This window comes from Nicotiana tabacum, chromosome 22, assembly GCF_000715075.1.
Source record: "Nicotiana tabacum cultivar K326 chromosome 22, ASM71507v2, whole genome shotgun sequence".
In the NCBI taxonomy this organism is placed as follows: Eukaryota; Viridiplantae; Streptophyta; class Magnoliopsida; order Solanales; family Solanaceae; genus Nicotiana; species Nicotiana tabacum.
Genome location: NC_134101.1, coordinates 213,227,506 through 213,299,594, shown reverse-complemented (window position 1 = coordinate 213,299,594; position 72,089 = coordinate 213,227,506). Strand labels below are relative to the sequence as shown.

The window sequence follows — 72,089 nt, the reverse complement described above, 5'->3', positions numbered from 1 at the left end:
TTGTGCATTATTTGTAGATAGGCCGCTGAAAGTAGGAGGATGGTAATTCTTATACCTCTCAAGTCTAATCTCCTCCTCCTCAGATGTTGCTACCCTAACCTCAGGCTGAACTGTAATAACAGGTTGCACTGGTATAACCTTATCAACATGGACCCGCTACTCTAGGGTATGGTCTGTAGGAGTCTGGGCTCCTCCCCCAGCCTGAGATGTGGCTGGTTCAAGTAGAATCAACCCCGCCTGAGCTAGCGTACGAAACATGCTCAAGAACTGTGTGAGGGTCTCCTGAAGTGTAGGGGTGGGAATAGGCGTCTCAGGTGCCTGCCCACCAACTGGAGCTACTGGTGGCTCCTTTGTCACAGCTCAAACAGGTGTTTTGGCTACACCACGTGCCCCTCCTTGGCCTCTACCCCCAGCCCGACCTCTCCCGGCTCAAGCAAGGGGCGTGGTTGTTTGATCGTCGGATCCAGCGTACGTGTCCTCACCATTTGTAAGAGGATAGGAAGACAAATATTCAGAACTTCGAAGCTAACAAATTCGGATGATAAGGAATCAAAGAAGTGAAGTTTCCTAATAGTTCCATAGCCTCTCTAAGATAAGTGCAGACGTCTCAGTACTGATCCACGAGACTCTACTAAACCTGCGTATGGCTCGTAACACCTATGAACCTAGAGCTCTGATACCAACTTGTCACGATCTCAATCTCCCACTGTAGGATGTTGTGAGGGCACCTAGTCTCTAAGACTAGGTAATCCTAACCTACATGAAGGAATAACTGAAACAATAGTATAACTTCAAATTTAAACCAACCAACAATCATAAAAGAACTCCACAATACAGCTGACATTAACTTTAAAACTAGTGAGATTGAGTCATAAGCTCTACATGAGTATACTGAAACATCCCTAATGCATCACTATATAAATAAAGACTATGCAATAGAAAACAAGGACGGATGGTGACTCCGAAGCTTGCGAATGCCGGCAGGTATACCTTGAAGTCTCCGATCTGGAAGCTCTACTAACTAGTGTGTAGCCTGGTATGAGGTACCTAGATTTGCACAAAAAGATGTGCAGAAGCGTAGTATGAGTACACCACAACGGTACCCAGTAAGCATCAAGCCTAACCTCGATAGAGTAGTGACGAGGTCAGGTCAAGACACCTACTAGAATAAGAAAATGAATTTGAACAAGTATAATACAGTCTAAGCATGTGAACGAGGAAAATAAGGCAATAAGGAAATATAACAAGATAGATTATAATTGAATAAAAAGCAATAAATGCAACAAGTAAGGAACACATAATAAGAACATCAAGGAAATAATCGGACAAATACAAATGAGGTAAATGAGAGATACAACAAGAATCACAACCGAGGTACCGCCTCGTAATCTCATTTCACAATCACAACCACAATCTTTACTTATATCACCGGGAGCCTTACATTTAATTTTGAGAATCATTTTTTCCCGAAATAGCTACCCACGATTTAGCCCACCTTATCACACCGCGTGGCTTCAAGTAGTTCCCTTACTAGCAACACGCGTATCAAGCCCACCTTATCTTATCGCATGTGTATCAACCCCCATCCTTATATGCCACATGCGATCAATATCACAACATATCACAACTCGCACCTCAAATGTCCAAATACCACAACTTGACAAAAGAATCAACAATATCAATGTTTCCACAATAAACAGCCCATGGCTCTACCACAATGTGTACAAGAGTCTCAATAATAGCAAGTTGGAATTGAATAGCTCAACAAAAATGGTATTTCAATAATTAACAAATTTTCCCCAATGTGATCACAACTTTTACAAATTCAACACCAATAACTCAACAAGAAGTTATTTCATGCAAACAACAACTTCAAGTAACCAATTCAACAATTAAAGAAGTAATGGACAATAAGGAAAACAATAACTTCAACTAAAGCATATAAGAGCAATTAACAAGTGAAAGGTGGAACAAATGTTTACATTGTCAAATAAGGCATGTGAGGGTAGATTAATACATGTAAGGGTAGACTAACAATGAAATTATAACTATTACATTTCAATTAAAGTCATGAAAGAGTCCAACTAGCCTAAACCGGTCAAATACCACATATAGCCTGTGTACCCACTCGCCACCTTGCGTACACGGCTTTCAAATATAATAATTAGAAAAATCAACCCAAATCATAAGGGGTAACCCTCCCCCTCCCCACAAAGTTAGTCAAGATACTTATCTGAAATACGCTAACTCAATCCACTAGTTAGCCTATTCCGCGAATATCCAACTCCGAATCGTGAACTTAATTAGTCTCTCAACCGATGACCCAAAACACACTCGAGCCCCTTAGGACCCCGTCCAATAATACCAATAAGTTCGAATATATTATCTAAATTTATACAAAGGTAAATATCACAACATAGAATCGAGTCTCAAACCGAATAGAATTTCTCTTGTGTTGTTAAATCTTTATTCTTTCAAAAGAGTGTCGCAACCACGCTTAGACACTTCGGATTACTTTCAAAATTTGCACAAAAGTTTAATTTAACTATATAGATCTATCCAAAGTCTCAAAACACCAATTGGAGCCCACTAATATCAAAGTCAACTCTTGGTCAAACTTATGAACTCTTAATTTCTTCAAATTGTGAACTTTTGACAAATAGTCTTGAATTCTTCTAGGAACCTCAAAAACCAAATCCTAATATACGTACAAGTACAAAATCATTATACAAACCTATCTGAACCATCAAAACTCGATACCGAGTTTGTTTACTTAAAATACAAACCTTGGTCAACTCTTCCAACTTAAAGCTTCCAAATCGAGAGTCATTCTTCCAGATCATTCCCAAACCACTCGAAAACCAAAACCAACCATACATGTAAGTCATAGTGCATCATATGAAGCTATTCAAGGTCTCAAGCTGCCGAATAGAATGCTAATGATCTAAACAAATGGTCGCGTCATTACACCAAATCACTGAATAACTTAGCATACACATACTTATGAGGGATCTCACATCACCTCAATCCATATAATCCCATTAACACAATCCTGACTAAAAATTCTTCCTTCAACCTTAGCTTGCAATCCTTAGAACCAAATTCTAACTTTTGGAGCTCCCTCTAAGATCCAATTATTATATATACACATTGTATCAATCACAATAGTTTGTATAAAAGTATAAGTATACTCCCAAAATTTAACCACACGATGTACCGCATAACTCATATACTCATAGTAATATCTTCTGACCATAATAGTTGCTCATTACTATACTCGGTACTGGTAATATACCTCATGACACATAAAACCTTATTCCAACCCTAGCAATACTGAAAATGATGAAAAAACGTGTTAAAACTCATAACCACTCGTCAAATCAATAAGTCATGGAGTTCTCTTGCTTGACAAGAACCATTACCAAATTCTGAGCTGAGTAGTGACATTCTTCTTCCAAACATACATGATACAAATCTGATAACACCGATTCCATGTCCAATATCAAATACCATCAAGAACATTATACGACGCGATACATGCATCAACAAGCAATCACTCGAACATGATCAATAATGGAAAGAGAACCAAACGGGAACTATCCCACAAGCGTAATAGATATAACGATAAGAGCGTAACACTATGAATCCATCACACAAGGGAGAGACAAAAACATACCAAATGAGCACATGGAATTGTATCCACATAACACCGTTGCGGCATGCAACCCGATCCACACATAATACTGATGCGGCTGTCACAACTCCTTTTTCCTACCCCCGGAAGGGTATAAGGAAGTTTTTTCAAATAAAGTGGCATTATTTGAAATGAGATTATTTTATTTATTTTATCGGAGTCGCCACTTGGAATAGTTTATTTGGTGTCCCAAGTCACCGGTTTATTTTAAAATCCCAAATCGAGGAAATTCGATTTTTATTTTAAAGTCTGCGAACTAGAAATTCTAGATAAGGAATTCTATTAATCCGGGAGAAGGTGTTAGGCATTCCCGGGTTCCGTGGTTCTAGCACGATCGCTTAAACTATTAAAAATTGGCCTATTATCCGATTTATTACATGTTTTAAACCATTTGTGTATTTTAGCCTTATAACAGCTTTTATTTATTTTAAAACACTTTTAGGAAGATTCTACGTTATTTAAAATATGCCTCGAACTACGCTACATGAAATGCACCCATGGTTAGAGACACGTCCTATTTAATATTGTTGAGAATTGAAATTGGGTCACATGAAATGTACACCAGAATTTAGTAATCAAAAATCAATTTTAAGAACACGCCTAAAGCAGCTACGAAGGTTCAATTTTCAATAGCAACATTTGTGAGGGCCACGAATGATTTAATTTGTTTATGGCACACCTCAAACCTCTTTTTTATAAGTGTTACTCTTGACTTAATTTTATGAGGGCCATGAGTTATGGATTTTGTTTACGTATGGCATACCTCAATTTATTTCAAAGGGTTTTATTATTCGAAGTTGTTATGATCGGGTTACATGAAATGCACCCCCGAATTTGGGAATTAGGTATCATGACTATGTCACGGGAACCGTACCCATAATCACGATAATTTATTAATACGCGCCTAAAGCAAGCTACGAATGTTCAGGATTGTGTTTTACACTAGTCATGAAAGTTCCAACGTCTTTTCCACACTTGGTTTGGTATTAATGCGAGGGCCATAGATTATGGGATTCAATTATGAATGGCGCGCCTCAAATTATTTAAAAAGATTGCACTCAACTAAAGCAAACTACGGACGTTCATAAATATTATTCCTAAACTAATTTGAGATTAAAGTTATGAAAGATTATTTGGGGGAGGTGATGTTATTTAGTTGGTATGAATTTATTGAAAAGATGCTAAAAAAAATTAGAGTTAATGTTGCAACCCCATAATTTATTCCTAAAGCTTACTAATGCAACTAAGTAAAAGAATAAGGTATGGAAAAATATTTCAAGCTCAAAACCCTTTTAATTTATGATGGCGCCTCTCGTAAAGACAAGGCCAGCCAGACCAAAACGAAACACCCCTTTTTAAATAGTTAATCATCATAAACAGTAATAACATATAATATAATACTCATAAATTGCGGAATTTAATCATAACAATCGCAAGAACCATCCCGACACAGCCCAAACCGGCGTGTCACAAGTCATGAGCTACTACAGAATCTGCTATAGGTCTACAAAGTACGGAATCCTATACAATAGTCTGAAGAAAACATAAATGATAGAGGATAAGAGAGACACGGGGCTGCGGACGTCAACAACTACCTCGTAACTCCAAATCACTACCTAGCTTGGACGGAATCAGCGCTCAGGTGCGAACTCTGCTATACCTGAATCTGCACATACGGTGCAGGGAGTAATGTGAGTACTCCGACTCAGTGAGTAATAATTATAAATAATGGCTGAAAGTCTGAAAACACGTAAAGGCACAAAGAAATTCCATATCAAGCAGTAAAAATCACTTAAAGCAGTAAATCAGTGAAGAAATCATATGATATTCCTTTTGAAATAAGTAAAACCGGCAAATTAACAGGTAAATAACAAGTAGAAATCCGCCCCTCGGGCATAGTATCAATCGCTCAGCATAGTATCAGCCCCTCGGGCTCACTCTCAGTACAGTATCAGCCCCTCGGGCTCAGTATCAATCACTCAGAACAGTATCAGCCCCTCGGGCTCACTCTTAGAATAGTATCAGCCCCTCGGGCTACCTCACAATCACTCATATCAACCCCTCGGGCATAGCATAAATCACTCAGAACAATGGGTACCCACGCTCACTGTGGGTGTGCAGACTCCGGAGGGGCCCCTTACGGCCCAAGCGCTATATCAAGCTACCTCGTGGCATCATCACTCGGCACTCGGCCTCACATCACTTAAGCCACCTCGTGGCATATAAAGTATCTCAGGCCCTCGGCCTCATATCACTCAGCATATCCTCATATATGGCCCTCGGCCTCACTCACTCCAAAAATCATCACAAGCCCCTTGGGCATTAGTAAAACAGTAAATCTCAGCCCAAAACATGATGTAGAAATATAATTTAAGTTTCAAATCTAAGTAAAAGAGGCTGAGTTTGTAAAACAGTAGATATCAACAGGACTGAGTTCAAATAATAAGTCAAGCAGTGAGGAAACAGTGATAAAAATCCCTCAAGGGTTCAAATAGTTGGCACGAAGCCCAAATATGGCAATCAGCCAAAATCATGATGATAACAAATGAATTTCAGTCAAATATTCGGTAAAATCATCAATCGGGATGGACCAAGTCACAATCCCCAATAGTGAAAGACCCCACGCTCATCATCCAGCGCGTATCTTGCCTCAATATAGCACTACAATGTGCAATCCGGGGTTTCAAACCCTCATGACATTATTTACAACCATTACTCACCTCGAACTGGCTAATTATCTAGCTCGCGATGCCTTTGCCCCTCGAATTGGCCTCCACGCGCGTTGAATCTATCCAAAATCAGAACGAATACGTCACAATATGCTAAGGGAAATAAGCCCAAGCGAAAACATTCGAAAAATATCAAAAATCCCAAAATTAGCAAAACCTGAGCCCCGGGCCCACGCCTCGGAATCGGGTAAAATTTACATTTTCAGAATCCTCATACCCCCATGAGTCTAACCATACCAAAATTATCCAATTCTGATACCATTTGGTCCTTCAAATGATCATTTTACATTTTTGAAAGATTTCACAATTTTCTTCCCAAATTCCATCCCAAATCATGAATTAAATGATGAATTCAGCGATAGATTCATGTATTCTAGCCAAATCTGAGTTAAAATCACTTACCTCGATGAATTTCTTGAAAAACCTTCGAAAAATCGCCAAAATCCGAGCTCTCTAGGTCAAAATATTAAATAAAACCCAAAAAGCCGTATTTATAGGTACCCCTCATATTTCAGCTACCGCAGGCCGCACCAAATCGACCGCGGTCCGCGCAAACACAATCGCGGCCGCACAGGCCTTCCTCTGCAGTGACAGTCTTTAGTATTTTGGCCATAACTTTTGATACAGATGTCCAAATTGCTATATCTGTACCTTTATGGAAACTAGACACAAAGGAATACAACTTTCGTTTTTCAATCACCTTAAAATTCCTTGTAGATCAAAAGATATGAGCTTCCGAAGTTGGACCAGCGGGAAGGTTCTTCACCGCGGTCGCGCCCACTTTTGTGCGGTCCGCGCGACGCCTACCGCGGCCGCGCCCGCTTTTGTGCGGTCCGCAAAGCACTCACCGCGGGCGCACTCATATTTGTGCGGACCGCGTGGGTAAGTTCTGGGGCCTGCAACCCTCCTGGACCTGCTACAGCTATGATTTTCGGCCTAAAACATCCCGGAACCTACCCGGGATCCCCGAAACTTCAAACTAATTGTACCAACACATCCCATGACATCGTTCAAACTTGTTCAATACTTCGGAACGCTTACAACAACATCAAATCACCAATTTAATATAGGATTCAAGCCTAAGAACTCCAAGAACTCTTAAATTATGTTTTCGATCAAAAGGTCTATCAAATCTTGTCCGAATGACCTGAAATTTTGCACACACATCCCAAATAATACAATGAAGCTACTGAAACTCTCGGAATTCCATTCCGACCCCCATATCAAAATCTCTCCTATCAACTGGAATTTGCCAAAATATCAATTTCGCCAATTCAAGCCTAAATCTTCTCTACAACTCCAAAACCCATTCTGATCGCGCACTTAAGTCACAAATCACCTCCCGAAGCTAGCCGAACCATCGGAACTCGCTTCCAAGCCTTCTAACACACAAGTCAACATCCGGTTGACTTTTCCAACTTAAGTCTTCTTAAAAGAGACTAAGTGTCTCATTTCTTACCAAATCCTCTTCGAACTCGAACTAATCAACCCGATCACATAAAACACGGATAACGAAGCGTAAAAAAACTGAAATAGGGGAAACGGAGCGGTACTCATGAGATGACTGGCCGGGTCGTCACATCCTCCCCAACTTAAACAAACGTTCATCCTCGAACGAGTCAAGAAACATACCTGAAGCCTCAAACATATGAGGATATCTGCTCCGTATCTCCCACTAGGTCTCCCAGGTAGCCTCATCCACGGGCCGACCTCTCCACTACACTTTCACTGAAGTTATATCATTTGACCTCAACTTCCGAACCTAGCGACCCAAAATAGCTACTGGCTCCACATCAAAGGTCAAACCATCATCCAACTGAACCGTGCTGAAGTCCAAAACATGAGACGGATCCCCAATATACTTCCGGAGCATAGAAACATGAAATACCAGATACACACTCGACAGGCTGGGTGGCAAAGCAAGCTCATAAGCCACCTCCCCAATCCTCCGAAGCACCTTAAAAGGCCCAATGAACCACGGACTCAACTTTCCTTTCTTCCCAAACCTCATAACACCCTTCATGGGCGAAACTTTCAGCAAGACCTTCTCACCAACCATATAGGACACATCTCGAACCTTCCGGTCCGCATAACTCTTCTGACGCGACTGTGCTGTACGAAGCCTCTCCTGAATCACCTTCACCTTCTCTAAGGCATCATGAACCAAATCTGTCCCCAATAGTCTAGCCTCGCTGGGCTCGAACCAACCAACCAGAGATCTACACTGTCTCCCGTACAAAGCCTCATACGGAGCCATCTGAATACTTGACTGGTAGCTGTTATTGTAAGCAAACTTTGCAAGCGCTAGAAACTCATCCCATGAACCTCCAAAGTCAATAACACAAGCACGCAACATGTCATCCAATATCTGAATCGTACGCTCGGACTGTCCATCCGTCTGAGGATGAAAAGCTGTGCTCAACTCCACCTGAGTACCCACCTCTCGCTGAACATATTTCCAAAACTGGGAAGTAAACTGAGTACCTCTATCTGAGATGATGGAGACCGGAACACCATGCAACCGAACAATCTCCCAGATATAAATCCCTGCCAACCGCTCTGAAGAATAGGTAGTACACACAGGGATGAAGTGCGCGGACTTGGTCAGCCGATCCATAATCACCCAAATAGCATCGAACTTCTTCAAAGTCCGAGGAAGACCACTCACAAAATCCATGGTGACTCTCTCCCACTTCCACTCGAGAATATCCATCTACTAAATCAAGCCACCCGGTCTCTGATGCTCATATTTCACCTGCTAACAATTGAGACATCGAGCTACAAATCCCACGATATCTTTATTCATTCTTCTCCACCAATAGTGTTGCGTCAAATCCTGATACATCTTCGCGGCACCCAGATGGATAGAATACTGTGAACTATGGGTCTCTTCCAGAATCAACTCTCTAAGCCCATCCACATTGGGCACACAAATCCGGCCCTGCATCCTCAACACACCATCATCACCGATGGTCACATCTCTGGCATCATCATGCTGAACTCTATCCTTAAGGACAAGCAAATACAGATCATCATATTGGCGCTCTTTGATGTGATCATATAAGGAAGACCGAGAAACCACACAAGCCAACACCCGACTAGGCTCCGAAATATCCAATCTCACAAACCGATTGGCCAAGGCCTAAACATCAACTGCAAAGGGTCTTTCCCCAACTGGAATATATGCCAAACTCCCCATACTCACTGCCTGTCGGCTCAAAGCATCGGCCACTACATTGGCCTTTCCCGGATGATACAAAATAGTGATATCATAATCCTTAAGCAATTCCAACCATCTCCGTTGCCTCAAATTAAGATCTTTTTGATTGAACAAATGCTGAAGACTACGATGATCAGTGAACACCTCACAAGATACGCCATACAAGTAATGCCTCCAAATCTTCAATGCATGAACTATGGCAGCCAACTCCAAATCATGAACGGGGTAGTTCTTCTCATGGGGCTTCAACTGACGAGAAGCATAAGCAATAACTCCACCCTCCTGCAACACACAACCAATCCCAACTCTCGAAGCATCACAATACACAGTATATGAACCTGAAGTTGATGGCAAAACCAACATTGGAGTTGTGGTCAAGGCTGTCTTGAGCTTCTGAAAGCTCTCCTCACACTCGTCTAACCATACAAATGGAGCACCCTTCTGAGTCAACTTGGTCAAAGGCGATGCAATGGATGAAAATCCCTGAACAAACCGGCGATAATAGCCTGCTAACCCAAGAAAGCTACGAATCTCTATGGCTGAGGACGGTCTAGGCCAACTCTGAACCGCATCTATCTTCTTTGGGTCAACCTGAATACCCTCGCTGGACACCACGTGTCTCAAGAAAGCCACTGTACTGAGCCAAAACTCACACTTGGAGAACTTTGCATAAAGTTTCTCCTCTCTCAATCTCTGCAACACAAGTCTCAAATGCTCCGCGTGCTCTTCCTGACTACACGAGTGCACCAGTTTATCATCAATGAATACTATAACGAACGAATCAAGATAAGGCCAGAACACGTTATTCATCAAATGCATGAATGTTGTTGGGGCATTGGTTAGCCCGAAAGACATAACAAGAAACTCATAATGACCATATCTGGTCCTGAAAGCAGTCTTAAGAATATCTGAATCCCTGATCTTCAACTGGTGATAGCCCGAACGGAGATCAATCTTGGATAACACTCTCGCTCCCTGGAGCTGATCAAATAAATCATCATTACTTCGGATGTTGTCATTACAGGTATTGTTTCAGTCTACCACAGAGATGCCTTTGTATTATTTGATCCCGGTTCCACCTTTTCTTATGTGTCATCATACTTTGCTCATTATTTGGGTACACCCCGTGAGTTTCTTGCTTTACCTGTTCATGTATCTACCCCAGTAGGCGATATTGTTGTTGTAGACCGTGTGTACCGATCATGTGTGGTAACTATGGGGGGTCTGGAGACCCGAGTAGATCTATTGCTATTGAGCATAATGGATTTTAATGTCACGACTCAGGCCCCGAACCCGGTCTTGATGGCGCATCTCGTGAAGACAAGGCTAGCCAGACCAAAATGGAACACACCTTTTTAAACAGTTAATCATTATAAACAGTAATAACATATAATATAATACTCATAAATTGTGGAATTTAACGATAACAACCGCAGGAACCATCTCGACATAGCCCAAACCGGAGTGTCAAAAGTCATGAGCTACTACAGAATCTGCTATAGGTCTACAAAGTACGGAATCCGATACAACAGTTTGAAGAAAACATAAATGATAGAGGATAAGAGAGACAAGGGGTTGCGGACGTCAACAACTACCTCGTAACTCCAAATCACTGCCTAGCCTAGACGGAATCAGCGCTCAGGTGCGAACTCTGCTATACCTGAATCTGCACACACGGTGCAGGGAGTAATGTGAGTACTCCGACTCAGTGAGTAATAATTATAAATAATGGCTGAAAGTTTGAAAACACATAAAGGCACAAAGCAATTCCATATCAAGCAGTAAAAATCACTTAAAGCAGTAAATCAGTGAAGAAATCAAATAATATTCCTTTTGAAACAAGTAAAACCGGTAAATTAACAGGTAAATAACAAGTATAAATCCGCCCATCGGGCACAGTATCAATCGCTCAGCATAGTATCAGCCCCTCGGGCTCACTCTCAGTACAGTATCATCCCCTCGCGCTCAGTATCAATCACTCAGAACAGTATCAGCCCCTCGGGCTCACTCTTAGAATAGTATCAGCCCCTCGGGCTACCTCACAATCACTCATATCAGCCCCTCGGTCACTCAGAATAGTATCAGCCCCTCGGGCTCACTCTCAGATCATAATGGGTACCCGCGCTCATAGTGGGTGTGCAAACTCCGGAGGGGCCCCTTACGGCCCAAGCGCTATATCAAGCCACCTCGTGGCATCATCACTCGGCACTCGGCCTCACATCACTCAAGCCACCTCGTGGCATATAAAGTATCTCAGGCCCTCGGCCTCATATCACTCAGCATATCCTCACATATGGCCCTCGGCCTCACTCAGTCCAAAAATCATCACAAGCCCCTTGGGCATTAGTAAAACAGTAGTTCTCAGCCCAAAACATGATGTAGAAATATCATTTAAGTTTCAAATCTGAGTAAAAGTGGTTGAGTTTGTAAAACAGTAGATATCAACAGGACTAAGTTCAAATAATAAGCCAAGCAGTGAGGAAACAGTGATAAAAATCCCCGAAGGGTTCAAATACTTGGCACGAAGCCCAAATATGGCAATCAGCCCAATTCATGATAATAACAAATGAATTTCAGTCAAATATTCGGTAAAATCATCAATCGGGATGGACCAAGTCACAATCCCCAGTAGTGAAAGACCCCCACGCTCATCATCCAGCGCGTATTTTGCCTCAATATAGCACTACGATGTGCAATCCGGGGTTTCAAACCCTCAGGACATCATTTACAACCATTACTCACCTCAAACTGGCTAATTCTCTAGCTCGCAAAGCCTTTGCCCCTCGAATTGGCCTCAACGCGCGTCGAATCTATCCAAAATCAGAACGAATACGTCACAATATGCTAAGGGAAATAAGCCCAAGCGAAAACATTCGAAAAATATCAAAAATCCCGAAATTAGCAAAACCTGAGCCCTGAGCCCACGTCTCGGAATCGGGTAAAATTTACATTTTCAGAATCCTCATACCCCCATGAGTCTAACCATAAAAAAATTATCCAATTCCGATACCATTTGGTCCTTCAAATCATCATTTTACATTTTTGAAAGGTTTCACAATTTTCTTCCCAAATTCCATCCCAAATCACAAATTAAATGATGAATTCAGTGATGGATTCATGTATTCTAGCCAAATCTGAGTTAAAATCACTTACCTCGATGAATTTCTTGAAAAATCTTCGAAAAATAGCCAAAATCCGAGCTCTCTAGGTCAAAATATTAAATAAAACCCAAAACACCATATTTATAGGTACCCCTCATATTTCAGCTACCGCGGGCCACACCAAATCGACCGCGGTCCGTGCAAGCCAGTGCGGTCGGCGCAAACACTACCGCGGCCGCACAGGCCTTCCTCTGCAGTGACAGGCTTTAGTAATTTAGACACAAAGGGATACGACTTTCGTTTTTGAATCACCTCAAAATTCCTTTTAGATCAAAAGATATGACCTTCCGAAGTTGGACCAGCGGGAAGGTTCTTCACAGCGGCCGCGCCCACTTTTGTGCAGTCCGCGCGACGCCTACCGCGGCCGCGCCTGCTTTTGTGCGGTCCGCAAAGCACTCACCTATCAACCGGAATTTGCCAAAATATCAATTTCGACAATCCAAGCCTAAATCTTCTCTACAACTCCAAAACTCATTTTGATCGCGCTCCTAAGTCACAAATCACCTCCGAAGCTAACCGAACCATCGGAATTCACTTTCGAGCCTTCTAACACATAAGTCAAATCCTCTCCGAACTCGAACTAATCAACCCGATCACATAAAACACGGATAACGAAGCATAAAGAAGCTGAAATTGGGAAACGGAGCGGTACTCATGAGACAACTTGCCGTGTCGTCACAAAATATTTCAAGCTCAAAACCCTTTTAATTTATGTCAGAGCAAATTAACTCCCTACTTAAAACCAAATGACCAGAATCCTTTTCTAGCTAAAACTAAAAGACGGCTCACTCAAATAAAATCAGAGTTACACTCTGCCAACTAAAACTCATTTATTTCATATTAGTAAATCAAATGACCCAATCAAGTTAAAATTTCCTACATTCCTTCCTCAACAACAACATAAGCATTTATCCCATAATTTACACAAATAATTACACATGGTAAGAAATCGCAACAAACCAAAAGCAAAACCAAACAATGGGATATCAATTCAAACATTCATAGCAGAGAAACCCATAAGATTAATATAATTATCTATATATTATATTTTACCATTCATGAGTAAAAATGAACTAAGGGAAAGGAAAGTTACCCTTATTGAATCTGAGCTTTTCAATTAACGAGAACCTCCAACGTTACACATTTGGTTCGGATGCAATATTGTTATGGCCTACGACGATGACTAGAACCTGAATTGCGTGCACCGGCAAACCTCGGACTCTGACCTCGAACGGACTCAAATCCAGACCTCAAAACTTACCGGAGTTGGTGACATTACTGCCACGACGATGACGACACTGTTAGTTCTAAACCCGTCCGACATAGAAGTGAAGATATCGGCTGCTGTTATGTGCATTCAAAGAAGCAGCAGCTACTCCAATGGTTTCTTGGGTGTGGGTGGTCGTGAGTGAGTGCTTTCCGGTGGGTTTTAGGCAGTGAGGTCCGACGTCTTGGGTTGGGGTGAAGGAGATGATATCAGGGGTTGTTTGTGTTATATGTGGTTGTTTTATTTTTGTGAAGAAGATGAACTTGTATCTCCTCCTCAATAATGGCGGATCTCATGTGTCTTAGGTCCTTTAGGTTCTGATAGCTTAGTTCTAGTGTTAGTTTTGTGTAGATGATGAAGAAGAGTTATTATCTTTTGGTGAGGGTGATAGAAAATGGATGCTGTCTTTTTTGTTCAAAAATCTGATCAAGGTCCCTTTTTTGTGCTGAAGATGGTTGCTCATCGTTTTTGGTAGTTGTTCTCCATGAAGAAAATGATGGGTGTGTGTCCAAAAAATGGGAAAAACGGCTGAAGGGTCTCTAGGGGTCTAGGTTAGTTTTGTAGGTCTTTTAGGTTAAGGGGTATGGGTCTAGGAATTATGGGCTTGGGGATTATGGGCTAGATTCGAAAATTAGGCCTAAAAAATGGGTCGTTTGAGCCCAAATTTTATTCTTTCCTCGTGAACGAGACTAAAAATATGATCTCATTTATTAATTAATCCTACTTAAGTTAAATAATTGTTAAAATAAGACTGACCGTTAAAACTAAACTAATTTTGGTATTTTTCAAGATTAAAAATACCTACAAAACATTAATGAAACTATTTTCTTGGAAATGCAAAGAATTTTCAGACAAAGAACAACTAGACATATTTTTTGACCCGACCCTTATTTGAAAAGACGAAAACCTAAAAGAAAGAAGAATGTGACGGAGCCCTGGTATTTGAGCTGCCTACATATCCTTGACTATAAAGGAATCAGGCCACGTGTAGTTCAGAAGTGAGTGAGATGATGGAGTATACCGAGGTGGAGAGCCGATCGAGGTTCCATTCCGTCGAGGTTCTGGTCCGCGGTCCTGTTATTACATCAAAAATAAAAATTGAAAAAAAAACTAACTAAGTCTATCAGCTACGAGTTACAAGATGTCTATCTATGAGTCTTCTGAAGCTTGATCTTGATTCTTGGTTGGTTCTTCATGCGGACTCTGATCTGGATCTTGATGCTTGTTAGCTGCAGGTGCTGGTTCATTCCTTTTTCAACTTCTCAGATCAAGGCAGGACGTGCAGAGCTTGTGACTTCACATGTTTTCTTGAGCCGTCCACATGTTTTCTCCGCTTCTGCACTTTGAGTTCACTTCTTTTCTTTTTCTTCTTTTCTTTTTCTTTTTCTGGACTGAGACTCATTGTTTAGGTCGTCTCGCACTTGTTGCCTCATAGTAAAAACCTGTTTAGTTACCAAAGCAAATAAACGAACAAAATTTTCTACCCCAGTTTTCACTAGGAAAATTTCGTAAGTTATTATAACAAAAATCTAAACTATTTCTTTATTGAAAGCAATTAAAAGTCGAGGCGGTATACCCTAAGAAAACAGAGACTAGGGAGTAAAGACCCTATGTCTAAAATGAAAGTAACTAAGGGGTAGAGACCCTATGTTGGAAAAGCGACTAGGGAGTGGAGACCCTATGCCTAAAATAAAATCAACTAGAGAGTGGAGACCCTATGTTGGAAAGATTACCAGGTTATGTTCGCATCAACTAGGGAGTGAGACCCTATGTTGGAAAGTGAGACTACTGACTTGTGTACTTATGCAAAAATGAACCAAGAAGGATTTTTAGAAAAAAAAAAAATTCTTTTGAGAAAAGCATTCTTTTAAACAAATTGCCCCAACACCTCCTTTTTTTTAATCGAGGCATCCTTTTTTTTAAGAAATTATTATCCTAGGAGAAAATTCATCAGACTAGGTTTTCTATATTAGGAGAAAGATTCATCAAATTAAGACGTTTATCTTAGGAGAAAATTCATCAGACTAAGTCTTTTTTTTTGGTATCTTAGGAGAAAGATTCATCAGACTAAAATTTCTATCCTAGGAGAAATTTCATCAGACTAGGTCTTCTATCTTAGGAGAAAAATTAATCAAGCTAAGATTTTGATCCTAGGAGAAAGTTCATCAGACTAGGTTTTCTATCTTAGGAGAAAGATTTATCAGACTAAGATTTTGTATCCTAGGAGAAAATTCATCATACTAGGTCTTCTATCTTAGGAGAAAAATTCAGCAGACTAAGATTTTGATCCTAGAGAAAGTTGATCAGACTAAGTTTTCTATCTTAGGAGAAAGATTCATCAGACTAAGATTTTGTATCCTAGGAGAAAATTCATCAGACTAAGATTTTGATCCTAGGAGAAAGTTCATCAGATTAGGTCTTTTTTCTTCTTTTTTTTGGGTATCATAGGAGAAAGATTCATCATACTAAGATTTCTATCCTAGGAGAAAGTTCATCAGACTAGGTCTTCTATCTTAGGAGAAAAATTCATCAGACTAAAATTTTGATCCTAGGAGAAAGATCATCAGACTAGGTCTCTTTTTTTTCTTTGGTTATCTTAGGAGAAAGTTCATCAGACTAGGTCTTCTATCTTAGGAGAAAAATTTATCAGACTAAGATTTTGATCCTATGAGAAAATTCATCAGATTAGGTCGTTTTGTTTTTGGTATCTTAGAAAAAAGATTTATCAGACTAAGATTTCTATCCTAGGAGAAAATTCATCAGACTAGGTCTTCTATCTTAGGAGAAAGATTCATCAGACTAAGATTTTGATCCTAGGAGAAGGTTCATCAGACTATGTCCATTTTTATTATCTTATGAAAAAGATTCATCGGACTAAGATTTCTATTGGGAGGAAAATCCATCAGACTAGGACTTTTTATCCTAGGAGGAAAAAAATGTGAAGATCAATGGCAAGATTTTATGCACAATAGCAAGGCAAATAAAGGCAAAGATTTGAGAAACTTCCCTTTGTTGGCTCTTTTCTTCTTTTCTTTTTCTTCACTTTTTTTTTTGTTTTTGTTGTTTTTTTTCTTTTTCTTTTTTTGAATCACTTTCCTTGCACTACTTTGTTCTTGTTTAATACAAAGAAAAATTTGTCAGTTTTGAAAATGGTGGTTGGTTTGTGGCCTTGAGTTTTGAGCAGCTTGGCTTTTGCTCGATCATCTTGAGTCGGTCTCAAGAAACTTTTGTTCTGCACCAACTCTGACTGTTTCACACTCATTACCATTTGTATTTGCAGCTCAAACAGCCTTATCCCAATCGGAGATCTTTGCTTAGGTGACCTTTTCTGATGTCTTGAATGACTTCCTACTTTTTGAGTAATTTGTCTATCTGAGAGAATCACCAGTTATCTTTCTTACGCCAAGTAGGCTAACAAGAGTCTATTTGGGGAAGCCTTTGCATGAATCCTCAAGGTATATTGACAGTAACAACTGAGTGTTGGCCAAATTTACTTTATGCAACTGAAAAGCTGGTAGCAGATTTTGAAATCTTTTCTTGCTTCTTTTGACAAGACTGACTCAGAGTGAAGGACATAATGATGCAAAGAAACAAGTATTAACAAAAAAATACCCATGTCAGAAGGAAGAGTTCTTTCTTCTTTTTCTTTTTTTTTCCTTTTTTTTCCAATAACTAGCCTTAATGATCATGACATGCATTTTGGACTTAACGGCCGATCTACCAAACTAATCCAATCTTCCCTTTTACCATTCTTATGACCTTTGAAGTCGGGCTTGTTTATGCCAATTCTTCGCATCACCTTCACGACTCACTTTCGACTAGTGGTGCCCCGAGGGATTTTCACCTACAAGTCTCTCTCATTTATTTATCTCTGCTTATCGTCGCCTTACTATGCCCGTGAGGGTTTTCACTAGTAAGACTCTCTCATTTCTTTTATTTTTCTTTTTCTTTTATTTTCTTGTGTGAGCAACTTGACAGTGTTCTATGTCGCGTGACAACCGTTTCTCATTGCATGCTTCGTTTGGCATTTCTTGAAGGCGTATCGGGAGGTCTTTATTTGGAAGGATTTTGGATAGGGTTGGAAAGAAAGGACGTCATGAAGGCTCAAAATAGACTCAAAGTAAAAGGGATTATGGAATTACAACTCTTGGAATCGACTCTTTCAAAAACTAAAAAAACTCATGCCCTAGTTTTAGATACTGGATTTTTCTTTCTTTCTTTTTCTTTTTTTTTTGGAATTCTTATTTAGGTTAGACCGAACCGTGAGGCTGCCTACGTATCCTTTTTTAGGAATCAGGTCGAACGTAGTTCAAACATCTAACCTAACTATTTTTTCATCTTTCGTTTTTTTCTTTGTCTTTTTTTTTCTTTTGTCTTTTTTTTTGTTTTCAAAACAGGTTGCCCCAGCTTCTATTTTCTGGGGGCATGGACCTTTGCCAGTTCTTTTCTTCTTCATTTTTTTTCACTTGAAAATTGCCCAAGTTTGTACTCTTGGGACATGGACTTTTTTTATTTTTTCTTTTTTTTTCTTTTTTTTGCCTCTTGACTCTAAACTTGATTCTAAAAGAGGGTGGTCAAAGAAAATAACACAGGCTCAAAAGGGGTAGCAAAGGATATAAAGTGTTTGGGTAGCAGAAAAAGGGCCTCCCAGCTTCGAGAACGCCAAACATAGTATCTTTTCGGGTTCACAGCATTGATGAACATGTCTGTCTTCTTGGTGTATCGTGGTCACTAGACACTTTCCATCCCTTAATGTCAAACTTTCCAACAAACTTCAATTGATTAAACATCCTCAACCCGATCTTCACAATGATTTGAAGGTGAATTTTACTCGACTTTAGTTCCAAAGTACTTCAACTCTTTATTCATCCTCAAAAGTGTTTTTTTCAGTTATCCAACTCCAGATTAAATTAGTTTCTAAGATCTGGCCAAAATTTCCGCATGCATGTCATGTCATTAGAGTAGCGGGAAAAGAACTGAGCATGGAATGACACAAAAGGAAAAACTCTATTTTATTGAGTAAACAACAAGACAAACAACCTAAAATCGGAGTTACAGCCCTAAAACAACTCGGCAAATGAAAATAGCAACAAAAACATGCAAACAAGACTCACACAAACAGAATAAAAGGATAGAAGGGTTTTACTCAATAAAACGAATAAAATCTGGATCACAACCCTGAAATAACCCAGATAATAGAAAAATATCAAAACAAGCTACCAAGATTTCTTCCTTGTGAGGATAGAATGACTTTTCAATTGCTAAGCTTGACATTTAGCCACAAATTTTCTCATTAGAATCACCATGGCCTTCTCCAATCTCAATCGGCAAGTTCCCGAGAGGATTCTCATACTCCATGTCACCAGGCATCAGCCCCACAAAGTGTGCACCATCATGTGCAGAAAAAGGATTCTGCATGATATTCTGGGTGTCACTGTCATGGATCACAATTAGGTTTTCCCGGATCATCCTTTCTATTTCTCTTTTCAAATCCTGACAGCTTTCAACATTGTGCCTCTGGGCATTGGAATGGTATTCATACCTTTTAGAATGGTCAAAACTTCTCGCACGTGGGTCCACATGATTTGGAGAAATAGGTTCAATCATGTCATAATGCTTTAATTTCTCAAACAAGCTTGCATAGGACTCTCCTATTGGTGTAAAATTATCTTTCAACCTTTGTTCCCCCTTATACCCCTGGCTTGGATGTCGGTTATAGGGCACTTGAAAATTTTGTGGAGGCTAGTGGAAATTTTGTGATGCTCGTGCTCGCCTTCTAGGGTGTTTTGGTGGCTGGGCAATATACTGAGATAGAGAAACAGAGTATTGGGGTTTTGAGGTGGATAGTAATGCTTAGGAGAATCATCGGAAAATAGGCGAAGCTAGTCATACCTTCGAGATGCTCTCCTAGGACCTCTTCTCGACCCTGATGTCATCATGATTTCTTCATCCGTCTCATTCGTGTCATCAGATTCAATTTGGACCGCCTGAGTTGCAGCTTTGAGAGCTGCTTGACTTATAATTTTACCTGTCTTAAGGCCATTCTCTACCATTTCTCCCATTTTGATTGCTTCCAAGAAGGATTTACTAACTGCGGACATCATATTTTGAAAGTAATCTGGCTCTTGCGCATGAAGGAAGACAGTGATTAGCTCGTGGTCATCCATGGTTGGCTTAACTCTAGTCGCTTTCTCTCTCCATTTAATGGCATATTCCCTGAAACTTTCAGTTGGTTTTTTTTTCAGATTTGAATGGGAACTGCGGTATGGGGCAATGTCAATGTTGTATTGGAACTGTTTGACAAATGCCCAAGCCATGTCATCCCAAACATGCCAGTGAGAGATATTTTGATCCATAAACCATTTGGAGGCTGCTCCCATAAGGCTTTCCCCAAAATAAGCTATTAGCAACTCTTCATTTATTCCTGCACCTCTTAACTGATTGCAATACCTTTTCAGGTGGGCTATGGGGTCTCCATGTCCATCATACTTTTCAAATTTGGGAGTCTTGAAACCTGGCGGTAAGTGGACATCGGAGAACATACATAGATCCTTGAATGCAATACTCTTCTGACCTGCCAACCCCTACATGTTTTTCAACTGTTGTTCTAAGCTTTTCACTCTTTGGGTCATTTCTTCTTGTGCCATCTTTCGGGCAGGCTTCTCAATGTTTGCAAGAAGATCAAACAAGTACAAGTGGTACTCAGGAGAGTGGTGTTGCTCTTGCTGGGTAAAAAATTATGACTCATGAGTTTTCCTCTGTACCACCCTCAGCTGTGGGATAGTGAAGACGGGCATAACAGTAGATGTTGTCTGATTGGTTGTGAATGACAAACTTTGAGAGCATGCAATAGAAGTCCCAGCTGTAGTCATACAGTTGGGATAAGGACTGAACCCAGGTGGACATGATTGATCAGACAATGGGACTGGTATGGTAGTAGTCGAGATGGATGTGAACTTTGGGAAACCATGAGAAGAAAAAGGCGGTCCTTGGCCATTGGCCCATGCTTGACACATTTTAGTCATTTTTTGTTTCAATAGTCTATTTTCCTCAACCACAGTAGACTCTTGTTGAACTCTCTGACCCTAAGTCTCTTGAGCATTTGTAACAGCTTCGATGTCAATTATCATTGACATTTTTTCCTTGGAACTTGTGTTGCCAGCTTACCACAAACCGACCACCTCAACTTTCTTCACAATTCAAAATAAAATATGTTAGAATGGACTCAGTCAGTCCTTATTATTATCATTCTTTTTTATTCCTTTTTTTCATTTTTTTTAATGGTGATCGAACCTGATGTGGGTTTCCTACGTATCATGTGGAAACATGAATCAGATCTTGCGTAGTTCGAGAAGATTAGGAATAAAGGAAATAAACTAAATCTTTTTTTTTTTGGATTTTAATTTTTCTCTTTTTTTCGAAAAAAAAGACTTAAAAGAAGAAACAAAATATTTTTGGATTTTGATTTTTCCTCAAAATTTTTGCAAAGAAAGACTTCTAAAGAGAAGAGATATTTTTTTCGAATGTCGACCTTTTTCTTTTCTTTTTTTTTTTGGAATTTCGAAGAAAACCTTCTAAAGAAGAAAGAAAATATTTTTGGATTTTTAGAATTTTATTTTGAATTTATGAAAGAAAGGCTTCTAAGGGAAAAGAAAATATTTTTGAACCTTGAATTTTCTTTTCAATTTTTGAATGAAGAATAAAAAAAATATTTTTGGATTTTGAGAAGAAATTATAAGAAAATATTTTTGTACATTTTTTTAAAAAAAAATTGGGGTCTAAAAGAAAGACTTTCTAAAGAAGAAAGTAAAGAAAAATATTTTTGGATTTTTTTTTAAAAACAAATTGTGGGCCGGAATAGATGAGGTTTGCCTACGTATCTCACATCCGGTGAGAATAAGACCCGCGTAGTTCGCCAAGTTTTAACGAAACAGAAATTGACTTATTTTGAAATGACTTTTCTTTTTTTTTTCAAAATTTCTGCAGAGTTTCAGGATATTTCAAATACCTACCTCTCACTTGCCAGTCAACATGCAAGACGAAATAGACAGATACACAAGTATCACGTAAATGCATCAGGATGGTCTTTTAATTTGGGTACACCTGTCTTAGACGAACCCAACCCCTGTGTTGAGTTCCCAAAGTCAAATGCACGTGATGCAAACAAGCATTCCTACTAGGGATCCGACATGAGGCTATGTTATTCTAGGTTTAAAACATAGGTGTATTGTTCTTGACCTGGCTTACCCCAGCGGACAACTCGAGCCGAGGGGGGGCTACGTGCCGGGAACCAAAAGGTCATCCAGCTTTGTAACTTGTCCGAGCCTCTTCCTAATTTAAGGTATGACACTAACAGAAGAGGAGTCACGCCAGCGTACACATCCCAAGAGATTAGAAGAGAGGGGTTTCGCAGCGGTTTATATACAGTTCAAATAATATCAAAGCGGTAAAAGTGGCATTTAGCACATTACACGTAGCAAATCAGATAATAAACAAAAACCAACTATAACAGTTATTCTAAGCTCGAACTCTAAATCCTGAACAAAAAGTTCTGGGTTCTTTTCCCCAGCAGAGTCGACAGAGCTGTCACGCCTCCTTTTTCCTACCCCCGGAAGGGTATAAGGGAGTTTTTTCAATTAAAGTGACATTATTCGAAATGAGATTATTTTATTTATTTTATCAGAGTCGCCACTTGGAATAGTTTATTTGGTGTCTCAAGTCAACGGTTTATTTTAAAATCTCAAATCGGGGAAATTCGACTTTTGTTTTAAAGTCTGCGAACCAGAAATTCTAGATAAGGAATTCTGTTAACCCAGGAGAAGGTGTTAGGCATTCCCGAATTTTGTGGTTCTAGCACGGTCACTTAAACTATTAAAAATTGGCATACTATCTGATTTATTATATGTTTTAGACCATTTGTGCATTTTAGCCTTATAACCGCTTTTATTTATTTTAAAACACTTTTAGGAAGATTCAACGTTACTTAAAACATGCCTCGAACCACGCTACATGAAATGTACCAGCGGTTAGCGACACGTTCTATTTAAAATTGTTGAGAATTAAAATTGGGTCACATGAAATATACACCCGAATTTAGTAATCAAAAATCATTTTCAAGAACGCGCCTAAAGCGGCTACGAAGGTTCAATTTTCAATAGAAACATTTGTGAGGGCCACGGATAATTTAATTTATTTATGGCACACCTCAAACCCCTTTTTTATAAGTGTTAAATCTTGACTTAATTTTATGAAGGTCATGAGTTATGAATTTTGTTTGCCTATGGCACACCTCAATTTATTTTAAAAGGTTTTATTATTTGAAGTTGTTATGATCGGGTTACATGAAATGCACCCCCGAATTTGGGAATTAGGTATTATAACTATGTCACGGGAACCGTACCCATAATCACGATAATTTATTAATATGCGCCTAAAGCAAGCTACGAAAGTTCAAGATTGTGTTCTACACTAGTCATGAAAGTTCCAAGTCTTTTCCACACTTGCTTTGGTATTAATGTGAGGGCCATAGATTATGGGATTCAATTATGAATGGCGTGCCTCAAATTATTTCAAAAGATTACACTCAACTAAAGCAAACTACGGACGTTCATAAATATTATTCCTAAACTAATTTGAGATTAAAGTTATGAAGATATTGTGGGGGAGGTGATGTTATTTAGTTGGCATGAATTTATTGAAAATGATGCTAAAAAAAATTAGAGTTAATGTTGCAACCCCATAATTTATTCCTAAAGCTTACTAATGCAACTAAGTAAAAGAATAAGGTATGGAAAAATATTTCAAGCTCAAAACCCTTTTAATTTATGGCAAAGCAAATTAACTTCCCACTTAAAACCAAATGACCAGAATCCTTTTCTAGCTAAAACTAAAAGACGGCTCACTCAAATAAAATCAGAGTTATACCCTGCCAACTAAAGCTGATTAATTATTAGTACTAAATCAAATGAGCCAATCAAGTAAAAATTTCCTACATTCCTTCCTCAATAACAACATGAGCATTTATCCCATAATTTACACAAATAATTATACATGGTAAGTAATCGCAACAAACCAAAAGCAAAATCAAACAATGGGATATCTATTCAAACATTCATAGCAGAGAAACCCATAAGATTAATACAATTATCTATATATTATATTTCACCATTCATGAGTAAAAACGAACTAAGGGAAAGGAAAGGGACCTTTATTGAATCTGAGCTTTTCAATTAACGAGAACCTCCAACGTTACACATTTGGTTCGGATGCAATATTGCTATGGCCTACGATGATGACTAGAACCTGAATCGCGTGCGCCGGCGAACCTCAGACTCTGACCTCGAACGGACTCAAATTCAGACCTCAAAACTTACCGGAGTCGGTGACGTTACTGCCATGACAATGACGACACTGTTAGTTCTAAATCCGTCCGACATAGAAGTGAAGATATCGGCTGTTGCTGTGTGCATTCAAAGAAGCAGCAGCGGCTCCAATGGTTTCTTGGGTGTGGGTGGTCGTGAGTGAGTGCTTTCTGGCAGGTTTCAGGCAGTGAGGTCCGATGGCTTGGGTTGGGGTGAAGGAGATGATATCAGGGGTCGTTTGTGTTGTGTGTGGCTGTTTTATTTTTGTGAAGAAGATGAACTTGTATCTCCTCATCAATAATGGCGGATCTCATGTGTCTTAGGTCTTCTAGGTTCTGATAGCTTAGTTCCAGAGTTAGTTTTGTGTATATGATGAAGAAGAGTTATTATCTTTTGGTGGGGTGATAGAAAACGGATGCTGTCTTTTTCGTTCAAAAATCTGATCTAGGTCCTTTTTTTTGTGCTGAAGATGGCTGCTCATCCTTTTGGGTAGTTGTTCTCCATGAAGAAAATGATGGGTGTGTGTCCAAAAAAATGGGAAAAACGACTGAAGGGTCTCTAGGGGTCTAGGTTAGTTTTGTAGATTTTTTAGGTTAAGGGGTATGGGCCTAGGAATTATGGGCTTGGGGATTATGGGTTAGATCCGAAAATTAGGCCTAAAAAATGGGTCGTTTGAGCCCAAGTTTTATTATTTCCCCGCGAACAAGACTAAAAATATGATATCATTTATTAATTAATCCTACTTAAGTAAAATAACTATTAAAATAAAACTGGTCGTTAAAACAAAACTATTTTTGGTATTTTTCAAGATTAAAAATACCTACAAAACATTAATGAAACTATTTTTTTGTAATTTCTATTTTCTTGTAATAAAATAAAGTAAAAGAGTCAAAATTAATTGAAATAGCAATATTAGGCCTAAATTAAATATTTACATACTAAAATATAAAAAATCTTAGGGAGGGTTAAAAATCACATATCTACAGCGGCATGCAACGCGATTCACATATATTAATCCACATATGGCTACCCATTGAGCCATAATGCTCATGTTCACTAAACACATGTGCAATAACAACAAGCATGTAAAGTGCATAAATATAACCATGGGGAGACGGATAGCATAATGCGCTACGAAAAAGGCCAAGCACGACTAAGGTGCAATAAGCAAATTAACATCTCAAGAGCCACCTCGTTCCAATATCGCTACAATACCTAAATAGAAACACCACATGTGTGTGAATAATCAAGTCATCTCACAATTCATCATAGCATAAGAAAGTAACACATGAAACAGGTCAAGGCATGAATAACACCCATTCTGCCCGATGACACACTAGTAGGAAATGTTTCGTTGAATGAGTGAATCCAATCTAGTGTAGAATACATATTCTCATCAGGCCTACCAATGGGCCTCTAAATTGATTCTCATTCCAATATAGGTCAATAGCCTTCCAAAAGTCCAAGTGAACCCATCTACGACACATACAATCAACCATCAAATCCTGAATACAATCTAGAGTCTACAACCTGCGGTATAGTCTGCCTCTCAGAAATATAATCTTCAAACTATGAGGGCACCAAAATACCATACCTTATCTCTAGCTCTCCCACTTAAATGACTGACATGTCACGCATACAAAATCATCCCTTGGGAGATACTCTCATAGCCTTCAGTACCAAGCAGCAAAACCAGAACATCAATGGCTACCAATCATGCGATTTCTGTAGTACTAGTTAAGCATCCACAATCAATAGACGATGCACCTTCCATAAAAACACACCCTTCTTAGGCGATATGAAAATAGTGCTAGCATACTCTTAAACATCTGAAATCTCTCACACTGCCTAGAACTCATGATATTCCTTTTAAAACTAAATCACAGCTTGTTCGTTCAATCCCAATTCCACATAGCTCATCGCATCTATCATGTTATACGAGAATCCTAGTACCAATTTTGAATCACAAATATGATACACACTCTATCCACAAAAAACTTCCCATTGAACTCAATTCAGGAGAAAATCACAACGTGTAGCCAAATCTTTCATGCCTGTAGAAGACACCAACCGCAAGGCATGGTCAAAACCATCACAAACTCTTCGAAATCCACATGCACATAACCAAGCCAGCCAAATTGTATCCCTCTAAATTACCCAAATCACACAGACTACTAAACCCAACAGTATTACCACAAAAATACTTATAGAGCCCTATATACCAAAGGAATTGATCGTCTCTATTACTATGCTGACCCAAGCCACTACTAAATGGACCCAACTCGTTCAAGTTACTCATGACCTGACTTCACGACAATGCTACTCATCCCAAGTATACTATGTACCTCCATCAAAACTCATCCCAAGTGATCCCAACATGAAATCTCGTCATCTATGACTCGTGAGCCACTTTATTCCCTCTTATACGTCATATAGAACATCCAACCCACATAAATGTTCTGAATAAGCCTTCTAATAATCTGAAGTTGTTCCTTCCATCTCTCAAACACTACCTCACATAACCAATAATGATATAGAAATGCTCCAAGTCTCTCTCACAAACCAACACCAATCTCGAATCTTCAGTCACACACAAATTCGAAAATCCTTAGATACTATGTATTGCATCTTAAATCCATTAGAACCTTTTCGAGATTCACTTACTCAGTCCTAGCCTCGTATATATATATAGAGAGAGAGGGGGGGAGAGAGTCAACCATGACAAATGATTAGTGCTCTGTTAGCACATTAATACTCAAAAAGAAACAATTTAGTGAATCCTTACCTTGCACACTACCTCCATGGAAGAATATTGGACATGAGTCCCCCCACAACCTCCATATATCGCCAAGGTGAAATTCAATACGCACCCAACAATTCCTTGCTCGAATCATCCTCGAAGTCATCCTCTTAAGATCATATGTAATCCACAAGTGCCCCTTAGTCCGGAATCTATAACAACAAATGACTAGGTGACCCAATCGTCGATGGTAGACTCCCCCACTTGGTTTTAAGTCATAATCACATAATACAAGAATCCATAATGACCGCTTATCTTTAACTGTCATGACCCCACACTGCTACTCAATTAAATTTCTCATAAGCTCATGTTGCGCAACCATAATACATCCCAAATTCTCAGCCCAAACTCACACTCAATCTCGTGACAATCGTGCCATCTTCCTCAAGAGATCCGGACCCACATCGTAGCACACAAACTCCACTAGATAGAAGGAAAAATGTTTCATAGAAACCTCATAAGAAATTAGGCAACCCCTAACCTTCCCATAGGAGATAGCCCACATGTGTGACCTCATATCAACATCTTTCTATGACCTGTCCTAGCACACACTACGTAATTAATGACTCCTCCTATGTCCACATTCGTCCACAGGCTCCACAAATCATGTTTTATTCCATTATTGGACAACTAGAAAACCCATCAACATATCCCAATTCAAGATGGTATGTACACCAAGATGATAACCAAGCATCCATAATCCCTTAGTAGCTCAAGAAAACCATTCTCGTCAAATTTGGACCCTTAAAATGTAAGAAGTTACCACAAATATGAAATGCCCTCAATAGTCCATAATGACCTCATAGCATCAACTTCCTCGAAAACCATGGCAACCCTACCAAAAAATCCATAATTATATGGTATCACTTCCACATCAGTATAGCTATCTTCTGGAGTAAACCACTCACTTTCTAATGCTCATTCTCGATATGTTAACAATCAAACACCGGGAACATGCCTAATAAAGTCCTTCCTCAAGGATTACCTCACTCGAACCATCAATACTGGAATATGAATCTGACCCCAAAGTCGCAAACACATATCTACACTAAGAACCACCTCCTTAGCACTACCTCGCAACACCATGTCCTTGAGGACAAGTAAATGGAAACCATTACACTATGCAACAACACGAGCAAGAGCTCTACTAAACTCAGAAATACGCAATCTTGTAAATCTATCGACTGGGGTATGAATATCCATATCCCAAATACCTCGCCTCTGATATAACAAATGCTAAACTCCAAATCGCGAACCAGATAATCCTTCTTATGGGCCGTTATGGCCGCAAGCTTAAGAAACCACCCTACTATTTTGCACTGACACCATGTCAAGACCAATGCGCGGATCATTACAATACATTTTCTAAGTCAACTTGGTCAATGGGGTTGTAATAGATGGAAACCCCTCCACAAAGTGACGATAGTAGTCTGCCCTTATAACATATGGAAAAACATGCCACACCACATATGCAACATCATCATTAATCGCGTCGGTGCCCAACTGATATCAAGTACTAAAAATAGCATACAATGAGTAGGAAATAACTAAATATATAGGCTTCAAGCCGAGATAAAGTCGCACGGTAAGGAATCAAGAAAAGAGAAAAATTGCTAAAGCCCTATAGCCTCTCGTAGATAAGTACATATATCTATGTATCGATCCACAAGACTCTACTAGGCATGCTCATGGCTCGTGAGACCTATATGAATCTTGTGCTTTGATATCAACTTGTCAAGACCCAAAATTTCACTGAAACCGTAATGACACCTAACACTGCTTGCTAGACAAGCCAACAACCAATAAAATTTATACAATACTAAATAGTCTCAAATGCAAAATAATATAATTAAATAAAGTCAAAATAGGTATATCATCGTAAAACCTCCTAAAAACGGGTGTCGTCGAGTACATGAGCTCTATAAAATAAGTTAATATAAGGTTTGAATCAAATACAATACTATCTGAAAGACTAAACAGTGATAACATAAAATGAGGAAAGGGACTTCAAGGCCTGCGAAAGAAACAATAGTGCTACCTTGAAATCTCAGCTAGTCCGGATCTAGCTCACAGACAACTACCATGATCAGTAACACTTGGATCTGCACATGAAGTGTAGAGTATAGTATGAGTACAACAATCTCCAAATACTTAATAATTAGTAAGCCTAACCTCAAAATAAAAGTAGTGAAGAGCTTGGCAAAGTCCGATGCTCACTTCCCACAGCCAACAACAACAATAACAGCAGAATAAGAGCATATCGGGGAAAAGCAACTCAAATAACAATAGGTTCAACTCTAACACAATAAGAGGAGAAATAGGCTTGCTTCTGTCAAGGCATCAACTTTTCCACATAAATAACCTAGACAAAGATTTATCAAGGTAAACTGTGATTTCAAATTCTAAATATCAAGTAGAGACATCAAACACTAAACAACATGAGAAAAATACAACTCTTTGACTGCATGTCAGATATGCATGCCAAGTCAACAAATATCACAATTTAATCATCGAGTATACGCAATTCTCAGCACATCCTCAGTGCCTGGCACAAGTACCCATGAACCATACTCTCGGTACCCTCACGGTGCCTGGATCAATGCCCCTGAATCATACACTTAGCACTCTTACGGTGCCTGGCAAGGATGCCCATGGATCCTCACACATACACACTCAACATGGTACGGGTGCCTGACATGAGTCCCTCACCAAGCATGTAACGTGTGTCTGCACTCATATGGCCCAAAGTAACATGAGTTATCACCTGACTCCGGAGGGACAGATCCTAGCCCAAGCGCCGATTGGATCAAAAGTCAACAATCATCACAACTCAACCCAAATGGCTTGCCGCATGTGTCACCTCAATATCAATACCACTCAGCCTAATATGGAGCCTGGCGTACACGTAACCTCAACTCAACCCAAATGACAGATCCTAGCCCAAGCGCCGATTGGATCAAAAGTCAACAATCATCACAACTCAACCCAAATGGCTTGCCGCATGTGTCACCTCAATATCAATACCACTCAGCCTAATATGGAGCCAGGCGTACACGTAACCTCATTATCAATATCAAAACAGCTCTATGCCCCAAGATCAGTCATCAATCTGCTCAAGTCTCAATATGCCCACATCTCACAGTATCAAAATTAAAATACCGCATGGAATACACCAAGGTACCAAAATTCAGCTCAAACTCGTGTCACACAAATAAGGACACTAACAACATTTGAGATACCATATAAAAAGTGCAGATATACAGAGATATAACCTGCATAAATAATATCATAACTGAAAAATAAGACTACAATTAAGGCAAACAGATCAATATAGCAAAAACAACCATATCATATATATCAAACAGATAAGCACATAGCCTAGACATGATTTCCAGTATGAATAATAGCTCACGTAGTTATACAAGTGGAGAAAATATGATATCAAGGAAACATGATAGCAAAATAAGGCATATAATGACCTAAGAACTACCCGGATCATGAATAACCATGGTGTACATGTATACACTCATCACCTCGCATGTACGTCACCCTCAATGCATAACAAATATCGTAGTCAACGAGGAAATACCACCAATCTAAGCCTAGGTAAGATACTTACCTCATCCGATGCCAGTCTCCAACCTTGAATCGTGCCAAAATCTCAATCTAGCTCTCTAGTCGCATAAATCTAAGCCAAACATCATCCAAGGAAGTCAACATGTCATAGGAAGCAATCCCAATCCATAAAGCTTCGATTTTGAAGAAATTCTCAAAAGTCAAAAAAAGTCAGCCCGAGCCCATGTACCCGAAATCCGAAACCAATACCAAAATTCAATGACCCATAATTTTCCGAGTCTAAATATATAATTAATTTCCAAATCTGAGTCCAAATTGGTACTCAAATCACCAAAATACACTCTTTGATGTGTAGGAAAAAACCCCTAATTTTCTTTCAAAATTCCAAGTTTTAGGTGTAAAAATTCATGGTAATCAATATATAAAATCAAATCCAAGTGAAAACACTTACCTCCGAGGTAGTAATAAAATTGCTCTTCGAAATCTCCTCTTCTCGAACTTTAGGGATCAAAATATGGAATTATGGATAAAATCCCGAAAATAACAACTTAAATACACTGTCCAGCAGTACGCTACACGATTGCAACCGTTCCCTCGCGATCGCAAAAGCCAAACAACTGCCAGTTCCAGATGTGCTTTGCGAAAGTGAAGCCTGCACCACGAACGTGTTGTTGTCCATGCGAACAAGAAGGCAAAAGCCCTACCTGACACCACAACTCCATATATGTGATGTCATCACGCGATCATGATGCTTCTGACCCCTAACACTACGCAAACACGGGATCATTACCGCGAAAGCGATGAACAAAAATAGTAGCACCCAAAAACACCCTACGCAATTGTGGATCTCTTGCCGCGATCGCGAAGCTCATCAGGAATGCACCAGAAATCAACAATGCGATCACAACCCAAAGTGGTCCGAAACCACCCCGAGACTCACTCGAACCTCATGGGACCCCGTCCAATTGTACCAACAAGTCCAAACACGTTATCCAAATTTATTCAAAGGCTCAAAACACCACAATTAATATCAAAACCAAGAATCGAAGGTCAAGATAATTCTCTTAACTTTCAAATATTTCAACTTCACCGAATGCATCTGAACCATACTCAGACGTTTCAGATTATTGTCAAACTTTTCATACGAATTTCAATTGACAAACAAACCTATTTCAAGTTTTGAAATAACAATCGGAACTCGATACCATTAAAGTTAACTTCCGGTCAAACTTGTGAACTCTCCAATCCTTCAAATTGCCAACTTTCGAGAAATAGAGCCAAAACCTTCTTAGAACATCCATATTTATATCCGAACATACGCCCAAGGTCAAAATTACCATATAAACCTAGTTAAAATCATCAAATCCCAATTCTGATGTTGTTTACTCAAAAGTTAAATCTTGGTCAACTCTTCCAACTTAAATCTTCCGAATTGAAAATCACCCTTCCAAATTAAATGTGAATCTCCGAAAAATAAAAATCAACCACACGCACAAGTCATAATACATAATATGAAGCTACTCAAGATCTCAAACTCCCGAACCAAATGCTAAAACTCAAAGCAATCGGTCGGGCGTTACAAATTTTTTCAAGTTGTTCCCCTTAACTCTGATAGGGTAGGCTATGACGTGATCTCAAGGATAAGAGGTTTCATCATATTTTGGGGTATTCGGGTTCTTGAACTTTTAGGTATCGGTAAAGGGGAAGCGCTTGGCTTCCACAATTATTGAGAGTATTTGTCCATGTAAATTATTTTGATAATGGGGGGAACTCTCAGAATGCGATCGATTCGTTTATTCTGTTCTTTGATATGTTTCAATAAAGTTCCTGCAAGTTTAATATAGAATTTTGCAATTTAGATGTAATGGTTATGCTTGAACCTCCGGCTCCCGAGCCACCGACCCCCTGGTACCAGAGTTTCTATGAATGTAATTAGGAGTTTCAACAATTCATTCTATTCTCGGGGGAGGAACTGTTGGTGCTTTGGCATTAGCATTACTAGTTAAGGTCATCAACACCTCCCAATCTAATTATTCTATGCACGTTGTTGGGTTATGAAGCTTCTCATTGTTTCGTTTAATCCAGGTTGCCCCATGATCCTACTAGAAGACCTCTCAGGGGAATTCTCCTTGGATGAATGTGGTGAATTCTGGGGCTCTGATCATTTGGAGTACCTTCATCACTAAGTTTTGATCCATTTGGTGAGAAAGATTAATTAGTTGGTTGATAATTCCTGACATTGTATTCCTTCACATAATAGTTAAAAAGTGCAAATCTAAAGAGAATCATAGGAGTTGTAGGAAGATCAACTGCGTTTTGAATGAACACAAATATTCTTCGGCCCTACACGATACTAAACTATTTAACCTAAAATATATAATAAGTTAAATTAATTAAATTTATAGAATTAGGTCATAAGCAATTGTTTCACTTCAATTGAGTTAATCTTATCTAGTAAAAAAATAAACGAGCAAATCAAATAACTGTAAATTTGAACAATGCAATAACGACAAAGAAGAAGAAAATTCTTATTAATAATCCTATGAAGAATGCAAACAATCAATTGACATGTTAAGAGGAAGATCAATAGTAAATTCATTATAATAGTAAAAAATATATATTTTCTTATGGGCTACAATTACGGGGGGGGGGGGGAATAGTATGAATAGTGTTAATCTAGTGTAATTGCGCCCTAAAATTAAGCTTGTCTGTAATGAGCATTATCGACTCGTTTCGTACGTTATTCCTGGGGATTTATAACTGTTCAAGAGTTAATGCTGAATCTAACATATTTCAATATCTGTTGAATTGAGGATCAACTTCTTCAGACATTGAAGACTCTCCGAATGATTTTCTCGAAATGACGATGTTTGGTCCCAGTCGAATCATTCCGAGAGATGCTTCTTGATCGATCTTTTGGTCCTTTAATCAAAGTTGACCTATCTCACTCAGTGTTGACTAGAAAATACTCTCCATATGACGACTATTATGCTTACTATGTAGTATTATTGTATTTTACCAATACAAAAATTAACCTAAAAAATGAAATCAAAATCAGCTGAACCTTTTTTTTTTTTTGGTAGGAAAGATAAGCTTATAATAATTATAAAGAAGCATTCGTACAAATAGGTTGGTGCTGGGATTGCACCAAAGTAATAATACTACAAATACTACTAGTAGAACTGTTGCTAACATCTATTGGGGAGTGTTGATCCAAAGGATCATTACAAAAAGGGGAGTTTTCTACTACAGTAACTCCATGTGCAGCACCATATTGCAGAGGGTGAATGTCTGTTGCCAACAAGTCTTCGGATGTGAAGCAAAAGGTGTGTCACGACCCCGGTTCGCCCTCTTGGTATCCTCAATGTATGATAGAGGATCTCTTGGTATCCCGAGGATCTCTTGGTATCCTCAATATACGTGCTAGGGATCTCTCGGTATCCCACATTTCAGCTCAAATCGTAAATGCGTACAGGGGATCTCCCAGGATGCCACCCCGTAATCCCAAAGTAAAACACATAATATTGGCACAAGGAATACTCAAATACACTCAACTTCATAACAAGGTAACACAGACAATTCTAACCTAGCATGCTTCACATAATAAAAATAAGGCAGTTAAAGAAAATAAAATAATTAAGTCAATTAGACATGTTTCTCTAACTAACAGCAGGTTTGAAAGTGCAAGTAGAATAAATAGAAAGGAAAAACACAATTAAAGTTACTTAATGAAAACCGGATTTTCAACAATTAGCATAAGTATACACTCGTCACCTCACATACAAGGCATTTCAATTATCACAATACCAATCCTAAGGGAACCCCCCCCCCCCTCCACAAGGTTAGACAAGCCACTTACCTCGAATCGGCTCAATAATCAATCTGAAACCACGCTCTTGCCACAAGTACTCAACTCCAAATGACCCAAATCTATTCAATTCAATTGCATAATGTAAATAACACTTCAAGTAACTGATTCTACAAAGAAATTCTAAGTTAATACACAAAATTAGGTAAAATGACCAAAACGCCCTCGGGCCCTCGTCTCGGAATCAGGTAAAATTTATATTTTCAGAATCCTCATACTATCACAAGCTCATGCATACCAAAATTATCCAAATCTAAGGTCAAATTCCCAACCAAAAGTCGAATTCTATGTTTAAGAACTTTCTTCCAACTTTTCCCCAATTTTTATCTCCAATCCGAATTTAAATGATAAAACTAACTATAAATTGATGGAATAAAACTAGAAAGGGTTAAAGAATTGTTACCCAACGATCTCCTATTTAATTTCCTCTCAAAATCGCCCTATCCCGAGCTCCAAATCGAATTTCCAACTTTTGAAACTAAACCCTCAAAATTTCATATTTCTGCCCAGCTGTTTCCGCATCTGCGGTAAGATGCGGTTCCGTATTTGCGGAACAACGGTTGCTTCTGCGACTTTTCACTTAAGGCCTAGATTCCGCATCTGCGGTTACCCTTCCGCAGGTGCGGTACCGCTTCTGCGGTGAATTACCCGCATCTGCAGAACCTGCTGATCCTCCCCAAATCCGCATCTGCGCTTGTCCACCATTTCTGCGGCTCCGCACCTGTGGGACCCAAACCGCATGTGCGGTTATGACAGAAGACTAGCTGATGCTGCAAACTTCCAACTCCAAAAATCTTTCTGTCAACCATCCGAATTTATCCCGAGGCCTCCAGGACCTCAACCAAACATACCAACCAATCCTAAAACATCATTCAAACTTGTTCCAACCTTTGGAACGCTCAAAACAACATCAAAACACCTATTTTTCATCGGATTCAAGCCTAAGAATTCCAAAAACTCTAAAAATATGCTTTCGATCAAAAAGTCTATCAAACCTCGTCCGAATGACCTGAAATTTTACACACACATCACATTCAACACTACGGAGCTACTCCAACTTCCGGAATTCCATTCCGACCCTCAGATCAAAATCTCACTATCGGATCGGAAACTCCAAAAAATCAACTTTCGACATTTCAAGCCTAAATTAGCTACGGACCTCCAAAACACAATCTGATCATGCTCCTAACCCCAAAATAACCCAACGGAGCTAACAGAACCATCGGATTTCCATTCCGAGGCCGTCTTCACACTATTCCGACTATGGCCAACTTTCCAACACTTAAGCTCTCATTTAGGGACTAAGTGTCCCAAAACTCTTCGAAACTCAAAACCGAACATCCCGGCAAATCAAAATAGCAGAAATAATCTCGGGGAAAACAATTAATAGGGGATCGGGGCATTAATTCTTAAGACGACCGGTCGGGTTGTCACATCCTCCTACACTTAAACATTCATTCGTCCTTGAACGAGCATAAAAACATACCTGAAGTAGCGAAAAGATAAGGGTAACGGCTACGCATTTCCTGCTCAGTCTCCCATCTCGCCTCCTCGATTGGCTGGCCCCGTCACTGAACCTTTACTAATGCAATGATCTTTGACCTCAACTTTTTAACCTGCCTGTCCAATATTGCCACTGGCTCCTCAACATAAGATAGATCCTTATCCAACTGGACTAAACTGAAATCCAACACGTGCCACGGATTACCGTGATACCTCCGGAGCATCAAAACATGGAATACCGGATGAACTCTAGCCAAGCTGAGAGGTAAGGCAAGCTCATAAGCAACCTCCCCAACATGCCTCAATATCTCAAAAGGGCCAATAAACCTCGGACTCAACTTTCCCTTCTTCCCAAATCTCATAACGCCCTTCATAGGCGAAACCCGAAGCAGAACCCGCTCTCCAACCATATAGGAAACATCACGAACCTTCTTGTCCACGTAACTCTTCTGTCTGGACTAGGCTGTGTGGAGTCTATCCTGAATCACCTTAACCTTCTCCAAAGCATCCTAAACTAAGTCTGTACCCAATAATCTGGCCTCACCCAGCTCAAACCAACCCACCGAGGATCTACACCATCTCCGATATAAAGCCTAATACAATGCCATCTGAATGCTGGACTGATAGCTGTTGTTGTAAGCAAACTCCGCTAATAGCAATAACTGATCCCAAGACCCTCCAAACTCAATCACACATGCACGAAGCATATCCTCAAGAATATGAATAGTGCGCTCGAACTATCCGTCCGTTTGAGGGTGAAATGTTGTACTCAACTCTACCCGAGTACCCAACTCATGTTGAACGGTCCTCCAAAACCGTGATGTGAACTGAGTACCTTTATCTGAAATGATGGATACTGCAATACCATGCAGACGAACAATCTCCCAAATATAGATCTACGCCAACCGCTCCGAGGAATAAGTAGTACACATAGAAATAAAGTGAGCGCACTTGGTCAGCCGATCCACAATCACTCAAATAGCATTGAACTTTCTCAAAGTCTGTGGGAGCCCAACTACAAAGTCCATGGTGATCTGCTCCCACTTCCACTCCGGAATCTCTATCTGCTAAAGTAACCCACCTGGTCTCTGGTGCTCATACTTCACCTGCTAACAGTTGAGGCACCGAGCTACAAATCCAACTATATCCTTCTTCATCTGCCTCCACCATTAGTGCTGCCTCAAATCCCGATACATCTTTGCGGCACCTGGATGGATGGAATACCACGAACTATGGGCCTCCTCTAGAATTAACTCTCAAAGCCCATCAACATTGGGTACATAAATCCGACCCTGCATCCTCAATACCCCATCATCACCAATAGTCACATCTCTAGCATCACCGTGTTGAACCTTGTCCTTGAGGACAAGCAAATAAGGGTCATAATATTATCGCTCCCTGATATGATCAAATAAGGAAGACCGAGAAACCACGCAAGCTAGAACCCGATTGGGTTTTGAAAGATCCAATCTTATAAACTGGCTGGCTAAAGCCTGAATATCCATTGACATAGGCCTCTCCGATGCTGGTAAATAAGCCAAACTCCCCAAACTCTTCGCTCGGCGACTCAAAGCATTGGCCACCACATTGGCCTTACCCGGGTGATACAAAATAGTAATATCATAGTCCTTCAACAACTCTAACCACCTCCTCAGGCTTAAATTTAGATCTTTTTGCTTGAACAAGTGTTGCAAGCTCCGATGGTCAGTATAAATCTCACAGGGAACCCCGTATAAATAATGGCGCCAAATCTTCAGGGCGTGAACAATGGCAGCTAACTCAAGGTCGTGAACATGGTAATTCTTCTCATGTATCTTCAATTATCTGGACGCGTAGGCAATCACCCTACCGTCCTACATCAACACCGCTCCGAGGCCAATCCTCGAGGCATCACAATAGACCGTATAAGACCCCGAACCTATAGGTAGTATCAAAATTGGGGTTGTGGTCAAAAATGTCTTGAGCTTCTGAAAGCTCGCCTCACACTCCTACGTCCACTAGAACGGAGCACCCTTCTGGGTTAACCTGGTCATAGGGGCTGCAATCGATGAAAACCCCTCCACAAAATGACGGTAGTAGCCAGCCAAACCAAGGAAACTACGGATCTCGGTAGTTGAGGATGGTCTAGGCCAACTCTGCATGACCTTTATCTTCTTCGGATCAACCTGAATACCCTCACTCGATGCCACGTGGCCTAAGAATGCCACTGAATCCAACTAAAACTCACATTTCGAGAACTTAGCATATAACTTCTTCTCTCTTAGAGTCTGAAGCATAGTCCTTAGGTGCTGCTCATGATCTTCCCGACTCCGTGAATACACCAGAATATCATCAATAAAGGCAAAGATGAACGAGTCAACATACGGCCGGAATACACTGTGCATCAAATGCATAAAGGCTGTCGGGGCATTGGTCAACCCAAATGACATAACAAGGAACTCGTAATGACCAAATCGAGTCCTAAAAGCAGTTTTCGGGATATCTGGCTTCCGAATCTTCAACTGATGGTAACCTGAGCGTAAATCAATCTTAGAAAACACTCGTGCGCCCAGAAACTGGTCAAATAGATCATCAATACGAGGCAACGGATAATGGTTTTTCACTGTAACCTTGTTCAACTGGCGATAATCAATACACATACGCATAGAACCATCCTTTTTCTTCACAAAACAAGACATGAGCACTCCAAGGTGATACACTGGGCTGAATAAAACCCTTATCAAGCAATTCCTATAACTGATCCTTCAACTCCTTCAACTCAGGAGGAGCCATACGATACGAAGGAATAGAAATGGGCTGAGTGCCTGGCAACAGATCAATGCAAAAATCAATATCTCTATCAGGCGGCATGCCCGGAAGGTCAGCTAGAAACACATCGGGAAAATCCCGTACTACTGGAACTGAATCAACTTAAGGGGTATCAATACTAACATCTCTCACATAAGCTAGAAACGCGTCACACCCCTTCTCAACCATACGTTGAGCTTTAAGAAAAGAAATAACTCTACTAGGAGTGTGATCTAAAGTACCCCTCCACTCAACACGTGGTACACCTGGCATAGCCAACGTCACGGTTTCGGCGTGACAATCAAGAATAGCATAATGGGGCAACAACCAGTCCATGCCCAAGATAATATTAAAATTAACCATGATGAGTAACAATAAATCGGCTCTGGTCTCAAAACCACGAAGAGTAACCAAACACGACCAATAAACGCGGTCCACAATAAGAGAATCTCCCATATGAGTACAAACATAAACAAGGGAACTCAAGGAATCTCGAGGTACACCTAATGTGGAGCAAAATAAGAAGATACATAAGAGTAAGTAGAGTCTGGATCGAATAGAACCGATGGATCTCTATGAAAAACTAATATAACTATGATGACAGAATCGGAGGCAGTAGCCTCGATATGGGTAGGAAAGGCATAGTATCTGGCATGGCCTCCCCCTCTAGGGCAACCTCTACCTCCCCGACCTTCACCTCTAGCTGGCTGAGCCGGTGGGGTAGCAACTGGAGCTGTAATCATAGCTTGAGAACTCTACGGGGCATGTTATGGCTGAGAAGTCTGTGGAGGTGCACTCTTCCCAAGTCTAGGGCAATCCCTCACCACGTGGCGTATGTCACCACACTCAAAACAAGCTCTAGGAGGACGTGGAAGTGGAAACTGTACGGTACGGGTACTCTACGACCCCTGAACACCTGAAACACTATGTGAAATCTAAGACGCAAACTGAGTTGGCTGACCTACAAAACCTCTACCATGCCGTACTCTTCCTCCAAAATAAGGACCAGTGGGTCTCTCCAGTCTATGAAATATCCTCACTTCCCTATACTCTCTCTTCTGACCTTGTTTGTCCTTTATCTCCTGGACCCACCTGTCCTCTACTCGGCGAGAAGTCATCACCACCTGCAGAACTGGGACCACAGGTTGTGTCGTTATGACATCTGGAACCTGACCAATGGGAACTCGCTGCTCTGGAGCGGGGGCGGCGGGAGTATGGATCCCTCCCTCGATCTGTGAAGTAGTTGGTACAACCTGAATCAACCTCGCCTGAACTAATGTACCAAACATGCTCAGGAACTTTGCTAATGTCTCATGCAGTACTGGAGTAGTAATAGCAGTAGGCGTATCCGATGCCTGGGCTCTGGCTGGAACTGCTGGTGACTCTTCAGTGGCAGCTCGCGCGGGTGCTCTGGTTACACCATGTGCGTGTCCTCGGCCTCTAACTTGGCCCCGACCTCTGACGGCTCTCGTAAGGGGTGCAGATGTTTGATCATCTCTGGTTGCACGTGTCCTCACCATTTGTGAGAGAATAGAAGACAGAAGTTTAAGATTGTGATGTCAAAAATCTCGCACGACAGAGAAATCAAATGAAGTGGAATTTTCCTAACGGTTACATAGCCTCCCGTAGATAAGTACAGACGTCTCCGTACCGATCAGTGAGACTCTAATAAACCGATTTGTGATCCATGACTCCTATGAACCAAGAACTCTGATACCAACTTGTCACGACCCAGATTCGCCCTCCATGAACCATCGTGACGGCACCTAGTCCTCTACGACTAGGTAACCCTATATTGCCGAAGATAACAAAAGTGCATAATAAAAACAAATTAAAACAGCATGAAGAGTGATAAAACAATGTTTAAAAGTGTCGCTCGGCATACGCAATATTAACTCTTAAAACCAATACATTTTTCTAAAATCCGGAAACCCATGAATCACAAGCTAAGAGATACATAAAAAGCTCTAACTCCAGAAATTTCTAACCAAAAGGGGAATGCTGAAAGGCTATACTATTACAGAAAGATAGAAAGGGACTCTTCGGTCTGCGAACGGCAAATATACCTCGAAGTCTCTACAAAAGCGCCTCGCCTCAAGGATGATAAGACAGAGTGAAAGTACCTGGATTTGCACATGAAAAACATGCGCAGGAGGGGCATGAGTACACCATAATGGTACTCAGTAAGTGCTAAGCCTAACCTAGGTCGGGTAGTGACGAGGAAGGTCAGGGCCCTACTGAGGTAAAATAGAAAAAATATAAGGTATGACAGTATAAGATAAGCGATACAATTGAAAGCTAACAATACAAATTTAATACAGGAAAACACGGAATTCAATAACAGAAACAGAGGCAAAACAATCACAAGGAAATAACCGGGGATCTCTCAGTATCCTGAGGATCTCTTAGTACCCTCAATATATGCCAGGGATCTCTTTGTATCCCGAGGATCTCTCGGTATCCTCAATGTATGCTAGGGATCTCTTGGTATCCCGAGGATCTCTTGATATCCTCAATGTATGATAGGGATCTCTTGGTATACCGAGGATCTCTCGGTATCCTCAATGTATGATAGGGATCTCTTGGTATCCCGAGGATCTCTCGGTATCCTTAATGTATGATAGGGATCTCTTGGTATCCCCAGGATCTCTTGGTATCCTTAATGTATGATAGGGGATCTCTTGGTATCCCGGGGATCTCTTGGTATCCCGAGGATCTCTCAGTATCCTCAATATATGCTAGGGATCTCTTGGTATCCTCAATATACGTGCTGGGGATCTCTCGGTATCCCGCACTTCAGCTCAAATTGTAAATGCGTACAGGGGATCTCCCAGGATGCCGCCCCGTAGTCTCAAAGTAAAACACACAATATTGGAACAAGAAATACTCAAATAAACTCAACTTCATAACAAGGCAACACAGACAATTCTAACCTAGCATGCTTCACGTAATACAAATAAGGCAGTTAACGCAAATAAAGCAATTAAGTCAATTAGACATGCTTCTCTAACTAACAACAGGTTTGAAAGTGCAAGTTGAATAAATAGAAAGGGAAAACACAATTAAAGTTACTTAATGAAAACCAGATTATCAAAAATTAGCACAAGTACACACTCGTCACCTCACGTATAAGGTATTTTAATTAACACAATACAAATCCTAAGGGGAAGGTCCCCCACACAAGGTTAGACAAGCCACTTACCTCGGACCGGCTAAATAATCAATCTGAAACCACGCTCTTGCCACGAGTACTCGACTCCAAATGACTCAAATCTATTCAATTCAATTGCATAATATAAATAACACTTCAAGTAACTGATTCTACAAAGAAATTCTAAGCTAATACTCAAAATTAAGTAAAATGACCAAAATGCCCTCGGGCCCACATCTCGGAATCGGGTAAAATTTATATTTTCAGAATCCTCATACTCTCACGAGCTCATACATACCAAAATTATCCAAATCTAAGGTCAAATTCCCAACTAAAAATCGAATTCTATGTCTAAGAACTTTCTTCCAACTTTCCCCAATTTTCATCTCCAATCCGAATTTAAATGATGAAACTAACAATAGATTGATGGAATAAAACTAGAAAGGGTTAAAGAATTGTTACTCAATGATATCCTCTTCAATTTTCTCTCAAAATCGCCCTCTCCCGAGCTCCAAATCGAATTTCCAACTTTTGAAACTAAACCCTCGAAATTTCATATTTTTGCCCAGCTGTTTCCGCATCTGCAGTCAAGGGACCGCATCTGCGGTCCCGTATTTGCGGAACAACAGTCGCTTTTGCGACTTTTCACTTAAGGCCTAGATTCGACATCTGCGGTTACCCTTCCGAAGGTGTGGTACCGCTTCTGCAGTGAATTACCCATATCTGCGGAACCTGCTGATCCTCCCCAAATCCGTATCTGCGCTTGCCCACCGCTTCTGCGGCTCTGCACATGTGGGACCCAAACCGTAGGTGCGGTTATGACAGAAGACCAACTGATGCCGCAAACTTCCAACTCCAAAAATATTTCCGTCAACCATCCGAATTCATCCCGAGGCCTCCGGAACCTCAACCAAACGTACCAACCAATCCTAAAACATAATTCAAACTTGTTCCAACCTTCGGAACGCTCAAAACAATATCAAAACACCTATTTTTCATCGGATTCAAGCCTAAGAATTCCAAAAACTCTAAAAATACGCTTTCGATCAAAAAGTCTATCAAACCTCGTCCAAATGACCTGAAATTTTGCACACACATCACATTCAACACTACAGAGCTATGCCAACTTCCGAAATTCCATTCCGACCCTCGGATCAAAATCTCACTATCGGACCGGAAACTCCAAAAATTAAACTTTCGGCATTTCAAGCCTAAATTAGCTACGGACCTCCAAAACACAATCCGATCACGCTCCTAACCTTGAAACAACCCAACGGAGCTAACAGAACCATCAAATTTCCATTCCGAGGCCGTCTTCACATTGTTCTGACTATGGCCAACTTTCCAACACTTAAGCTCTCATTTAGGGACTAAGTGTCCCAAAACTCTCCGAAACTCAAAACCGAACATCCCGACAAATCAAAATAGCAGAAATAAACTCGTGGAAAGTAGTTAATAGGGGATCGGGCGTTAATTCTTAAGACGATCGGCGGGGTCGTCACAAGGTGGTGTTTGAATGTCAAGCCTGACAGATTGCCATACTTGAGCGGGTGGTACTTTCCGGAGTGTTATAGCGCCTGACCGATCTGCTCTTAGTTGTTCGATAAGAAAAATGGGGTGGTGAGACAAAAATAGTTAGTGATGTGGAGTACTCCATCATACAACCTTGCTTGGCTAACCTATCTGCTACCCCATTTTACTCTCTATACACATCAAAGAGATGCAGATATTGGAGCTGGTAGAGCAGATGCCTGCAAACATAGATAATATTAGTGTAGATGAGATTTTCATTTCTTAAAACTGTGATTACCTCTGAGGCGTCAATGTTTACTTCAAGTGGAACCAAATTAAACTTAATTGCTAACTGTAATCCATGGAAAAGTGCCTGTAATTCTGCTTCCATGCTATTTTTTTGTAGTGATATTACCAACAAACCCCGTAATCCAAGTTCCCAGGGCATCCCTAATGAGCCCCCCGTTGATGAGTTTGAGTGATCCTTCCGCACAACATTTTTGATTTCTTTTAAGGAATTTTTACATTCCCATGCCATATATGAAACTATATTACCCTCAATGTTTAAGGTTTGATATAATTATATTTAGTATATCTAATTACCAATTATATACCATTAGTAGTTTTTAAGGGTATTAATTATACTCATAATTTAATGGTACAATATATTCATTCTAATACCACTCCCCCCACGTTTCTCTCTCCAATTCCCACACCTTCACCCATGTTTCCCTCCCACACCCACGATTTCTGTATCAAAATCCTATTATTTCTTCCATAGCCAAGGCTTTGAATTCGAATTTGGGTTTTCAAAAGACATTGTTTGTTTGGATTGGATGTTGTTGCAAAGAATTGAGAATTCTCTACTACGTCTCTCTCTATCTCGCAAACCCAAATTTCAGTAATATAAGAGGAAAGGAAAAGAGAGCAGCAATTCCACCATTGACAGCCATTAAAAATCTTTGAAGCTTTGAATTCTAATTTGGGTTTTCAAAAATCATTATTTATTTGGATTGAGTGTTGTTGTAAATAATTGGGAATATGGTTTGGAGTTTATATCTCAATTTTGAGGGGTTTTGGTGAAGATTAGACTTGGTTTTGGCTGAATATCAGATTGAAACTCGAAGAAGAAGAAGATAAATTGCAGACTGTTGTTTATTTATTTTTGAGCTTTGTGTTTTTGTGTTAAAAGTTTTGATGAGAGCTTGTTATTCCACTTCGTCTGTTTGGAGCTAACTTGTGCAGATGAGAAGATGTTTTATAAGTTATATATATTGCTATACCTTTAAATTTAAGAAAGTATGGTTGTATTGTATTTAAAGAGGCATGAATTTGTAGAATAGGTTGAATGTGAGGAATGAGTCAAATAAGACTCACAATGGCTTGTTTTCTACATTTAATCTACAACAAAACTACATATCATTTGAAAAATTAATATGAAAATATATAATTTCAATGTTTCTACAAATTATCTACAAAATTTCTTAGGAAGATCTATCCCCTCAGCATGTTTTTTTGGATTCCATATTTAGCATAGCAGTTTCGTAAAGAGTATTAAGAGCATATAGGAGAATCACAGAATCGTAGCATAATTGGGATTTTCGACATAATTGCGTTTTTTGCAGAAAATTTGTAGAAGTTTTAGTCGTTTTTGATTTGTGAAAACAGAAAACAAAGCATCTACAATCAAAATACAAATAATCTGCAATTTATCGACAAAATATCTACAAACTGGGTACATTGAATTTTAATATCCCAATTCTCATTCAATTGTAGCATAATTGAGATTTTCGACATTATTGCGTTTTTTGCAGAAGATTTGTAGAAGTTTTACTCGTTTTTGATTTGTGAAAACAGAAAACAAAGCATCTACAATCAGAATACAAATAATCTACAATTTATCTACAAAATATCTATAAACTGGGTACATATTTGGACTCGGCATGCTCCCCCTGAAATGTATGTTTCACATTTTTGATACATATTTTTGTCCAAAACAGTACTAAATCAGCCACTTAAATATAATTTTTATACACTGTTGTTCAACTTTCATAGAATAGGTAAATGAATAAAAAAATAAATAAATAAACAACAATCTACAAATTTTCTACAATTTATGCAATATACTTCTTCTTCAATCTGAAATTCAGTCAAAACCAAGTCTAATCTTCACCAAAACCCCTCAAAATTGAGATATAAACTCCAAATCATATTCCCAATTATTTTCAACAACACCCAATCCAAACAAATAATGATTTTTGAAAACCCAATTTTGAATTCAAAATTTTCAAGCTTTTTAATGGCTGTCAATGGTGGAATTGCTGCTCTCTTTTCCTTTGCTTTGTATTACTGAAATTTGGGATTGAGAGATAGAGAGAGATGTAGAGAGAATTCTGGAAACAGAGTGTATCGCAAAAACAGAGTATGGAAAATCTTGATCTGCGTTGTGAAGGATCAGAGTGAAGCCAACGATAATTATGCATGTGCGTGATCTGCGTTGTGGAAGATCTTGAAGAATATTTAATTTTCCAATTTTAGCGCGCCTAAATAAGGAATCCTACAGCTACAATGATTCCTTATTTAATGCATTGTCTATATTTTGTAGGAATACTATTAACATGAAGGGTAATATGCAAACTATGAACATATTTGGTAATATAGTTTCCTATATAGTATAAGAACGAAAATTTCCACGTAAGATAATTCGAGAAAAATTAATTATTCAATATATAAGCTATTTATAATACTTTTGACACCTAAGTAACAGCTAATTCCAATTCATACTCTTCTCCGTTTGCCGCTAATTAGCCCCACCATTTTCAATAGTGTTAACTTTTTTCTGTCCCTCCTTTTATATTTCTTTTTTTTTTTTAAAATGAAGAGAAAAGTACGAGGCCGACCAAATTCTATAGTCTAGTTTTTGTTTGACCGATAAGTATGAAAAGACTCAAAATATTAATTCATTAACATTCAGATTTTCTTTCTATTGTTTTTATTTAGAGTAAACAAAGTGAGGAAAGGAAATACAAAATGAGGAAAAAACGAGAAAAATTCCACTCTTTGCTCACTATAGAGAGAACGGCAAAATAATTTTCCCTTTCATATGTTGGAAGAAAAACTCCAATCTCCCCCCCCCCACACACACAACCCCAACCCCCTCCTTTTTTTCCCCGTTATTTGTCCATTTTTTCCTCCTTTTGAGTTTCCTCTTCTTTTTCCTTCCCTTCCTCTTCGAACTCTTTTGGAAACAAATTTTTACCATTTCAGTTCAAATTTTTACGATATTCCTTTAAGAAACCAGGAAATTACGAAAATTTCATTAATTCTCAATTTGCGTTTCTTTCACTAATTTCCAATACAAGTTCGTATTTTTCTTAACAATGTGTATTTTTCTAAACTTTTACCTAATTCATTCTTTTTTTAATGTGACTAAAATTCTTAATTTATAAAAATAGAGTAAAAGAAATGTTTCCTAGAGGTATCCGGTGGAGGTGTGATGATCGTTGCTACCAGAGTGCGGGTTTAGCTGATTTCCAATTTTTCTGACACAATATATATATAATTCACTAAAATTCAATAAATATTGAATTTTGAATCATAATATCTAAAGCACAATATGTTCAATGGTAAATTGTAGTGTCATTTGATTATGAAATAACTTATGAGAATTAAATAATAACAGAATTACTAATTAATGGATACACTTTTATTCATAAATATTTGGTTCACAGGACTGAAAATGAGATATAATATAAAATGTATTTGTGTAAATTATATAAATCGGGATAAAATTTTAATTTCAATTTTAACCTTGACTTTCTTTAAAAAATTTAGGAGAAAAGTATTAGAGAGGGAAAATGAGCCTCATATAAAGTGTGGTATAAAAATACTACATATAATTGTGGTATAAATAATCCTAGAATTACTAATCTCAAAATAAAAAAATATTATACACCAAATATGGAATTAAATAATCTCATAATTTTACCAAAATTTTAATCCCTTATCTCACCAAGCAAATTACCCCAAGATTTGAATCCACAAAATATATACTATCTTCTATCTATCTTTTATTACAACCAAGACATTTTAATACCCGATAGGCTAATCATGTCATGTCTGCCCGCCCTGTCAGCACAAGTTGTATTTTCTTTTGTAAAATAAAATAAAATAAACGAGGGAGAACCTTTTAGTATTTCTTATTCTTTTATTTATTTTTTAATGAAATAAAAAATTCAAAACGAAAAAACCCTCCTAATCCCCACTCTCTCTCTCTATTTCCACGAAGTCCAAAAAGAGTGCGCCAGTGTGTGTTTCACGAATCACGCCTCTCTATATATTCATAGCGACACACACTTCCCTCATCCCTTGTGCGTGAGAGAGAAAACAAAACCCCAATTTCACAAGACTCAAAACTCACCGCCACCTTCTTTCTTCTCCATAGCCATATCCACTCTCTCTCTCTCTCACACACACACACATCTTTCTCACTCACTCCATTCGCCATGGCTGCGGAGCAAGCTCAACTGGCTGCAATCCTCGGGCCAGATTCAGCACCCTTTGAAACCCTTATCTCTCATCTCATGTCTGCTTCCAACGAGCAACGGTCCCAAGCAGAGTCGATTTTCAATCTCATCAAGCAAAACGATCCGAATTCGCTCGCTCTGAAGCTCGCCAACGTCCTCACCTCTTCCTCGCACCAGGAAGCCCGCGCCATGTCAACAATTCTCTTACGAAAGCTCCTCACGCGTGACGACTCGTTCATTTGGCCCAAACTCACCGAGTCAACTCAGTCGGGGATTAAAACCGTGCTCCTCACTTGCATCCAACGCGAAGAATCAAAATCGATAATTAAGAAGTTGTGCGATACTGTATCGGAACTCGCCTCTTCGATTCTCCCCGAAAACCAGTGGCCGGAATTGTTGCCGTTTATGTTTCAGTGTGTTACTTCTGATTTACCTAAATTGCAGGAATCCGCGTTTTTGATATTCGCGTTGTTGGCACAGTATGTTGGGGAAATGTTAGTTCCGTATATTAAGGATTTGCATTCAGTGTTTATGCAGACGCTGAATCATTCGCCCAATCCTGATGTGAGGATTGCTGGATTGAGTGCTGTGATTAATTTTATTCAGTGTTTATCGAGCTCGAACGATAGGGATAGGTTTCAGGATCTGTTGCCTGCGATGATGAAGACGCTGACCGAGGCGTTGAACAGTGGGCAGGAGGCGACTGCGCAGGAGGCGTTGGAGTTGTTGATTGAATTGGCGGGTACTGAGCCTAGGTTTTTGAGGAGACAACTTGTTGATGTGGTGGGTGCAATGTTGCAAGTAGCCGAGGCAGAGAGTTTAGAAGAGGGGACGAGGCATTTGGCCATTGAGTTTGTGATTACGTTGGCTGAGGCGAGGGAACGAGCGCCTGGAATGATGAGGAAATTGCCGCAGTTTATTAGTAGGTTGTTTGCTATTTTGATGAAGATGTTGCTCGATATCGAGGATGAGCCCGTCTGGCATAGTGCTGAAGTTGAGCATGAGGATGCAGGGGAGACGAGTAATTACAGTGTTGGTCAGGAGTGTTTGGATCGTTTGGCGATTGCATTGGGCGGTAGTACTATTGTTCCTGTTGCGTCAGAGCAGTTACCTCCTTACTTGGCTGCTCCCGAGTGGCAAAAGCACCATGCTGCACTCATTGCACTTGCTCAGATTGCTGAAGGTTGCACAAAGGTACTAATGAATTTTCTATTTCATTTGTCTTTGTACTTTGTTAGCACCTTTTACTTTAGGTCTATATGTCAGTAGAAATTATAAAAAACTTCTAGTACATTTTATTTTTATATTGTATAATGTTGGCCTGAGATGTGTTTATATGGAGTAAGGTTCATATAGCCGACCCAACTGTTTGGGCTTAGTTGTTGTATATGTCTTTATCTCTCGCAGTTCCATTTTATGCGAGATTTTAATATGTCAATTTAACTTGTATATCATATTAATGATAGAGCAAGAACCTGTTAAAGTAAATATTTGTTTGATTGTGTAAAAGTTAATTTATGTAGTGTACTTTTACATATATTGCTGAAATTGTAAAAGTTGTTTATAAATGGAATTGTGTCAAATACTTCGGGACATTCTGGAAAGGGTAGATGTCACATAGATTAGGACAGAGGGAGTAGTTATTAAGAGTGAGTTCTGATGACTGTAGGCCCATCTATGTTGAACATCATAGTGAAGATGGTGCTTTTTGATGGCTATTTACTTGCTACTATAGCACAGCTGAATCGGTTACTGATCCTCATTGGTCGTTTTGGTGATTTTCACGAGTGTTAGCTAGCTGGAGTTTATTGGACTAGTATTGGTTTTTAAACAGTGCCATGTTGCCAATCATGCAAGTATATTTATGTATGAGTTGAAGACACTTTACTCTGCAATCTGTCTGAATTCTGTCTGTTTGTCAATTTAAGTCTTGCTTATTTTGCTTTGCTGGTTGATTTTATTTCCGTGGCTTTTTTTTCGCCTGTGATAGGTGATGATTAAGAATTTGGAGCAAGTGGTAAACATGGTTTTGAGCTGTTTCCAAGATCCTCATCCTCGAGTGAGGTGGGCAGCTATTAATGCAATTGGCCAGTTGTCAACTGACTTGGGGCCAGATTTGCAAGTGCAATACCACAGCAGAGTACTGCCGGCATTGGCATCAGCTATGGACGATTTCCAAAATCCACGAGTACAGGTGTGTCCTAGTGCAATTGGAACCCTTTATAGATGTTGTACCTTTGCGAAATGCCCCTTTTAAACAGTAGCAGAAGATAATGCTTAATAAAGGAGAGCCGAAGGCTTAACTTTTTATAGTATTGGTTTCATCCCTGTAGGATTTTTAATTATTGATTGCTGTCATCTGAAGAAACAAGAAGAACACAACTCAAATAAAGGATATATACATATGACACCAATTAGTTGAGATTATGATGTAGCTGTTTTTATTTGTACACTTACACTAGGTCAGAAGTTTTATTCCCCCTTTTTTAAACGTACCTCTAGTTTTTGGAGAACCCTTAATTTGCCTTATGGAAAAATTAATATTGATGAAATGAAATGGGTGTGAAAAGAGCGGAGCTGACACTTAGATTGAACCCAACGTAATTTGGATTGAGGTTTAGCTGATTGTTGTCACTTGTGGGAAGAATGATAAATTGCTTTTTTTTTTTTTAATAATATGTGACTATACTTGATTAATAATTAGGGGTAGCGAATGTTTTCAGTACCTGATTAATCATTGGTGATGGTGAGTTTTTGTAACTTCAAAAGTGTTCTTCTGCTTCCACTTTTTTTGGGAACTAGTCTGCACTTAACTATCATATACGTTACTGTTGGTTATGGTGCTTATGCATGTTATTGCTTGGTTTGGTTGTCAATGCAGTTAATTATTGTTTTTGCTTTTTTTTTTTTCTTTTGCTTTATTCGCAGGCACATGCTGCATCAGCTGTCCTCAACTTCAGTGAGAATTGCACACCAGAAATTTTGACACCTTACTTAGATGGAATTGTTAGCAAACTGCTTGTACTTCTGCAGGTACTCTACAAGATAGCATAATAGTGTCTTATTTTTTAGTACTGACAAATGATGCTCATGGTTTCATTCTGCTCTTTGCTATTGTCTGAAATGCAGAACGGCAAACAAATGGTGCAAGAAGGAGCATTAACTGCTTTGGCTTCGGTGGCTGATTCATCCCAGGTATTAACTTGTTACAGTTTTTCTGATACCAGTATATTTTTATTTCCATAGTGGACTGCAATGGTTGATAAATTACATTCAACAGGAGAACTTCCAGAAGTACTATGACGCTGTAATGCCATATTTGAAAACAATCTTGGTAAATGCGAATGATAAATCTAACCGCATGCTTCGAGCCAAAGCCATGGAGTGCATAAGCTTGGTTGGGATGGCTGTTGGCAAGGACAAATTCAGAGATGATGCTAAGCAGGTCAGTATGACAATAGAGAACAATTTGCCAAGTTTTAATGAGTGAGATTTTAGTTTAACTTAGCTAAAGATAGAGCATAATGGAAGATAAAGATCCATATAGGTGATACCTACTTGTTGGAAATAGGATTTAGACTAGGTAGAGAACTTTCATTATTATAAAAATATTTATCTTTTTTTTTTTGCTTTCACTTTTACTTTATTTCGGGAATGATCATATCGCCGACCCCAACTTGTTTGGGACTGAGGCGTAGTTGTTGTTGTTGTATTGTAGATATCAATTCCCTTACATGAAACTTTATTATCTTTACAGGTTATGGAAGTGCTTATGTCATTACAAGGATCACAAATGGAGACGGATGACCCTACTACTAGTTATATGTTGCAGGTTTGGGTGCATTCCTTGAAACCAAAGACACAGAACTTATTTGAACACTGTCATCACTACATTCTTGATTTCATTGTAGGCATGGGCCAGGCTTTGCAAGTGCTTGGGACAGGATTTCCTTCCTTACATGAGTGTAGTCATGCCTCCTTTATTACAGTCTGCTCAACTAAAGCCCGATGTGACAATATCATCTGCAGATTCAGACAATGAACTTGATGAATCAGATGATGATAGGTAATATTTTCTCAATGAAGTTTACACTTGTACCTTTAACTGGAAGTTCCTTGCTGATTGGGTTCGTCTCAGCTGGTGTTACTTGTCAATTTGTATCTTGCGTTATGTAGAAATTTGTTGGTAAAAAATATAAAATTGGTGAAATATGCTGGTCAGACTTGGGTTAAACTGTTAATGGCAGGAAACAGTAGAAAACCTTGTAAAAAAGTTACTAAAAGTTGAAACCTTCAGAATTCCAAATAAATTGCTATATTTTATTCTTTGATTTAAAATAACAGCAATAACACTCACAATGTATTGACTTCAGTCTAAGGAAATTGTTGTGGAGTACGTTTCCACATCTTTCGTATGCCATTCTGCAGATGCCCAGCATAACTTCATGAGTTGGAAGGAAATGATCATTCTTTGTGACTAGAGTTTTCTCAGGGTGAAGAAAAATTTTTGTTTGATTTTGGGTTCTTAAGTTGCATTTCAAATAGATCAATGCCCGACATAGTATTTATCATGATAAATTATTTTCTAGCACGGTCGCTCAACTGTCATATTCGGCTTGTTTATCTGATTTTAATACCTGTTGAACAACAACAACAACAACAACAACAACAACAACAACGACCCAGTATAATCCCACAAGTGGGGTCTGGGGAGGGTAATATGTACGCAGACCTTACCCCTACCCCAAAGGGTAGAGAGGCTGTTTCCAGGAGACCCTCGGCTCAAAAAAGCAACAGGAGCCGATATATTAGTACCATAAAAATGCATAATAAAATAACAGCAATATATAAGAGATATGAAACACAGAATACGAAATACGAAATAGATGGCTGGTATAGTAAAACTAGAAGGTAAAGCCCTGCATCAATAGACGACCAATGACATTCTTAGTCTAACTCCTAACTGGCTAGTCTCACTCTATTGTGCTGTAGAAATATTCCCAACTCTCCCGTAATCTACAACCTTAATGCTCGACCTCCATAATTCCCTGTCAAGGGCCATGTCCTCAGTAATCCTAAGTCGCGCCATGTCCTGTCTGATCACCTCTCCCCAATACTTCTTAGGTCGTCCTCTACCTCTCCGCGTGCCCACTACAGCCAGTCGCTCACACCTCCTCACCGGTGCATCAGTGCTCCTCCTCTGAATGTGCCCGAACCATCTGAGTCTTACTTCCCGCATCTTGTCCTCCATGGGGGCCACACCCACCTTCTCTCGAATATCTTCATTCCTAATCTTATCCATCCTTGTATGCCCGCACATCCACCTCAACATCCTCATCTCTGCTACTTTCATCTTCTGGATGTGTGAGTTCTTTACCGGCCAACATTCAGTTCCATATAACATGGCAGGCCTAACCACTGCTCTATAAAACTTACCTTTTAGTAACGGTGGCACTTTCTTGTCACACAAGACTCCCGACGCTAACCTCCACTTCATCCACCCCACCCCTATACGGTGTGTGACATCCTCGTCAATCTCCCCGATCCCCTGAATAACCGATCCAAGGTACTTGAAACTACCTCTCTTGGGAATGACTTGAGAGTCAAGCCTCACTTCAACTCCCGCTTCCGTCGGCTCAACTCCAAATTTGCACTCGAGGTATTCTGTCTTCGTCCTGCTCAACTTGAAACCTTTAGACTCAAGAGCATTTCTCCAAATCTCTAGCCTCTCGTTGACGCCGCCTCTTGTCTCGTCAATTAGAATAATGTCATCAGCAAATAGCATGCATCATGGCACCTCCCCTTGAATATGATGAGTCAGTGCATCCATCACCAGGGCAAATAGGAATGGGCTGAGAGCAGACCCTTGGTGCAACCCCGTAATAACTGGAAAGTGTTCAGAGTCGCCTCCTACTGTCCTAACCCGAGTCTTAGCTCCATCATACATGTCTTTAATCACTCTAATATAGTCAATCGGGACCCCTTTATCCTCTAAGCAGCTCCATAAGACCTCCCTAGGAACCTTATCGTACGCTTTCTCCAGATCAATAAACACTATGTGGAGATCCTTCTTCCTATCTCTGTACTGTTCCACCATCCTCCTAATAAGGTGGATAGCTTATGTGGTAGATCGCCCCGGCATGAACCCGAACTGGTTGTCTGAAATAGACACCGTCCTTCGCACTCTCATTTCTACCACTCTCTCCCAAACTTTCATGGTATGACTTAGTAATTTGATGCCTCTATAGTTGTTACAGCTCTGGACATCACCTTTGTTCTTGTACAACGGGACCATTGTACTCCACCCCCACTCTTCAAGCATCCTATTAGTCTTGAATATAACATTAAACAATGCTGTAAGCCATTCCAAGCCTGCTCTACCCACACACCTCCACAGTTCAATCGGAATTTCGTCTGGCCCGGTAGCTCTGCCCCTTCTCATCTTACGCGTTGCCTCCATGACTTCATCGATCTCAATGTCCCTACAATTACTTAATTCATGGTGATTGTCGGCATTCCTCGATTCCCCAAGTATAATATCCTGATCCCCTTCTTCACTTAGAAGTTTATGAAAGTAGGTCTGCCACCTCCTCTTAATCTGGTCATCTCTCTCGCCTTAGCGAGTCGGAATAACTTCTTCTCCCCACCTTTGTTCCTTAGTTCCTCATACAGACGAGCAAAAGCTGTCGTCTTAGCCTCCGTCACTGCCATCTTCGCCTCCTTCCTAGCTGCCTTATACCTTTGACTGTTCTCTCTCTTCTCCTCCTCGTCAGTGCTCCCTACTAACCGCAGGTAAGCCGCCTTCTTTGCTTTCACTTTACCTTGGACAACTGCATTCCACCACCAATCTCCTTTGTGGCCACCATTGTGGCCCGTAGATATCCCTAACACCTCTCTCGCCGCCTTTCTTATACAGTCCGCCGTCGTCGACCACATTGTGTTTGCGTCCCCACTACTTCTCCAAGCTCCCATTGCTGATAACCTTCTTTCCAACTCCTTAGCTTTATCCTTAGTTAAGGCGCCCCACCTAATCCTGGGGCGTCCTTGTACTGACCTCTTCTTCCTCCTTATCCTAATACAGATGTCCATCACCAAAAGCCTATGCTGCGTCGAGAGGGTCTCACCTGGGATAACCTTGCAGTCCTCGCACAACCTTCTGTCGCATCTCCTGAGGAGGAGATAGTCAATTTGAGTCTTTGCCACCGAACTTTGGTAAGTAACCAAATGTTCATCCCGCTTCGTAAAACTCGAGTTTGCAATGACTAGATTGAAAGCCTTGGCAAAGTCCAACAGTGCAATGCCCCCTCCGTTCCGCTCTCCGAAACCAAATCCGCCATGCACCTCAGTGTACCCACCTGCAGATGACCCAATATGACCATTGAAATCTCCTCCTATGAATAACCTCTCAGAAGGCGGTATACTACGAACAATCTCATCCAACCCCTCCAAAAAACGCCTTTTAATATCCTCATCCAAGCCTGCTTGCGGTGCGTACGCGCTAACGACATTTAAAGTACCCTCACCCACCACCAACTTAATAGTCATTAGTTTATCATTCACCCGCCTGACCTCTACCACGGACTCTCTAAGATGGTTATCTACCAGGATACCCACTCCATTCTTACCCCTCTGGACACCAGAGTATCACAACTTATACTCATCCACGTTTTTCGCCCTCGATCCGACCCACCTAGTCTCCTGGACACACGCTATATTAATCTTCCTCTTCTGCAGGATTTTTGCCAACTCTATGGATTTACTCGTTAATGAACCTATGTTCCATGACCTGATTCTCAACCTATAGGCTCCCTTGCCCCCTCTACCTCCCCTGCTACCTGACCCACCCCCTGAACCCAGCCCCACACTCTGCCCCACCCGAGGACATGCCCTTATTCTATCATCCCAGACTGCAGCCACTACACCTACAACAATCTAGAGAAGACTCGCTAGTGCACAACGTACACAAATCAAACTAGAAGGAAACACGTGGTAACTAGTATCCTAGTTGAAAGGTTTAATTATTGCGAAGTAAAGTAACAGTAATTTAGCTAACACCAAAAGGGAAACAGTAAAACAGGAGGTACCAACTCCCGATAACAAAACCTGTGGCTGATTTGCTGTGCTCGATGTAGTTGTACGCTCACGCACCACTTCCTACCGCCCTTGCTGACACTCACCCAGGTTGCTCTCCTTTGCCAGTGCTCGTGCGCCCAACTTGTCTCCAATACTCCAAGAATTCCTGAAAACACAGAAAATACCACGACCCAAAAACCAGAAGGAGCTATCACCGCTACCACTGGTATAGCCCCAACAATATAAAATGTACACTATATGAAATGGAGTAACTAATGCAAGAAATTGTCTAGGCGATGTTTGTGAGTACGTCAGTCGATATTTAGGCGTATGGATTGTATTGGGATATCAAAATTGGAGAAGAGAATTTGACTGAGAGATTGAAGGATGGCCAATAGTGAAAAGGGCGTACGTTGTTGTGAAAGATTTTCTACGTGTGAAGTGGTGATTGCTTGAATTTTCTCTAAGAAGAACAACAAAGGAAAGTGATTCTCCGTGGGAAGGGCCTATTGTATTGTCCTGATGCTGTAAAATGGATGTAATGTAGGTGCAGTGTTTTTGAGAGCGCGAAGCGCAAAAAAGCGACAAGGGCTCGCTTCGCTTCAAAAGCGAAGCGCAAAGCGAAGCGCAAAGCGAAGCGCACGCTTTATTAAAGTGAAGCGCAATTCTTAAAAAACATAATGTAAAATTATAAATAATCAAGAACTTCAATTTAAATACTTAAAAGTAGGTACTAGGTACCACAAACTATCCACAAACCATAGGACAAGCAAAATCAAAGCTACTAAATTACTAGAATCAACATCTTATTCTTCTACTCTTCTTCTTCTTCAAGATTGTCAAAATCTTGAATTCCTCTATTATCTTCATATTGCTCGTCATCTTCTTCTTCCCCCTCCTCTTCATGATCACTTTCATCTTCATCAATTAGGGATAGGGATCGACTTGTAGTAGCCAAAAAGAAGCAGAAGAAGCATAAGCAGCAGAATAATACTTATATATAATTAATTTTATATGCTGAAATATAATAACGTAGAAGCAGAAACAGAAGCAGAAGCAGCAGAAACAGACGCAGAAAAAGAAGTAACAGAAGCAGAAGAAGCAGACGCAGAAGGAAAATAAGAAGAAGAAGAAGCAGTAGAAGTAGAAGAAGAAGAAGCAGAAGAAGCAACAGAAGCAGAAGCAGAAGCAAAAGAAAAATAAGAAGAAGAAGCAGTAGAAGTAGAAGAAGAAGCAGCAGCAGAAGCAGAAGGAAAATAAGAAGAAGAAGAAGCAGTAGAAGAAGAAGAAGAAGAAGAAGAAGCAGAACTGCAGAAGAAGCAGAAGCAAAAGAAAAATAAGAAGAAGAAGAAGCAGTAGAAGTAGAAGAAGAAGCAGCAGAAGCAGAAGAAAAATAAGAAAGGAGGAGAAAAGAGAAGAAGAAAGGAGAAGAAGAAATGAAGAAGAAAGGAGAAAGAAATTACCTGGACTGGAGAAGCGGTGGTCGAGCTCGAGCTTGAGAGAGAAGGGGTCAACCCTAGCCCTTTGTTGATGTCTCTGTTTTGACGGGAGAAGCAGTGGTCTGTTGTGACTATTTAGGGGTCTTTTTTGTTTAATTAAAAACAGACCCCAAGTTTTTTTTTTTAAAAAAGGGCCCAGTGCGCTTTTGTAAAAGAAGTGATCGCTTCGTCGATTTTCTCGCTTCGTCGCTTCAGCTAGTGAAGCGCGCGCTTTTCAAGATCGCATCGCTTCGAGCAGCCTGAAGCGATACACTGTCGCTTCGCGCTTTAAGCGACGAAGCGATCGCTTTTCTAAACACTGTGTAGGTGTTTGCGGAAATGTCAACGAGAGCCGCTGGAATTTACTTGCTGGAGGTTGATCGAATCTTAGACTAAAGAGCAATGGAGACCCAAGTGAATCGATTATATGAAATTAGAGAGATTAAGGAAGAGCTTCTAAAGAGGGAAAACTTGAGAAGAAAATGGCGAGAGAAAAGAGTTTGGCAAATTGTTAGATAAAAAATCAAAAGGCGGAACAATCACCGAACATGAGTTCAGCAAATCCTCAGTGGAGGAGTAGATCGAAAGAGAGAGTATAAGAGATAGGGAAAATGAACTACCTGGGCCGCTGCTCAAAGAGGCCTGCACCGGCTCGCCTGTGGAGGACGTTTGTCGGAGAGAGAGGGAGATGGTCGAAGTCGACCGTTAGCCGAAGAGAGAGAAAGTAAAACCTTAGGAGACTGTCTCAGCAGAAAGTGTATATAATTCAGCTTAAAGGAATTTTTTATTAAATAAAACTAAATCAATTATGGTTATTAAATTAATAAAATTTAACCAAACCGAATATAGTTGGTTTTTCTGTTTATATTTTGTCGGTTTTTTCCTTTTCCATTTTTTTTCCTTCACTTTGTTTCTTTTTTTCCTTGTACAAGTGTATATTATAATTAGGGGTATTCAAATCGAACCAATAAATGGAAGTTGAATTATTAAGTTATATTATAATTAGGGGTATTCAAATCGAACCAATAAATGGAAGTTTAATTAGGGGTATTATTAAGTTGAATAATAAGAGTGTAAAAAATAACTAAATGGAAGGACTCAAGTGTTTAAGGAGGTTGCAAAACTCTCTAATTACAGATTAGTTTTGGGATACTAAACTTGTATATGAATCTGTAAAAGCAGTGAGAAATTCATAGAAATAAAGGAAATGAAAGAACACATAGATGGGACAGGGCAGAAAAGGGCAAATTCCTGAAAAATGCTGAACAGGGCAGGCGGGGTGAGTTAAAACTTTAGTGGTTTAAGGCTTGCCCGCCCTGCCCTGGCCCATTTGCATCCCTGCTTGATACAATTTAATTAAGGGATAATAACTTCATTCTTACATTCAAAAGTTCTGATATGCAACAAACTTAGCTGTATGTTCTAAACGTTTATGACCTGTTCTCATTTTTTGTTCTTATGGACCTATGAATTATATTGGCTCTCTTTTGGAGTTCTGTCAGATCTTAGTTAAGATTCATATCTTGCAGTATGGAGACCATAACTCTTGGGGATAAAAGAATAGGCATCAAGACAAGCGTCTTAGAGGAGAAGGCTACAGCTTGTAATATGCTATGCTGCTATGCTGATGAGCTAAAGGAAGGTTTCTACCCATGGATTGATCAGGTTGGCATTAATAATCACTTGCATATTCTTTATACATGCTGTTGTGTAAAAATCCCACTTAACAAGGGACATTAATGCATTAAATAGGTTGCTCCGACGTTAGTTCCACTTCTCAAATTCTATTTCCATGAGGAAGTAAGGAAAGCGGCGGTGTCAGGTGAGGTTTCTTCCTTTTCTATACCTTTCTTTGGTTTTCCATAGCTCTCCAATTATTGATTTTCTTTTGGGTGAAGACTGATATTTTATTTTATTTTGGCTTATAGCAATGCCGGAGCTGTTACGTTCTGCTAAACTGGCTGTAGAAAAAGGGATTGCTCAGGGCCGAAATGAGTCCTATGTCAAGCAATTATCCGACTACATTATACCAGCTTTGATTGAAGCTTTGCATAAGGTTGACCTCTCTAGTTATTTGATGTTGTTATGGTGTTCTTTCTTCTGTAGAAAGTGATTATGGTACCTGTGTTGGGATAGGAAGTTTCTGACATTTCGGTTGCAATCTCATGCAGGAGCCTGATACAGAAATATGTGCAAGTATGTTAGATGCAATTAATGAGTGTGTGCAGGTTGGTTAATCTTTTAAGACTTTTTGTTTCTTTTGATGATATGTTAACCGTTATAAGCTTATTTTTTTCTTTTAAGACTTTCTTTTAAGCTAACAGTATGATGAGAAAACTAGCCTCTGCAGCATTTGTTGTTGTGTGGTTTGTTATGTGGCCATTTATGTTTACTTTTTTAGTCATTTAAGTTCTTTCTTTTGCCTTTATTAGATGTAGCTAATGAGTAACGGCACTCACATTGGAAATTAGAGATTTATTTATATGCAATAAATACTGCAACATGCTTGATTAGTTATCTTGTTAAATACCCTTTGTGCATGGAGTCAAACCTAATTCACATTCTAATTCTACAGAAGCACCTTGATCAAAAACTCAGTGCAACCGGCAAATGTAACAGTTTATCAACTTGATGTCAGATTGACTGGAAAAAGAGGATCTTTAATCAGAGAGCCTCTCTGCCCTCAGCCCCCACTCCCCCAAAAAACAAATCTAGGCAGCTTACTGGCCGTTAGGCTATGGCATGGAATGTTTCATTAGGCTTAGTCACTTATCAAATAAATTGTTACATTAGTTTAGTCAAAGCTAGAAGCGGGGGTGGTAGCTTAGTAGCTGAAAATATGTCAGAGCAGTAACAATATGCCTGTAAAATTAATATTAGTGATATATATTGAAGAAAAGTGGATTGGAGACAGAGTAAGACATGAGGGAGAACTAGAGCTTGATTTCTAGAAGTAATTACTAGAAACCTGTCAAATGGCCTTTGCACTTGCACAAGGCTTAATGTATCTTTCAGTATGTGATTCTGTCAGAATTCTATGCGGGGCATAGACGTTTAATCTTATTAGGATCCTCTTTTGCTGTTTTTTCAGATCTCTGGACTACACCTGGATGAAGGTCAGGTCCGAAGCATTGTGGAAGAGATAAAGCAGGTCATCACAGCCAGTTCAAGTCGAAAACGAGAACGTGCAGAGAGGGCCAAAGCTGAAGACTTTGATGCCGAGGAAAATGAGTTGCTAAGGGAGGAAAATGAGCAAGAAGAAGAAGTTTTTGACCAAGTATGCTTTTAACATAAGATTGAAGTTCATAAATGAGTTAGAGTGGTGTATCTTGATACATATCTCAAACCTTGGAATCTATTATGTCTTTTTGGTGAATCTCATTATCTCTTTTGATTAGGTTGGTGAAATATTGGGCACACTTATCAAGACATTCAAGGCAGCCTTCTTGCCTTTCTTTGACGAACTTTCATCGTATCTCATGCCTATGTGGGTAAGGATCACCTCATGTTATTTGATACAACTCTGTCTTTTATGCTGTTTGCATCTCGTTATATAACTCTTTTTTCTCCGTCCTTTCCCCACTTGCATCCATTAAGGGCAAGGATAAAACAGCTGAAGAAAGGAGGATAGCAATTTGTATCTTTGATGACGTTGCAGAGCAGTGCCGTGAAGCAGCTTTAAAGTACGTCTATAGCTTTGTCTTAAAATTGAGCTGGTAGTACTCTTAAGTGTTAGATCTGACTGTTTTTTCATGTGCAAAATAGGTACTATGACACATATCTACCTTTCCTTTTGGAAGCATGCAATGACGAAAGTCCGGATGTCCGGCAGGTTTGTATAATGTTTATTGGTTGTAGCATTTTCCAGTCAAGTTTCACATGCTGTTATATCTAACTGAATCCAAATAATGTTTTGTTCAGGCTGCTGTGTATGGACTTGGTGTATGTGCAGAATATGGGGGTTCTGTTTTCAAACCTCTTGTTGGAGGTATGATATAGTTGACTGTTTTTGAAACTGTTCCTCTTTTACTTTTTTGCTCGGATTATTCAACTGAGATGGGAGTACTGTGTTCTTATCTTGATTACATTTATGACCTTAATAATTCAGAGGCTCTATCAAGGCTCAATGTCGTTATTAGGCATCCTAATGCTCTTCAACCTGAGAATGTAATGGCATATGATAATGCTGTTTCAGCAGTGGGGAAGATATGTCAATTTCATCGTGACAGTATTGACTCAGCCCAGGTATAGTATTCCGGAAATCCAAACTTTTCTTTTGTTAGATATGCTCGTATATTTATCGCTACGATATTCTTGAGATGGAGCAATGAACTTTCAGTTGCATCAAATATTAAGAGCATAATTATTACTTTTCTGATTTACTCCCGTGCTTGTAAGTTGTAACTCCTACCATTTTCATAATCCTACAGAGATATAGTTACTTTCAAGACAAAATCATCAGATCGGCTGTCAAAACATTTTCAATAAACAACTTCTTTTTTTCGGGGGGGGGGGGGGTGTCAGTCTAGATCAATCATCTGTTTTTCTTTCAATCTCTTTGTTCTTTAGCTTCTGCAAAAAAGTCAATTTATACTTTACTGTGTAGAAGTGTTCTTGTTTTCATTATTCTGTCCTTGATTTTGCATGTGCGTACATGTCAAATATTTTCTAACCTATGTAACCTTTACACGTAGAGAATTCATTTTCCTCTACTACTTGGTACTCTGTTATAATTTTGTCGAAGTTCTCATTTTTATGACTTTTTGCAGGTTGTTCCTGCTTGGTTGAATTGCCTTCCCATAAAAGGTGACCTGATTGAGGCCAAGGTTGTTCATGACCAACTCTGTTCAATGGTTGAAAGGTATTATATGAATTTGCTTTAACTTTTGGCCTTTTTCTTACCTTTAGAGATGGTGGAAGAATTCAGGCAACTTTGTTTTGGTCTGTCAACCCATATGTTGTCTAATTACTTTCAGCAGTTGTTTATTGCTCCAAATACCCTGCATCAGCATCATTCATATAATTAGATGCCTGTGTGCAAATAAATTGCGCTGTTCCAGATCTGAGAATAACAAGCTATTTTTCCTATAACTAAAATAATAAGCTACTTTCAACGGGAGCTAAATATTTGAAGTAGCATCTCAAAATTGTAACTTGTTTAGGAGGTTTGTAGAAGTCAAACTGGAGCCTATGTGATATCATTTGGTTTATTATGGCTTTCATTAAGTTTGACGAAACATCTAAGGAAGAGTCTCTGTATGCCTAATTCCCAAGCTAGTTGGATTCAGTTATATGAATCCTCTCTATTCATTTTGCGCCAGTTGTATCCTGCATCAATATCATTCATATAACAGTTGCATGTTTCTTTGATCTATGGGTGGTTGATCTGACTGAGTCACCTTGACGTGTTTTGCCATTCACCCAGAGGCGGATGCAATGTGATAGCTGCGGGTTCAATTGAACCCATAACTTTCGACGCGGAGTAGAAATTTATATGTAAAAATTCATTAAAATTGCAAAAATAATAGATTTGAACCGATAACTTTAAAAATATAATGGGTTCAATGTTAAAAATCTTAAAAGTTGAACCCATAAAGTTTAAACCCTGGACCCGCCTCTGCATTCACCAATCTGCTTTACTTAACTCAAGCCGGCATGTCATATGATATTTTAATGTTTCTTTAGTCTTTACATTTTACCATATTTTCCTGCTTGCAGGTCAGACCGAGAACTTCTGGGTCCTGACAATCAGTACCTTCCAAAAATTGTGTTGGTTTTTGCCGAGGTGAGTTACTAAAGCTTCTTGTTATAGGTTGATTACTTGTAAAAAAGGTAGCAGTCCTAAACTAGATTCCCCATTTTGAACCAGTGGTTGGATCTACATTCTCAGTTAGTGCGATGTTTAGATTCTTTTTTGTTTCCTTTTTTGTTTTGGGCTGGGGTTGGGGGTGGGGGAGGAGGTCTCTAATTTTGTTTTCTTTGGTGGTGAGAGGGGAAAGTAGGCAAGAGATGGGGAGCACCCACTTACTCATCTCTTTATTCTGGGTTTCCAGCGAACACTTTTCTTCTCTTCTTTTTTTTGGTGTTTCCCCTGTGTACCTTTAGATGGGTTGAATGGTCAGCTAACCTTTAGATGGGTTGAATGGTCAGCTAACATGATTGTCCTATGTTTCCCGTCATCTTACTGATTTTCATGTAGTAAGCGCCCTTGTGTAATTGCAAATATGCTTCTTCTGTAGGTTCTATGTGCCGGTAAGGACCTTGCTACAGAGCAAACCGCTAGTCGGATGATTAATCTGTTGAGGCAGCTTCAGCAAACATTACCACCAGCCACACTAGCCTCAACATGGTCATCCTTGCAGCCTCAGCAGCAGATAGCACTGCAATCCATTTTATCATCGTAGTGGTATGGAGGATGACAATTTTCTCCAATGCAATGAAGCTGCTAGGCTGTAGCTTCGCGTGTGTCATATTTCATTCTCGATTCTTTCTCATAAAACATCATTCATTTGGGCTTTTTGAGGTCATGCATCAGCCTGTTGTCACTTTGGTTGAAAGTGTGTGAGCAAAGACGGAAAACCCTTCTGTTTTTGTAGAATGTGTATATTAGAAATGTTGCATTTGAGTCCTCCTGCAAGGGTAGGAGTGTCGGTGATTATGTTGAGAAGTTTTGTTTATCAAATGAGTTTTAAGCTCAAGGGTCGTCAGGGAGACGGCATTTGTCACAGTTTTGTTCTGAGTCATCTTGTTCTTTACATTGTGGGGATGGTACAAGGATTAAATTATAAATGGTGATTCTTTGTTGCTTTGATGAACTTTTCTTGCCTGAGTTAAGTTTTATTTGTGAGTACTGCAGAATTCCTGAGTCTGACACAATTCAGACAATTTATCAATTGCAGCCTCTTTAGTTAACCGGGAAAAAAGTGGTGATATTTAGTATGTCTTTATTTACTTGACATATTGCAGGCATTATTGGTTCACGTATAGGTGGGTGGGAAGGGTTGTAGGGTAGGGGCTATGGTCGGCTGTTGGGAGTTTTGCATCATTTGGGTAGAATGATTACAACTTCAAGTTGAAGGGATAAACTACAAATAATACAAATCCATTTTCATCCTCGATTGGGCAAGAATAACATACCCAGTATTATCCCAAATCGTGAGGTCTGGGGAGGGTAGGGTGTACGCAGACCTTATCCCTACCTTGTGAGGATGGAGAGACTGTTTCCAATAGACCCTTGGCGGCAAGACTCATAATATAAAAAATTTTATTGTTACAATGTGGTAGAATCATTACCGATGGCATGTTGCACGCCTAAGAGCAAAAAGATAATGCGTTATCTTGAATCCTAAATATTAAGTTGTCAACACTTCCAAATGTTACATTTGCAACGAGACTTCTTGGTTGGGGTTTTCTCTAGTGTCCCTTCATGCTTTGGTTTTTTGTTTCTTTCAAAGTCCTGCCATCTCCTCTTTCGAGCACCCTTAGTAACACAATAATATTGCGAGTTATCTTAAAAACAACAGCGGAAATATCATTTTTTCCCTGCTTGTTCTACTTGATCATTTCAATTTTATTCTAGTGTTACAATTCTAAATATGACACTAAGTTTCAAGATTAAGTATTATTAAGCAATTCAGAATTATGATTGTGATGTAGCGTTTTCCTGACATTTAATTCTATAACTAGTACTCCTTCTTCACTTGTATTTTGCTGATAAACCACATACGATGTGTTTGTTAATTCAATAGAGAATATCAGCACAACTTTACTTTCACCAACGCACTAACAGCTATCATAGCTTACATACTGTTACCAAATTCCTGAAATTGATACTGTGAGAGTGATGAAGATGAATTGGATTGGTTCTACATTGCAATGGCAATAGAATTAGGTCTTAGCTTTTGGGGAGTGTGTTCTTGCTTGCTTTTCAAGAGATCATGGAGACATGCTTATTATCGTTTTTTAGATAGTAGTTGGAAATCTGTGTGAAAAGTTACAAATATAGGGAGAGATATGATTGAGGAGATTGTTATTCTCAAAAGTCTTATTGTATGCTTACTTTTCCTTTAATAAATAATAAAAGACCGTTTGCAGTTGAATTTCTTTAGACATTTTGTTTTAATCTCCCTAGTTTAATAACCAAATTCTTCAAAAATAAATACGACAGCATTCTCAATCACTATGGAAATATTTTGTCTTACAAGTTTGCTTTAACAAAAATCATATCCAACAACTCAAAAATTTCATACAGTAGTCGAATAATTATGTCTGTCTTTAACATTCTGTAGGCAAAAACATAGAGTCAGAGTACCAAAGGCCTAGTTTACTACTGGTTAGGTGCATATATAGCATACCCTTCACATAATAACATAACCGCGCCCAGTGTCAGTGTAGAGCAGTCCATAATTAGTTGGCGAAGCCAACACAAGATTAGAGCCGTCTCCTTCAGTCTATGCTGACCCCTGGTCGAGCCGTCTTCTGGAAAATAGGACAACTTTTTTGATGTTCAATCCAGAGGAATAGACTAGTTACATATAGTTGGGTAAGGTAATTGTAAATGGAAGAGTATAATGGACCAGTTACATATAGTTGCTGCTATTTGAAGAGGCTTAGACTTGTACCCTTCCTGGTAAGGTATCTATAGTCTAAAATCTAAATGAGCTAGCTATATATATTTTCTTACTTGGTTGAATAAAAAATTTCGCTTCGACCAAAATTTTGGGCAAAGATACTATCAGAACTTTTCAACAAGGCAGGCCTCATCTCAAGGAAGACAAAGTAGGGCAGTATCACATGGAAATTGAAACCTTCTTACTATTGGAGTTCTACATTTGAACAGTAATAATAAAATGCACGCCATTGAGATGCTATTTAAGATGAAACTTCAAGACTATTTTTTTCTCCTTTTTAAGTAGTTCTTCTACAAGGGATAGGCAAAACAACCATACCTATTAGAAAAGTGAGATCGTGCTAAAACAATCAAATGTACAGGAAGCGACTGGAGACTAAAAACAATGGAACAGAGTTAAGAACAAATTTCGTGATGCAAAAGAATGATCCATACAGCTTAAAAGATTAGCAAAGAGAAAAAGTTTACTAATAGAAAAGGAAAGAGAAGCCTTGAAAATTACTCCCTCCGTATCATTTTATGTGTCTTCAGCATGGAGTTTAATAAAAGTCAGGAAGATTTCCGAATCGTGTGAATTTGAGCTAAAGATGCGTATAATGTACAAAAATATCCTTAAATCTTGTAGACTTAAATGTGCCAGTATTTGGAGATTCACTTACTTTGATAATACCATCAAGAACTCTCCTGTTGAAAATTTTTGAGACTATGTATGTGCATAGTAAAAAGACTTCTAGTTTGATAATACTATATTCTGCTATCAACTTCCTAGAGCATATTATTAATTTCTACCTATACCACTTTTTTTTTTCACACAATGTATAAAATTTTCTGTAGTTGCAAGATATTACATTTTTTGTCATCTAACATTAAAATTCATCTTACGCTGCAGATGCTTCCTCGGCTTCATCTAACAGTGCAATAGATGCTACACAGCAAGATTTAACAAACAAGCAAAGAGAAGTAATGAACAATAAAAAGCTACTGAAGCAAAGAATAACTTACATCTGAAATTATAGACGTGGTTGAAGCAATGGGCAGTTGAGGATAGATAGTGAAAGAATGGCTAGACAAGAATGTGCAATAAACGCATTAGGACTGCATCATATTTTGAACAGGTAATATGCATCAACTAAGATAGAAGAACTAATAAGAGATGGATCTTTCTTGGTTTTGTTGTCAATATTAGCGAGTAAATTAAAAACTGCTACCAGTACATATATAAAGATCGTGGCAACTGAAACATGAGTGAGTTGTTTTTGTAATCTAACCTTGAAGCCATTCCGAGTAGCATAAGCTTCCTTGCCTTTCCCCTAGTTCTGAGCTGCTACTTGAGGTTGAGTAATAGAAATTTTTTGAAAGGAACTCCATAATCCAAAATTATCAGCTTAATGTTTGCATCTTCAATCCAAACCTCTGAATATTCAAAACAAAAACTGATGTTTTAACTATTGTGCTATACTGATAAGATCTTAGTATGTGCTATCAAATACGGTCACATCAACTTGAAATCAATTTGATATAACATGTGCTTAAATAATGGAAGCAGACATTGAAAATCTTACCCATGTTGCGGAAGCCAAATGTATATAGTGTCAAATAAGTCACAACTACTATACCAAAAATTATGACAGCCACCAAATAATAAATAAGACAATAAAGCAACAATAAAGGGAACACCAGAATTTACGAGGTTCGGCTAATTTTGCCTACTCCTCGGACACAACCAATATTTTATTCCACTCCAAAAATACAAGTGAAATAATACTAAAGAGAGAAGATACAAATGACTTAAACAGATGAGAAGGCAAATGAGAGGTGTGTTTCAATCCTAAACATTAGGCCTTCTTTTATAGGGGAAAAATCTCCCCCAAACTTAACTCCCAACCAATGTGGGACTTTGGCATTTTGCCAAACTTCAACAAATCTCCACCTTGGCAAAATTCCACATTTTCAATTCTCTCTCAATAACAAATTTTGGTTGTGTCTTCATCTTCAATTGAATGTGTTCAACAATGTTGATCAAATTCAAACAATGTTGAAACTTGATCGCAGTCACCACCTTAGTTAGCATATCAGCAGGATTCTCCGTAGTATGAATTTTCTTCACTGTGACTCCTCCTTCTTCTATGATTTCTCGTACGAAATGATACCGAACATCAATATGTTTTGTCCTTGCATGATAAACTTGGTTCTTCGCTAATTGAATAGCACTTTGACTATCACAAAAAATTGTGATACCTTTTTGTTCAACATCAAGCTCCTTTAGCAATCCTTGAAGCCAAATTGCCTCCTTCACAGCCTCTGTAATAGTCATGTACTCTGCCTCTGTTGTAGACAAAGCAACTGTTGACTGCAAAGTGGACTTCCAACTAACTGGTGCTTTTGCAAAAGTAAACACATAACCAGTAGTTGATCTTCGTTTGTCCAGATCACCCGCAAAATCTGAGTCACAATATCCAACTACAGACTGATTGTATTCCTGCTCAAAAACTAACCTGATATCTACAGTATTATGAATATACCGTAGAATCCACTTCACAGCTTGTCAATGCTCCTTCCCTGGATTGTGCATATATCTGCTAATAACTCCAACAGTTTGTGAAATGTCAGGCCTTGTGCAAACCATTGCATACATCAAGCTACCAACAACATTTGTGTATGGTACCTTTGACATATACTCTCGTTCAGCTTCATCCATTGGCGACATAATAGTACTTAGCTTAAAATGGGAAGCAAGTGGAGTACTAACTGGCTTAGTCTTGTCATCTATGCCAAAACGTTGAAGTACTCTCTTCAAATATTCCTTTTGAGATAAACAGAGTTTCTTTGAACGTCTATCTCTAATTATCTCCATGCCAAGAATTTTCTTTGCCTCACCCAAATCCTTCATCTCGAACTCCTTCTTCAGTTGAATCTTCAACTTATCAATTTCTTCCGAATTCTTGGAAGCTATCAACATATCATCAACATATAGGAGAAGATATACAAAGGAACCATCTTTAAGCTTGTGCAAATACACACAATGATCGTATTTGCTTCTCTTGTACCCTTGCCGCAACATAAACTCGTCAAAACGCTTGTACCATTGTCTAGAAGATTGTTTCAATCCGTACAACGATTTTTCAAGTTTGCACACCATATTTTCTTTTCCAGCAACTTTGAATCCTTCTGTCTGAGTCATGTAGATTTCCTCCTCCAAGTTTCCATGTAAAAACGCAGTTTTTACATCCATCTGAACTAGTTCCAAATCCAATTGTGCTACCAAAGCCAACATAATTCTAATGGAGGAATGTTTTACAACTGGAGAAAACACTTCATTGTAATCAATTCCCTCCTTTTGAGCATATCCTTTGGCCACCAATCTTGCTTTGTAGCGAACATCTACTTGGTTAGGAAATCCTTCCTTCTTTGCAAATACCCATTTGCACCCAATTGCTTTCTTTCCCTTCGGGAGATTGGCCAATCTCCATGTATGATTCTGATGAAGGGACTGTATTTCATCATTCATGGCAATCCTCCACTTATCTTCTTCTGAACTTTGGACAGCGTCTTTATAAGTAGTAGGAACATCATCAGCTACAATTGAGGTTGCACAAGCAACCATCTCTATGAGACGAACAGGTTTCATTATTGTTCTTTTTGGCCTGCTGGTTGCTATTGATTCAAGTTGTTGTTGAGGTTCCTGAGTTGGAATCTCCTCTACTGGCTCTCCTTCCAGAGGGTAATCTTCATTTGTTTCCTCCTCTGCTTCTTGTGTAGGAAAAATAAATTTTCCCTCAAACTCCACCTGCTTAGAAGCACCTTTATTTTGTTTGGTGTCTTCTGTTACCTTATTTACCATAGCAGATTCAACAAAGGTAACATCTCTGCTGAATATTACTTTCTTTGTCATAGGACACCATAAGCGATATCCTTTGACTCCAGAAGTAATTCCCATAAAAATAGCCTTCTTTGCCCTTGGATCCAATTTTGACTCCGTCACATGATAATATGCAGTTGAGCCAAACACGTGCAAAGAGTTATAATCTACAGCAGGTTTTCCGTACCATTTTTCAAATGGTGTCTTGCCATCAATAGCAGCAGATGGTAGACGATTAATGAGGTGGCATGCATATGTAATTGCCTCAGCCCAAAATTCTTTGCCCAAGCTAGCATTGGACAACATACACCGTACCTTCTCCAGCAAGGTCCGGTTCATACGTTCTGCCACTCCATTCTGTTGTGGTGTATGTCTAACAGTGAAGTGTCGGACGATGCCATCATTTTCACAGACCTTATTGAAATGATCATTTTTGTATTCACCTCCATTGTCTGTGCGAATACACTTGATCCTCCTGCCTGTCTGATTCTCCACCGTCATCTTCCATTTGAGAAAAATTCCCAACACTTCATCTTTGCTCTTCATTGTATACACCCATACTCTTCGGGAAAAATCATCAACAAAGGTTACAAAATAGTGCTTCCCACCCAATGAAGGTGTTTTGGAAGGACCCCAAATATCAGAGTGTACATAATCCAAAATGCCTTTAGTATTATGGATCGCTGTACCAAATTTAACCCTTGTCTGTTTCCCTTTATCACAATGCTCACAAAACTCCAAGTTGCAAGCCTTGACTCCTTTTAACAATCCTTGATCTGATAGAGTTTTCAAGGATTTTCCTCCAGCATGTCCCAAGCGCATGTGCCATAGCTTGGTTGCTTCTGCCTCTTTGTCGTCACTGGATGTCACTGTCGCTGTCCCAATAACTGTACTGCCACAATAGCGGTACATATTATTATTCTTCTGATTAGCCTTCATTACCACTAGTGCACCGGAGCATACTCTCATCACTCCATTTTCTGCAATGATTTTAAACCCTTTTGATTCCAGGGCTCCCACAGAGATGAGATTCTTCTTCAAATCCGGTACATATCGAACATCTGTTAATGTTCTGATCATTCCATCATGGTTCCTTAATCGTATTGAACCAATGCCATATGAGGTAAGAGGGTTGTTATCCGCTGTGTGGACGACTCCATATTCTCCTTCTTGAAATTCCACGAACCAGTCCCTGTTGGGACACATATGATAGCTACAAGCCGAGTCCATCAACCATATGTCTGATGATGTTGATGACTCTGTTGTAACTAATGAGAAATCTGAATCATCACAATCAGCTACATTTGAATCCATAATGGCCTTTCCATTGTTATGTTTGGCCTTATTCTTCAACTTCGGACAGTCTTTCTTCCAGTGCCCTTTTTCTCGACAAAAGGCACATTCATCTTTGCTGGGTCTGGATCTTGACTTGGATCTTCCCTTCTTTGTCCTCGTTTGACTTTGAGGACGACCCCTCACAAATAGTGCTTCTCCTTCTCCGCCCTTCTGTTTTTCTCGCTTTCTTTGTTCATAGCTGTACAAAGCCGAACAAACTTCTCTAAGAGAAACTTCGTCATTTCCATGGAGTAGAGTAGTTTCAAGGTGCTCGTACTCATCAGGAAGTGACGCCAACAACATCAAGGCCAAGTCACCATCATCATAAGTTGTATCCATATTTTGCAAATCTGTGACCAACTTATTGAAACTGGTGATATGTTCATTCATCGTGGTACCAGGAACATAGGTGAAGTGAAACAGTCTCTTCTTCATGTACAATTTATTTTGACTATTTTTCTTCAAAAATTTATCCTCCAGTGCTTTCCATAATTTACTTGCAGAAGTTTCCTTTGTGTATGGATATTTCTGCTCTCTAGCAAGGAAGGATCGAATGGTAC

General features: G+C 39.4%; 1 protein-coding gene across 2 annotated transcripts; it reads left to right on the top strand.

Annotated features, from left to right (window-relative positions):
• Positions 1 to 47,905: 47,905 nt before the first annotated feature.
• LOC107775544 (uncharacterized) lies at positions 47,906 to 64,521 on the top strand. Of its 2 annotated transcripts, none has more exons than XR_012704931.1 (20): positions 47,906 to 49,349; positions 50,146 to 50,349; positions 51,084 to 51,188; positions 51,285 to 51,350; positions 51,436 to 51,600; positions 51,913 to 51,987; positions 52,067 to 52,221; positions 59,236 to 59,371; positions 59,459 to 59,528; positions 59,635 to 59,762; positions 59,878 to 59,934; positions 60,798 to 60,983; positions 61,105 to 61,197; positions 61,304 to 61,389; positions 61,472 to 61,538; positions 61,628 to 61,694; positions 61,815 to 61,951; positions 62,476 to 62,619; positions 63,392 to 63,491; positions 63,946 to 64,521. XR_012704931.1 is itself a non-coding variant. In XM_016595292.2 (20 exons), exons 1-20 carry the CDS (start codon positions 48,135 to 48,137, stop codon positions 64,108 to 64,110), a joined length of 3,336 nt encoding a protein of 1,111 aa, XP_016450778.1. In that variant the 5' UTR covers positions 47,906 to 48,134; the 3' UTR covers positions 64,111 to 64,521. The 2 variants fall into 2 exon arrangements, 1 of the variants encoding a protein (XP_016450778.1); XM_016595292.2 differs by having other exon boundaries at positions 62,476 to 62,567; positions 63,425 to 63,491.
• The last annotated feature ends 7,568 nt before the right edge of the window (positions 64,522 to 72,089 follow it).

Coding starts and splice junctions, on each gene's coding strand:
- LOC107775544 (XM_016595292.2), top strand. CDS start 48,135: ATGGCTGCGGAGCAAGCTCAACTGGCTGCAATCCTCGGGCCAGATTCA. Junction 59,529..59,634: donor AAGGAAAGCGGCGGTGTCAG/GTGAGGTTTCTT, acceptor TTTGGCTTATAG/CAATGCCGGAGCTGTTACGT. Junction 60,984..61,104: donor AAGAAGAAGTTTTTGACCAA/GTATGCTTTTAA, acceptor TCTTTTGATTAG/GTTGGTGAAATATTGGGCAC.